Source organism: Coregonus lavaretus, assembly GCF_964263955.1.
Source record: "Coregonus lavaretus genome assembly, chromosome: 30".
NCBI lineage: Eukaryota > Metazoa > Chordata > Actinopteri > Salmoniformes > Salmonidae > Coregonus > Coregonus lavaretus.
In genome coordinates, this window is record NC_140017.1 from 19750884 (window position 1) to 19822972 (window position 72089).

Sequence of the window (72089 nt, forward strand, 5' to 3'; positions counted from 1 at the left end):
CTCCCTCGAAACTTGAGACATCTGTGGCATTGTGTTGTGTGACAAAACTGCACATTTTAAAGTGGCCTTTTATTGTCCCCAGCAGAAGGGGCACCTGTGTAATGATCATGCTGTTTAATCATCTTCTTGATATGCCACACCTGTTAGGTGGATGGTTTATCTTGGCAAAGGAGATGTAAACAGGGATGTAAATAAATTTGTGCACAACATTTGAGAGAAATAAGCTTTTTGTATGTATGTAACATTTCTGGGATCTTTTATTTCAGCTCATGAAACATGGGACCAACACTTTACAAGTTGCGTTTATATTTTTGTTCAGTATATTGAGGCATATTAAAACACTTTTTTCCCGATCACAAATATCATCCGATCTGACTATCAACTGTCAATTTACAGATACGATTACGAATACAAGTATGGCGGCACACCCCTAGTAGTATGTGCCAGGCGCACCGGTTTGTGTCAAGAACTGCAACGCTGCTGGGGTTTTCACGCTCAACAGTTTCCTGTGTATGCAGCTGCCCCCAGACTGCCAAGTAGAATAAATATCAGCATGCGCAGAGAAGCACGAGATTGAACTTCCCTGAACTTTCTAGAGTTTTCCCCCTTAGTTAACACTATCAACGTGTCCCTTGACTGTGGGAATTGCAATGCAACAACCAAAACAAATCAAATTATGCAAGACTTAGTATGCAAAACTAACTATGCAAGATATTTTGGTGTAGGCAGAACGCATAGGAGTAGGATTCTATTGCATTGACAGGCACAACTCAGCCCGTACTCTACACAGACCGGTGCGGCATAGCCAATTAGAGCTGCAGTAGGCCTATTGCAAATAGACCATTTCCATATATGGTTCAGTGCCATTCACTTTGAACTGGACTGCGTTTACAGCATGAGCGCTCGTGAGTAGATACGCTTGTTTTGAGATAAAAGCAAGAGCTGCATGTAGCCACGTGTGCACATTTGTTGATATCCTTTGCTAGTTAGTGAGTTATTAGCCCAGTTATATATCATTTGTAATCAGCAATGGGGGAGTACAAGAGCACAAAATGTGTACATTTCTTTGAAAAGTGAGTTGGTATAGAGCTTTTTTTTGTCTTAAAGGGGCAGTGTTGTATTTTGAGATCGCTTGAATAAGCCAAGTAGCCAATAGGCAGATTGTAGCAAAATGTTTCTGATTCTCTGTAAAAATGGTATGGGAATAATAAATCATTTTATTTAGTAAAGTGGTTTCTTGCATCAAACAACACAACAACATTTTCAGTCACCTCCTTGTCTGAAGGACAAGTGGATAAATAGGTTAATGTCAAGCCCCGCATGTTTTTTTCAAAACTCTCATGGAATGTAGGCCTACATTGAACACCACACATTGGCTGCTACTGTAGGCTGAATGATAGAACAGCTATTTCCATGTTAAAATGTTATGGGATGCATTTCTTTCCATTGTTTTTGATGGTAGGCCACTCTGGTAGGCCTACATTATGATCAAATAGCCACAGTAGCCTACTTGGCCACCATTAAAACTGTAACTTAAAGCGGGTACAGCCTCAGTGTTCACAGTAAATGCGCTCCGGAAGTTGCACAGAATTTTCACAACATTCAAGTTTGACCTGAAATTTGCTTAGTACCGGAAGAAGATTGAGGGAACATTGGGTGCAAGTCAATATTAGGAAGGTGTTCTTAATGTTTTGTACACTCTGTGTATAATGTATTCTACAGTGGCATTTGTATTACCGCGTGCAGAATGCAAACGGCAGTGCGCTGAAAAATGACAGCAAACTTATGGTGATTTTCACTTAAAGACATGCTCCGGAACTTTAGCAACTATTAAGTATTTTTTAAACCTCCCGCTTTGTGCTGGCGTGTCAATGTGTAGTTCATACATGCATAATATATGAACAGAATTACTGTCTTACCTCAATTAGTCAGGAAATACCTAGTTTGAAAGCGACAGTTTTTCTCGAAGCTGTGCTGCCCCATTTTCCCTACATTTTCCCCTATGTGGGCCAGCCCCCTAGCAATTCCAGTTCAACCAATGAACTTCAGACCCTCGCCATTTGAGTGCAGCTAGCAAGAGGCACGCAAGATTCACATCATGCACATACAGCATCCCTGTGGAACGCTTTCGACACCTTGTAGAGTCCATGCCCCGATGAATTGAGGCTGTTCTGAGGGCAAAAGGGGGTGGTGCAACTCAATATTAAGAAGGTGTTCCTAATATTTGGTATACTCAGTGTATACTATATATGCCATTTAGCAGACGCTTTGATCCAAAGCGACTTACAGTCATACGTGCATACATTTTACATAAGGGTGGTCCCAGGAATCGAACCCACTCTACTGGCGTTGCAAGCACCATGCTCTTAGCCTGACGATTCACATTAAATTATTCAGCTCAACAGTTTCACTTATAATTCACTGTATCACAATTCCAGTGGGTCAGAAGTTTACATACACTAAGTTAACTCTGCCTTTAAACAGCTTAGAAAATTCCAGAAGATGATGTCATGGTTTAGAAGCTTCTGATAGGCTAATTGACATAATTTGAGTCAATTGGGAGGTGTACCTGTGGATGTATTTCAAGGCCTACCTTCAAACTTAGTGCCTCTTTGCTTGACATCATGGGAAAATCAAAATAAATAAGCCAAGACCTCTGAAAAATAAATGGTAGACCTCCACAAGTCTGGTTCATCCTTGGGAGCAATTTCCAAACGCCGGAAGGTACCACGTTCATCTGTACAAACAATAGTACGCAAGTATAAACACCATGGGACCACGCAGCCGTCATACCGCTCAGGAACGAGACGCGTTCTGTCTCCTAAAGATGAACGTACTTTGGTGCGAAAAGTGCAAATCAATCCCAGAACAGCAGCGAAGGACCTTGTGAAGATGCTGGAGGAAACATATACAAAAATATCTATATCAACAGTAAAACGAGTCCTATATCGACATAACCTGAAAGGCCGCTCAGCAAGGAAGAAGCCACTGCTCCAAAACCGCCATAAAAAAGCCAGAATACGGTTTGCAACTGCACATGGGGACAAAGATCGTACTTTTTGGAGAAATGTACCTGTTTCCTCCAGCATCTTCACAAGGTCCTTTGCTGCTGTTCTGGGATTGATTTGCACTTATACTTGCGTACTATTGTTTGTACAGATGAATGTGGTACCTTTAGGCATTTGGAAATTGCTCCTAAGGATGAACCAGACTTGTGGAGGTCTTGGCTGATTTCTTTTGATTTTCTCATGATGTCAACCAAAGAGGCACTGAGTTTGAAGGTAGGCCTTGAAATACATCCACAGGTACACCTCCAATTGACTCAAATGATGTCAATTAGCCTATCAGAAGCTTCTAAAGCCATGACATCATTTTCTGGAATTTTCCAAGCTGTTTAAAGGCATAGTCAACTCAGTGTGTGTAAACTTCTGACCCACTGGAATTGTGAGACAGTGAATTATAAGTGAAATAAATCTGTAAACAATTGTTGGAAAAATTACTTGTCATGCACAAAGTAGATCTCCTAACCGACTTGCCAAAACTATAGTTTGTTAACAAGAAATTTGTGGAGTGGTTGAAAAACGAGTTTTAATGACTCCAACCTATGTGTATGTAAACTTCCGACTTCAACTGTACATTGATGCTACACACACATCACAACTGCTGCTACCAGACTCTTAGTCTCAGTTTATACATTGCCCCCCACCCCCCCCTTCCCCAATACACGTGTAAATATTGGACTATAAATTGTGCCTTCCTGTATTATACTTATGCTAAAAGATGTATTCTATTCTACTGAGCCATTTACTTTATATTCATATTCATATATTTTATTATTTCTTATTGTTGTTGCATTGTCGAGAGAAAGAACCTCAAGTAAGCATTTCGTTGGACGATGTATACCATGCGTAACCCGTACATACGACAAAAAAAACATGAAACGTTGAACTAAATTCGACACTCTCTCATTGCCCCTCATAGAAAAACTCTTCACTTGCTTAATAATTAATGATCTGCTTAACCTGGACAGATTTTGGGCAGAGTATAAACCCTCTCACTTCGCCTTTTCCTCTCTGGTTTTACCCACATGTGTTCTGGCTCTGGCCCAACCCATAGGTTTCTGGACCAATCAGACGGGGAGATGCTAACATCCGTGGGAGGGGCGTAGAGTTTGGCCGGAGCAAGGAGTCTGGGTAGCCAGGCAACCATGGTCTACCTACAAACGGCGCTATAGAGGCTCCTCCCCCTCATCTCTCAGGCCCATCTCATAATTAATCATTTTTAAATAATGCAAAATATGGTAAGATTTGCTGTCTCCCAAATAGAGCTTGAATGATAAACCGTAAATTACCGACAGCGACATTGCTTTCCTCTTATACCGAAGTGATTTGACTAATGTTCCTATAGATTGTTCTAAAACCATTATTTGGTCAAAAGTAATAGCTTATGCGTTATGTTGATTACTACTATGAAAGTATCTGCATGACCCTGTTTCGCTTTTGGCTGCTCTGTGAGCGAGCCACTCTCACTCTCCAAACAGTGCTCAGGGAGGAGGGAGAGATGCATTCTGATAAGCACAAGCTTATGACAGTTGTCTAAATGTTCAAAGCAACTACTGTTGCATGCACTAGTTAGTTACAGCGAGGAGAGTCACAGCCTGTGACTCACAACTTTCTGTGAATATATAATTTCTGTTAATATTGAGTTCATGGCACCACTTTACTAGTATGCCTAATGCTACATCTAGCAACACAATCATATTTAGAGTTAGCAATCTAGCTATGTGTTTTGAGTTCCCACTTCCTCATATAGGGCCCGATTCCGACTTAGAGAATTACACCTTTCTTAAGCACGCCTTTCCTATGCACTTCTCAGTAGTTTTTCTCACATTTATCTTAAGTCATCCCATTAAATATGGTGTACCTTTTAGTTATATATCGAGAGAGCGGGTTCAGAATATTAGGGATCAATGAAAGAAAGCCATCTAAATATATGCATATTTGTCTCTGTTTCAGCACCAATTGGTAGATTTGAAAATACTCTGATGTTGTAGATTATTTAGGGTTAGAAAAGTATTTATGAATCATAAAAAACAGGTTTGGAGAGCCTTTACGCACGAAAGAAAATGGTGGTTTGATTAATTCTGAAAATTGCCACATTCAGTTCTTTCACCCATGGTAATATTGGAAGATTAGTGTACATAGAATTATAATAGGGAGAATAGTGTACAATAGTAGGCTATACTGGGCCCGATTCCACGAGGGGGCTAAAGGGGGCTTAGCCCCCTCAGTTGAAACTTTAGCACCCTCAGTTTTAGTTTTATGTTCCTATATAAAAATAGCAAAAAAATGATTGAGTGACAGGTTGGCGCAAAAAAAGATATGTATCTCTGCTGCGCTGTGTCAGCACAATGGACAGGGTGTGCTGCGGTGTGTGTAAGGGGGCTGTGGAAAGCCACTGGGCAGTAAGGTATGACTCCTTTGGGTTTCTATAAGAAGCGGGAAAAAACACATGCGTTCATACAACACAGAAGTAAGACTCAAGATTCAGTGAACACAGCGAACGAAACAGCCAATTGGTGGAGGCCCTGTGTGCACTTGACCCAGAGAGCCATGACTCTTTAGATGTGAAAAAGGTGAAAGCACTGCTGGATCTAAGCAAAACAGATTTGGTGGAAGCTGTGTTTAGTGTCACTCGCCAGTTTTTGCAGGCTGAAATCATCCGCTGTGGCTCCAATGAGAACAAATGGACCTCTCTTGATATCCTGCAATGATTCTCTGGGCCTCTCTCCGCTATCCTGACTGTGCCTACTGCACTGAAACATGGACTGACTTTTGGGGCGTCCACAGCTACATTCAAGAACTAATTTTCCACTTTGACAAACATGTTCAGTCAGCACAGAAGAGGCATGCTACACCTGAGGAAAACTCAACTAATCCAACTGGCATTTGAGGGGGATCTTACAAGAAGATTTAGGGGAGAATGGAATAATCGATCACTCAGTCACTTCCACAGAGCATCAAAGAAGCTGCAACTCTTTTGAAAAGGTAAGATTGAAACAATCTCGCTGGTTGATTTATATCAAAATCTTGCTTTTGTGTGTAGGGCGCTATCCATGGTGCTGATAGAGTGCAGCGAGAGGTCATGCAATTGAACCTGTCACTTGTTGGTCAAAAGCAATTCAATATAATTCCAATGCAAGAACCCAAGTGACGCCCCTGGTTATAGCTACATATCGGTATGTTTCATCACAGAAATAGATAGGCTACATTCTATTATGGTTTTCTTGGTAGCCTATTGGTTTTCGGTGCTGTAAATGGAATTGTACTATTTGAAATGTGTTTATGGTAGGCTGGCATTGCTTAATTGATTATGTGGGTCGAATGTGATTCACAGAAGTGCCTTGTGCCATATCACAATCTGTTGCTGAACTCATGACTTTCCATGTTTTAATAACTAGGCTACTACTTTCAGCATTTAGTTAGCATTATTTTGGTAAGACAACTGTGTGTATGGCTGCATTCACATAGGGTGTTTGTAATAGGTGAATTGCCCTATCTATCTTGTAGCCTATATTCATTACCAAAACGGCCTAGCTGTCCTTTGTGCTGATACAGAGGCTACAGATTTCAAAAGCACTCAATGATCTCAGATTCTCTGCATTTAAACTTCATGTTTATTGTGGTATAGCATGATTATATAAGCATAATTCAACATAATTCCAATGCACGAACCCCCTAAGATTTTGCCCCCTTGCCGAATTCAACTGCCCCCTTTGTCACTTTATACTGCCGCAGGGTCTGGGCGGTGGCACTGTGTGATGACACAGCCAAGTATTGCGCCATGCGTTGGGTTCAAACGGCCATGTCTTTTTTTATATCATCAACTGTTACTAATGATCCTCAGCAACAACCACATGGCTGTGACAGCGTTTATAGAGGAAGCAAATGAAGGTAAATGAAACAATGTAATTAAATGGAATGATAATGTAGGTTATACCAACTGAAGGGAACAGTAAATTGGCAGTTGAATATGTGTTGATATTAGGCCTACTGATGGTCAATACTGATAGTGGCTAATATTTAACATGATAGAGATAGGAAACAGAGAAAGTCGGGTAGCCTATAATTAAGACATGCCTATCCCTGCAAGTTAAAAGGCTGTACAATTTAAATTCTGCACAATGGCACTGCATTTTATAAACTTTACTGTGGGAAATATGTTGATATGTTTCAGTTTGCTGCCATATAAATGGTTTCACATTTGTCTCCAGCGATTATAAGGTAAAATATATCTAAAACAAGTGTCATTTATATTTACAATTCCCTTATCCAAACGGATTACTCATTTACCTAGCTCTTATCAATAGCTCTTATCAAGTTGTAAATTACAGTGCATGGAGAATGGTATTATTTCTAACAGAAAAAAATTAAGTACTTGGAACCGCTAGGTTCGCTAGACCTTATACGCGCTTAACTCGGGGCAGAATCGGGTCCATGTTGAATAATAGTTTATAGCCTAGGCCAATATGCACAAAGATAATAATTCGGATAATTCTGGATCTTATTTTGACAGGTTGCACATCAAAATATCAATCATGCAATCCCTGGATATGTTTGATGAAATAACGGAGTTTTTGACTCATAGGCTACCATCTCAGTTGTCTTACTTGGCACTGGAAATAATGTGTTTAGAGCCCTGCCGCTAATGTAAAGAAGCTGTCAGAATTCAACGATAAATTAGCCCACATGGAAAACTAAAGGCATAGAAACTGTAAATGACTTGGTGATAGGAAATACAATTACTTCCATGACAGAATTAAAAAGCAATTTTGGACTGACCAATGTAGACCTTTTCAAATTCATGCAACTTGAAAGTTTTATATCATGACATTTCGATCTGAAATATTTTGGACATCAGAGCAATGTTGAGGGAATCCTATTTGAATCAGAAAAGGATACTCATATGATAGGTAAGAAATACAAACCCTTGCAGAGAGCCTACCCAATTGACAGTCTATTAAAAAAATATATAAACTATTGGAACCAAGACCTAAAAATAACTGATATTGGCACAAGATGGAGGGAGTGTTAGAACATAACTAATGAAATTACAGTTAATGAAAATGTACGCTTAATCCAGTATAAACTAATATATATAATTTATTATACAAGAGACAAAATTCAAACATTATACAGCACAACTGCAGAGTCATGTCTTGTGTGTAAAGCTAACAACAATCTTGTCTTAAGTATAAAACTAACAATGACTCAATAATTCATGCATAGCCGCGGGAAGGAGGGGTGCTGAGGGTCCTGCAGCACCCCCTGATAAATCCCAATTAAAGAATAATAAATGTTTTAATGTAAAATGTATAATACTTTTTTTTGTGCACCAAATTAGTGCACTAGGCCTTTTTTACTCCTGTATGAGCGGAGAAAAATACTCCTCAGCAGAGAGGGGAGCAAAATACCCCCCTAAAATATATATTTTTTTATATATACAGTACCCATCAAAAGTTTGGACACACCTACTCATTCAAGGGTTTTTCTTTATTTTTACAATTTTCTACATTGTAGAATAATAGTGAAGACATCAAAACTATGAAATAACACATATGGAATCATGTAGTAACCAAAAAAGTGTTAAACAAATCAAAATATATTTTATATTTGAGATTCTTCAAAGTAGCCACCCTTTTCCTTGATGACAGCTTTGAGCACTCTTGGCATTCACTCAACCAGCTTCATGAGGTAGTCACCTGGAATGCATTTAAATTAACAGATGTGCCTTGTTAAAAGTTAATTTGTGGAATTTATTTCCTTCTTAATGTGTTTGAGCCAATCAGTTTTGTTGTGACAAGGCAGGGGTTGTTTACAGAAGATAGCCCTATTTGGTAAAAGACCAAGTCCATATTATGACAAGAACAGCTCAAATAAGCAAAGACAAACGACAGTACATCATTACTTTAAGACATGAAAGTCAGTCAATCCGGAAAATGTCAAGAACTTTTAAAGTTTCTTCAAGTGCAGTCGCAAAAACCATCAAGCGCTATGATGAAACTGGCTCTCATGAGGACCGCCACAGGAAAGGAAGACCCAGAGTTACCTCTGCTGCAGAGGATAGGTTCATTAAGTTACCAGCCTCAGAAATCGGCAATTAACTGCACCTCAGATTGCAGCCCAAATAAATGCTTCACAGAGTTCAAGTAACAGACACATCTCTACATCAACTGTTCAGAGGAAACTGATTGAATCAGGCCTGCATGGTCGAATTGCTGCAAAGAAACCACTGCTAAAGGACACCAATAAGGAGAAGACTTGCTTGGGCCAAGAAACACAAGCAATGGACCTTAGACCGGTGGAAATCTGTCCTTTGGTCTGATGTGTCCAAATTTGAGATTTTTGGTTCCAACTGCCGTATCTTTGTGAGACGCAGAGTAGGTGAACGGGTGATCTCTGCATGTGTGGTTCCCACCGTGAAGCATGGAGGAGGAGGTATGATGGTGTGGGGGTGCTTTGCTGGTGACACTGTCTGTGATTTATTTAGAATTCAAGGCACACTTAACCAGCATGGCTACCACAGCATTCTGCAGCAATACTCCATCCCGTGGTCCTCTGTAGCTCAATTGGTAGAGCATGGCGCTTGTAACGCCAGGGTAGTGGGTTCGATCCCCGGGACCACCCATACGTAAAAATGTATGCACACATGACTGTAAGTCGCTTTGGATAAAAGCGTCTGCTAAATGGCATATTATATATATTATTATATTATCTGGTTTGCGCTTAGTGGGACTATCATTTGTTTTTCAACAGAACAATGACCCAAAACACACCTCCAGGCTGTGGAAGGGCTATTTGACCAAGAAGGAGAGTGATGGAGTGCTGCGTCAGATGACCTGGCCTCCACAATCACCTGACCTCAACCCAATTGAGATTGTTTGGGATGAGTTGGACCGCAGAGTGAAGGAAAAGCAGCCAACAAGTGCTCAGCATATGTGGGAACTCCTTTAAGTCTGTTGGAAAAGCATTCCAGGTGACTACCTCATGAAGCTGGTTGAGAGAATTCCAAGCTGTGCAAAGCTGTCATCAAGGCAAAGGGTGGCTACCTTGAATAATCTCAAATATAAGATCTATTTTTTTGGTTACTACATGATTCCATATGTGTTATTTCATAGTTTTGATGTCTTCACTATTATTCTACAATGTAGAAAATAGTAAAAATAAAGAAAAACCCTTGAATGAGTAGGTCCAAACTTTTGACTGGTACTGTGTATATATATTTTTTCTTCTGGGGGCACCCCTACTTCCCGCAGCCATGCCCCTATCAGATTCTGTCTTTGCTTTCACTTTGTCTGGCTGGGGCAAAGGGGAAAACTCTGTAGCCCTTGTCAGGCAAGGGTTAGGAAAGAGCAACATCGCTCTCATCTGGCTCTCATCAGTCTTATCGTGACTTACTTTATGACTTTGAACTGTTTGTCTCTCGTAGGGTGCCGTAGAAAAGATGTGTAAACAGAGAAGATTACAAACTGTTCCAGAGTTCCACCAGTTCAACTCTTTGGGGTCGGGGATCTCTTCTTGCTACGTTTTCTTTTGTTGATTATCCAAACATGGTTGTTGGAGGCGCATGACAGCTGACAGCCTTCTCTTGCCAGCAAAGCCTGAAATCTAGCTCAGACAGCTAAAAAGACAGACGTCAGACGTTGATTGCCTCATTCACTTGACAGGAGCTTGTCGTCTAACGTTAGCGGGTAATGTATCAGATTAGATGGCTTTTGATTGACAAAATGTCTCAAGTTTCTGTTTATTTTCATGATAGCTAGCTAGCTAGCGACACCGGAAGAGTAAAGTACACACTGCTAGCTAACTAATTGGCTTGCTTGCTATACGAGCAGAGGAGCTAGATGTTATTGCCTGATAACTCATGAGATACAGTACTTGTTTGTCGTTACAAATCTAGCTAGGTAGTTACAGTAATGGTAATGTTTGCCTTTGCCTGCCAGCCTCCTTATGCAAAATTATTGTAACGAGCTATGCTAACTAGCTAAATAGTTAACTGTAAATGAGATTCTCAACTATTGCTTCCTTGATTTTTTCCTATTTAGCTAGCTATTGATAATTAATTATTATCATTGAACCTTTGCCAGCTAGGTTGCTACTTGTGGTATGAACAGATCCTTGAAGAGATAATATCTCATCAGATGGATGTATTTTCTCGTCTTCTTGGCAGGCATGGAGGAAGCCAATCAAGATGCCTTTGACAGAGCCAGGCTGCAGGTGATCAAAGACGGCTATGAGAAGGCCTTTGAGTGCATTAACAGGGGCCTGACAGAGGATGAATCTGGCCACAAGGCCCAGGCCCTGGCCGAGTACAGACAGGGGCGCCAGCACCTCCTCAGGGCCATCAGCGTGCCCTCACAGGGGCACGAGTGTGTGGGCAGCTCCTGGGAGTCAGCCCGCCAGATGCAGCACAAGATGCAGGAGACTCTGAACAACATCACCACTCGATTGGCAGTCCTAGAGACCAGCCCAGACCCTGAGCTCCCACCCCCTCTAGATGCCTCTAATGGAGTCCCTGGAACAGCCTCTAACTCTAACCTCTACCCCAAACTGGAGAAGGAGAAACCAGAGCGGCCATCTCCACCCATGCTGCTGATGACTAACTGCCAGGCTGGAGCTGTGGGAGGCAGTGTGTCTTCCTCCCTGCCTCTTTCTCCCACTAGACAGCCTGCGGTGCCTGGCGAGCGGCCCCCAGCCTACTCCTCCCAGGCGGCTGACGGCCACCTGACTATCTCCTACGGGACAGAGTCTGGAGAGATGTCACTGGTGGGAGAGGAGTTTTACAACCACATGTCCCCCTCTCCCCCCTCTCCTCAGAGCCTGGGGGAGGATGGAGAGGAACTCTTCTTCCTGTCTCATGGGGTGCAGATATTCTTTGTCACACCTGACGGCCAGGTCAGCGCTCCCTCCTACCCAGGGTACCTGCGGATGGTCAAGTTCACCAGCCAGCAGTCAGAGAGAGTCCCCAACCGCCCCCCAGCCTTCCTGCAGGTAAGAGGGATGTGGGGGGAATGGGGTGATGAATTCTAGTCACAGTCTACTGTGTGTGTTGCCATTTACAGTGCCCTTATAATAGTGTAAACACTTATTGTATTCAGCATTTCAGTTTATGATGAAATCACAGGGTTCTTGGAATCTGTTTTCTTGACCTCTCTGTATCTGTTGTGCACTCTAACACGATTTCATCATCAATGGTTTGCTCTGCCTCTACTCATAAACTCCCTCCTGTCATACAGAGAAGGCTGTGTGTGTGTGTGTGTGTGTGTGTGTGTGTGGGGGGGGGGGGGGGGGGTTGGTGTTTAGAATAGGGTTGGGCTCGTGTGTATGTGGGATAGGCTAGCAGTAGCACTGCAGCCAGCTAATGATCTGTGTCCTGCATCATGTGATCAGTGACTGTGGCCCTAATCCCAGGCAGGAGTTCTCTATGATGTCATGGTGGGAAAACCCCAGTGGCCATCATGTCAGGTTCAGAGATCTGTGTCACAACTAGTTACAGCAGAGAGACAGACAGGGTGTTGAATCTTCCCTGTGTTTTGATGAATGTAGTAATGTAGGCCTAGTTGATACAGATTATAGACGGATGGTTTCCCTCTTTGGTTTCCTTGTTCCCGTGGTGTCATGACAAGATAACCTCTGGCTCTACGCTGCTGTCTGTCTGCTGCCTGCCACATGAACATAATATTACACCAGCACCACTAGTCTTTGAACAGAGCTGGAGATTGATAACACATAGCCCCCTCTGTTTGTCTGCAGTGAGTAGCACAGTGGACAAGGTTGTCCCCTCCTTAGTAATACTGTCCCCATGTGTGTAAACATGTACTGAGACTGGTGATAAGATAAGGAGATGGAAATAATACAACTCTTATAAATGTTTCACCAAGGCCTGTATGTAATCAACAGCTGTATGGCTATGTGGGAGTGTCAGAGATAGTAACAGCCCACTTAATGTGTTTGTCTTCACAGTGGGTTAACAGTACTGTATCATAGTGTTGGGGTCGACTCGTCATTGTGGAATTTCACAGTCGTTCCATATAAACTCCCTATACTGTCCTGTGTGATTGGCTGTACTGTTGATGTGTTCCAGGTGTGTGATGGATTATACTGTTCATGTATTCCAGGTTTGTGATTGGCTGTACCCGCTGATGGCCACTGATTCCCCCGTCCTGCTGTGTAACACAGGGGTGTTCATGTTCCCGGACATGATGGCTTCCGCCCCGGGGTCCTACGTGGGCGTTGTGCTGTCCTCTGAACTGCCTGCAGAAGACAGACAACTGTTCCAGGACCTGCTGTCCCAGATGACAGACCTTAGGGTGCAGGTGAGCTGCTGAGGGTGCGTCTCAAATGCACTACATTTGACCAGGGCCCATAGGGTGCTGCTCTCTGACTGGCCCATATGAAGGTGTCTGGTGGTCGGCTGGTTGGCCGTATGGTCCAAGGAATAGTAATATAATAATAGTAATAGAATAATTAACGTATCTCTCTGCCTGATGCGTTTTTGCAGATTTCAGGTGTACAATGCATTCGAAAAGTATTCAGACCCCTTGACTTTTTCCACATTTTGTTACATTACAGCCTTATTCTATTTTTAATTTTTTTAATTCCCTCATCAATCTACACACAAAACCCCATAATGACATAGCAAAAACAGTTTTTTTTCAATTTTATCAAAAAAAATTAAAATAATTTACTCAGTACTTTGTTGAAGCACCTTTGGCAGTGATTACAGCCTTGCGTCTTCTTGGGTATGACGCTACAAGCTTGGCACACCTGTATTTGAGGAATTTCTTCCATTCTTCTCTGCGGATCCTCTCAAGCTCTGTCAGGTTGAATGGGGAGCGTTGCTGCACTGTTATTTTCAGGTCTCTCCAGAGATGTCCGTTCGGGTTCAAGCCCGCGGTCTGGCTGGGCCACTCAAGGACATTCAGAGACTTGTCCCGAAGCCACTCCTGCGTTGTCTTGGCTGTGTGCTTAGAGTTGTTGTCCTGTTGGAAGGTGAACCTTTCCCCCAGTCTGAGGTCCTGCGCGCTCTGGAGCAGGTTTTCATCAAGGTTCTCTCTGTACTTTGCTCCGTTCATCTTTCCCTCGATCCTGACTAGTCTCCCAGTCCCTGCCGCTGAAAAACATCCCCACAGCATGATACTGCCACTACCATGCTTCACCGTAGGGATGGTGCCAGGTTTCCTCCAGACGTGACACTTGGCATTCAGGCCAACGAGTTCAATCTTGGTTTCATCAGACCAGAGAATGTATATAGACAGGTGTGTTCCTTTCCAAATCATGTCCAATCAATTGAATTTACCACAGGTGGACTCCAATCAAGTTATAGAAACATCTCAAGGATGATCAATGGAAACAGGATGCAACTGAGCTCAATTTTGAGTCTCATAGTAAAGGGTCTGAATACTTATGTAAATAAAGGCTGTAACGTAACAAAATGTGGAAAAGGTCAAGAGGTCTGAATATTTTCCGAATGCACTGTATTTGTGTCATTGAAAGATGTGTTAAAGGTACCAAAGCAATACCACACCATGACAAGTGTCCTTGTGCAGAAGGTTATGGACCCTGGATAAAAAGAATGACAGGGTTGCCTACATCCATTCTTAATCAGCAGTTCAGAAACAGTGACAGTTTGAAGTCATTTCCAAGCATTGTTCTTTGTTTTCTTATATCCCTGTCAATGATCCCAGTGGAATGTAAGGTTCAAATTAGGGATTTGGCCCAAAATGGAACCCTATTTCCTTCATAGTGTCCTACCTTTGACCAGAGCCTGGTCAAAATAGTGCACAACATATGGAATAGTGTGCCATTTGGCCTAGATTTAGTACAGTAGTAGATTACCATGAGCTATTCTGCTCTCTAGCCTCTCTGACTCCGTCTGATTGGTCCATGTTTCTGATGTTATTCCAGAACACTGAAGGCTCTACTGCACTGCTTGCTCCCTGAATACACCTAGCCTCCGCAGTTAGGGAATTTAGAACAATGGGCAAGAGCTAATGCTCTTATCTGGCTAGAACACAACACAGCCTCAGTAGTCACTACAGTAATGGAGTCAGACGGTGGTTCTGTCACCGAGAAATAGGATTCTAACTGATGGCATGTTGTTGTTGACAAACTACCTGTCACATGGACAGCTGCTTCTGGGATGGAATCCAATAAGCAAGTAGGCTTTTCATGAGCATATATGTACATTTAGGAGGTTGTGTCTTGTTGAGAATAGCAATGATGGTATTAGAACAATGCCCCTCTGTCTGTTTTCCTCAAGCAAGGGGACATCTGAAACGTGTCTGGTGACTATGTCTTTGTTTAGAGAAGAATTAATCATTGTGATCAGGATGGGGATAGAGGGAGGAGAGGGTAGCGGTAGCAGGAGGCTACTACTAGGAGGTTACTATGAGAGTTAGGGTAAGGCACTTAAGGTTACCAGGAGGTTATCAGGAGGTTACTATGAGGCAGGGACTGCTAGGCTCCAGCTAGGCTAACTAGTCCTGTAATAGTTGTAAGTTACAGAAAACAGAGAGGACCATGACAGCGAGGCATAGTTAATCAAACTTTAATGTTATTCTGCCAATGCTGTACATATGCACCAGCAGGTGTCATAAAACCACTGTTGCAAAACACCATATTAATACAAGTCCTACTGCTCCAGGCTCCAGATGAGGCAGCAGACAGCATCAACCTGAGCCAGAAGGTGTCCATCGCTCCCCCCGAGGAAGAGGAGGCCCCAGCAGCAGGAGAGGAGGAGGAGGAGGAGAAGAACCTGCCAGAGTGGAGCGAGAAGGTGGCCAGCGGCATCCTCACAGGTCAGACCCAGGGCCCTAACCCCTACAACGCTAACCCTAACCAATGGCATCCTAACCCGAGGCTGTAGGGGTTAGGGTTAAGGTTGTATGCTGTGTATCACTTACTGACATATACTGTGTTTTTTCGATCCAGGGGCATCGTGGCTGAGCTGGGGCCTGGTGAAGGGAGCTGAGTTCACTGGCATAGCCATCCACAAGGGGGCGTCCAAACTGCGGGAGCACATCACCCCCGAGGACAAGCCAGCCCATGTCAGCCCCTCTGTCTCCAAGGGATTGCATGTAGCCAAACAGGCCACCGGGGGCGCTGTCCGTGTCAGCCAGTTCCTGGGTGAGAAGCAGCTGAGTGTCTGACTCTGATTTTGTTCTGGTGTTGGAAGGAGCTGACTGTCTGATTGGTTCTGGTGTTGGAAGGAGCTGACTGTCTGATTGGTTCTGGTGTTGGAAGGAGCTGACTGCCTGATTGGTTGTGGATGGGTGCATTGTGTGTAGTGTTAGTAGTGTATGGTGGTGTGTGTGTGTTGTGTTATGACGGGGTGTGTATTGTGTTATGATCAGGTGTGTGTTGTTTGTAGTGAACGGTGTGTTGTGTTATGACGGGGTGTGGATTATGTTATGATCGGGTGTGTGTTGTGTTTGTAGTGGACGGTGTGTGTATGGTGGCAGGATGTGTGGGGAGAGAGCTGGCTCCCCATGTGAAGAAACATGGAGGCAAGTTGGTCCCGGAGTCCATGAAGAAAGACAAAGATGGACGATCCAACATCGATGGAGCCATGGTGGTGGCTGCCAGCGGAGTTCAAGGTACACATAGTCACTGTTGTGGTTGTTATAGTCACTAGGCTATTCATTGTATAGGACAAGACAGAACAACAAACGTTGGCCGTATGGTTCAAGGAATAGTAATAGAATAATAGTAATAGAATAATGAACGTATCTCTCTGCCTGATGCGTTTTTGCAGATTTCAGGTGTACAATGCATTCGGAAAGTATTCAGACCCCTTGACTTTTTCAACATTTTGTTACATTACAGCCTTATTCTAAAATTGATTCTTTTTAAAAAATTCTCATCAATTTACACACAATACCCCATAATGACAAAGCAAAAACAGGTTTTTTATCAATTTTAGCAAAAAAACACACAAAAAACGGAAGTATCACATTTACATAAATATTGAGACCATTTACTCAGTACTTTGTTGAAGCACCTTTGGCAGCGATTACAGCCTTGCGTCTTCTTGGGTATGACGCTACAAGCTTGGCACACCTGTATTTTAGGAATTTCTTCCATTCTCCTCTGCGGATCCTCTCAAGCTCTGTCAGGTTGAATGGGGAGCGTTGCTGCACAGTTATTTTCAGGTCTCTCCAGAGATGTCCGATCGGGTTCAAGCCCAGGGTCTGGCTGGGCCACTCAAGGTCATTCAGAGACTTGTCCCGAAGCCACTCCTGCGTTGTCACTGTTGTGGTTGTTATAGTCACTAGGCTAGTCATTGTATAGGACAAGACAGAACAACACAAACGTTGGCCGTGAGCAGTAGATCACCTGCTGGGTGTCAACAAACGGTGGAGATTCAACGTAGAATGTAGAATCGACAGGAAATTAATAGATAATGACTGCCGATGTTCGGTGGTCAGAGGCAATAGGACGGCCACCCACTACGCATGGCCACCATTCGTATTGGTCTGTCTTGTCCTTAAGGATGGTTCACGTGGATTATGTACCCCCTATTCTACCAAGTGTCTAGTTGTTGTTGTGGTTCCTGTGTGTTTCTACCTGAAGGCTTCGCTACCATGTGGACCGGCTTGGAAGTAGCAGCAAAGAACATCACCGTCTCTGTTGCCTCAGAAACCGTCAACACTGTCAAGCATAAGTAGGTCTTTCTCTGTACACTTCAACCAACATGTGTTGTCTGTGCTCTTCTCATTCAACATGGCTGCGTCTCAAATGGCATCCGATGAGCCTATGGGTCCTGGTCAAAGGTAGTGCACTATATAGGGAATAGGGTGCCATTTGAGACGCAGCCATGTCAAAATAAATGTTGTATTGTCACATACACCGGATAGGTGCAGTGTGTTGTTTTACAGGGTCAGCCATAGTAGTACGGCACCCCTGGAGTAAATTAGGGTTAAGTGCCTTGCTCAAGGACATGTCAACAGATTTTTCACCTTGTCGGGTATTCGAACTAGCGACCGTTCGGTTACTGGCCCAACGCTCTAACCACTAGGCTACCTGCCGAATGTGTTCTGTGCTCGGCTCATTCACCATGTGTGAATGGCAGTACTACTTGCTTGTCTGTTTACATTTGCTCCTGTCCACCTAGCTCTGATGTGTATGTCTGTTCTTTTGCTTTCTAGACCAGGTTTTGCTAAACCAGATTTTTGCAGTGTATCTTGCAAACACTCACTTGTGTTTTATAAGCAAAAACAAGCAAGCACTTACTGTACATTTCCCTCTTCCACTTATTTTTCAGATTTAGGGGTCTACAAAACATCTTAGACCCTCCTAATGACAAGAAGACATGTATTTTCTCTTAAAGCCAGACTTTAATGAACCCTCCTTTATAATAATGAGCAGCATGGCCAAGGCTTAGCCTCTGTTTCTGGGTGGTCTGAATGTAAAGCTGCTGGATTCACCTCTACTCTCTAACATGAGCTACTCTTCTATCCTACTCGGCTATACACCCGTAATTCAACATGTAGCTTACACTGATTTCTCTGGTTTCTAACTAACCAACTCTTTTTCCTGACTTCATTGAAAATAATATAACTATTCCTAATACATAATCATAGTATGAATTGATGCACTTATTGAATTGATGTGTATTATATGTAGAAATAAGTGCAATCACCAGCCCCACAATATAATTTAGTTGTATATTTACAGATTACTGAATAGTCAGATAACAACAGAATTCTGTTGAATTCATGCTCTGCATGGGTGGTGGCTTTAATCCTAGTTGCATGTTGTTGCTGTCCTTGCTGTTCCCTATTATTGCCCTCCATCCTCCTGCCCCCAACCCTCCACCTCCCAGCCCTCCCCCTCTCACCAGTTGGTTGTGTGTGATTGATTATAAGGTATGGGGCGGCAGCCGGCCAGGCCACAGACCATGCTGTGAACTCCGCCATTAACATGGGCGTCACCGCCTTCAACATTGACAACCTGGGCATCAAAGCTGCGGTGAAGAAGACTGGCAAACAGACGGCCGTGGCCATCCTGGATGACTACCAGCTACAGGACCCTAACACTAACCAGAAACAAGTGGAGAAACGGGACAAATAGGCCCCATCCAGGAACAAGTTTTACGTCCCAAATGGCAGCCTATACCCTAAATAGTCACTACTTTTGACCAGAGAAAGATATAGAGAATAGGGTGCGATTTGGGACACAGTCAACCCCTAGCCCCATGACACTTGCCCTAACCTCTACCCACAGAGCACTGGTGTAGAAATGAGAGGACTGGATAGGTGTGAGGCAAAACTTCTACCTGCCAAGTCTGTCATAGGGAAAGGCTGAGGTACTACCATATTGATTAAACATATCCTATTCTTTCAGATCTACCCAAGTGCCTAGAGGGTAAAGGCTAGGACTGTATCCCAAATGGCACCCTATTCCCGATATAGTGCACTACAAAGGGAATGGGGTGCCATTTGGGGCACACCCATGTCCTCCTCTCTCTCCTTTAGAGCCTTAATTAACACACAATTTGTATTCTTCTATAAAGAAATCTATCTATATGTGAATTATTTATTTACAATACATATTTTATATTTGCATACTAGTTGACTAATAGCCTATAGATATGTTACTAGGTTTTGAAACTGTTAAGCGCACTAATCTTCATAATGAACGGTATAATGACATTATAATAATGTGATAAATATAATAATAACTAAGATGGACATTGTATGTAGGTAGGCTGATGTACAATTGCTAAATTATTTGTGTGAAATGTTGGTGAGAAGAAGACGCTGGAATTTAATAAGTCAGGTATGCGATACAAATATAAACTGAAAACAGGATTATTAAAAAAAAAATCAGATGGAACAGTTGTCTGTTTCAAGACTACTGCTGATGACCTATTGTAGTGATACTGTAGTAAGAGTAGTAGTATTACTGTAGTAGTATTACTGCAGTAGTACTGTAGTAACACTGTCCACAGTTCAGTCAATCTGGAGGTAAAGGTGTATCTGAGGCGAGGTTGCACAATTCCGGTAACTGTCCCAAAATCCCCAGGTTTTCCAGAAATTCTGGTTGGAGGAATCTGGATTTTCTGCTTATTCCCGCCTAGTCACTTCCCCCATCCATAACCCGAGGCCAGCATTCGTTCTGTGTTTCAAGATTAATTTCCTCCTGATTCCTGGAATCTTCCAAAAGGAATTTCTGGAAAACCTGGGAATTTTGCAAAAGTTACAGGAAATGTGCAACCCTTATCTGAAAGTCAAGGTGTATAGGGGGGAAGAAACCCATCAGCATGATAACTATGTGCTATAAGAATACATGTTTGGGTTCATTTAATCAATTAAATAATGTTCATGTGTGAAACAAGACAAAAACCAAGCATGCACAGGAATAAATGTAGTTTGTATAGCTGTTGAGGGTACTGCATAAGATTGAACAAGGGTCTCTACTGCCTTGCAAAAGTATTCATCCCCCTTGGCGTTTTTCCTATTTTTCCAACCTGTAATTTAAATGGATTTTTATTTGGGTTTCATGTAATGGACATACACAAAATAGTCCAAATTGGGAAGTGGAATGAAAAAAATAACTTGTTTCAAACAATTCTAAAAAATAAATAACTGAAAAGTGGTGCGTGCATATGTATTCACCCCCTTAATAAGATCTGGTGCAACCAATTACCATAATTAGTTAAATAAAGTCCACCTGTGTGCAATCTAAGCGTTACATGATCTGTCACATGATCTCAGTATATATACACCTGTTCTGAAAGGCCCCAGAGTCTGCAACACCACTAAGCAAGGGGCACCATCAAGCAAGCGGCACCATGAAGACCAAGGAGCTCTCCAAACAGGTCAGGGACAAAGTTGTGGAGAAGTACAGATAAGGGTTGGGTTATAAAAAAATATCCGAAACTTTGAACAGCCCACGGAGCACAATTAAATCCATTATTTAAAAAATTGAAAGAATATGGCACCACAACAAACCTGCCAAGAGAGGGCCGCCCACCAAAACTCACGGATCAGGCAAGGAGGGCATTAATCAGAGAGGCAACAAAGACACCAAAGATAACCCTGAAGGAGCTGCAAAGCTCCACAGCGGAGATTGGAGTATCTGTCCATAGGACCACTTTAAGCCGTACACTACACAGAGCTGGGCTTTACGGAAGAGTGGCTAGAAAAAGCCATTGTTTAAAGAAAAAAATAAGCAAACACGTTTGGTGTTCGCCAAAAGGCATGTGGGAGACTCCCCAAAGATGGAAGAAGGTACTCTGGTCAGATGAGACTAAAATTGATATTTTTGGCCATCAAGGAAAACGCTATGTCTGGCGCGAACCCAACACCTCTCATCACCCCGAGAACACCATCCCCGCAGTGAAGCATGGTGGTGGCAGCATCATGCTGTGGGGATGTTTTTCCATCGGCAGGGACTGGGAAACTGGTCAGAATTGAAGGAATGATGAATGGCACTAAATACAGGGAAATTCTTGAGGGAAACCTGTTTCAGTCTTCCAGAGATTTGAGACTGGGACGGCGGTTCACCTTCCAGCAGTACAATGACCATAGGCATACTGCTAAAGCAACACTCGAGTGGTTTAAGGGGAAACATTTAAATGTCTTGGAATGGCCTAGTCAAAGCCCAGACCTCAATCCAATTGAGAATCTGTGGTATGACTTAAAGATTGCTGTACACCAGCGGAACCCATCCATCTTGAAGGAGCTGGAGCAGTTTTGCCTTGAAGAATGGGGGGGGGGGATAGTTATGCACGCTCAAGTTCTGTTTTTTTGTCGTCTTATTTCTTGTTTGTTTCACACAAAAAAATATTTTGCATCTTGAAAGTGGTGGGCATGTTGTGTAAATCAAATGATACAAACCCCCCAAAAATCAATTTTTAATTCCAGGTTGTAAGGCAACAAAATAGGAAATATGCCAAGGGGGGTGAATACTTTCGCAAGCCACTGTATACTCTTGTCATATGACTTCTTTGTAATGCAGAGGAAAGAATCAATCCAAGCATAGAAGCAGAGGAGTTTTGAACTGGTTTAAGAATGTCCATGGTTTGCTTAGTATGCCTTAACTAGTTACTACTAATCTTAAATCTGTATGCTACTGTAACCATAGGCCAATACATCCACCTTACAGATAGCAAGCCCACACAACTGTATCGTCCTGTGGTCCAGTTCATTATCTTTGAGAAGCTATATCCTCTCATTTCATCTTGGTATCTCATTGTACTTTTTAAAGCTCTGATATTAATTTTCTATGAAAGGACAAACTTTTTTTTATTTCATGTGATGTAAAGAAAATTATATTCAAACAATGTCCTTAACATTTGGACAATTGTTTTTTTTTCTTCTCTTGTTTTTAACAATGACATCTGGAACAAATGATGATGGCAGAATTAGACATAAATACATCAACTGTTTCAGCACAATTTGTAAGTATGTGGAAGGTTTGAGTGTGTGTTTAAGATCAGTGTCTCTGTACATGTTATGTTCTCAACATACTGTATTTAACTTGTAATGCTGTCTACCATTCATAATTTACCTTGGGCTGATGTTGATGTTTATTCAATATGAATTGTCTTCAGTAATATTTCCCCTTCAGGGTTAAGTGAAGGCAGACTGTCTTTCTGTGTGAACTTGAAATATCATGCAGGCATTGAATACACATCAGCATTCTCACAAAGTGGTTGTGATTTTCCGAATAATGGCTCTGTGCTTCTGTGGCCCTATGTGAACAAATGGTCTGATGATAAACCAAATATCCGATATGTAATTAAAATGCTATTGAATAATGAGTTGTATATCATTGGTTTGAGCATAGACTCGACATACAGTCGTGGTCAAAAGTTTTGAGAATGACACAAATATAAATTTTCACATAGTCTGCTGCCTCAGTTTTTATGATGGCAATTTGCATATACTCCAGAATGTTATGAAGAGTGACCAGATGAATTGCAATTCATTGCAAAGTCCCTCTTTGCCATGAAAATGAACTTAATCCCCAAAAAACATTTCCACTGCATTTCAGCCCTGCCACAAAAGGACCAGCTGACATCATGTCAGTGATTCTCTCGTTAACACAGGTGAGAGTGTTGACAAGGACAAGGCTGGAGATCACTCTGTCATGCTGATTGAGTTAGAATAACAGACTGGAAGCTTTAAAAGGAGGGTGGTGCTTGAAATCATTGTTGTTCCTCTGTTAACCATGGTTACCTGCAAGGAAACACGTGCCGTCATCATTGTGTTGCACAAAAAGGGCTTCACAGGCAAGGATATTGCTGCTAGTAAGATTGCACCTAAATCAACCATTTATCGGATCATCAAGAACTTCAAGGAGAGAGGTTCAATTGTTGTGAAGAAGACTTCAGGGCGCCCAAGAAAGTCCAGCAAGCGCCAGGACCGTCTGCTAAAGTTGATTCAGCTGTTGGATCGGGGCACCACCAGTGCAGAGCTTGCTCAGGAATGGCAGCAGGCAGGTGTGAGTGCATCTGCACGCACAGTGAGGCGAAGACTTTTGGAGGATGGCCTGGTGTCAAGAAGGGCAGCGAGGAAGCCACTTCTCTCCAGAAAAAACATCAGGGACAGACTGATATTCTGCAAAAGGTACAGGGATTGGACTGCTGAGGACTGGGGTAAAGTCATTTTCTCTGATGAATCCCCTTTCCGATTGTTTGGGGCATCCGGAAAAAAGCTTGTCTGGAGAAGACAAGGTGAGCGCTACCATCAGTCCTGTGTCATGCCAACAGTAAAGCATCCTGAGACCATTCATGTGTGGGGTTGCTTCTCAGCCTAGGGAGTGGGCTCACTCACAATTTTGCCTAAGAACACAGCCATGAATAAAGAATGGTACCAACACATCGTCCGAGAGCAACTTCTCCCAACCATCCAAGAACAGTTTGGTGACGAACAATGCCTTTTCCAGCATAATGGAGCACCTTGCCATAAGGCAAAAGTGATAACTAAGTGGCTCGAGGAACAAAACATCGACATTTTGCGTCCATGGCCAGGAAACTCCCCAGACCTTAATCCCATTGAGAACTTGTGGTCAATCCTCAAGAGGTGGGTGGACAAACAAAAACCCACAAATTCTGACAAACTCCAAGCATTGATTATGCAAGAATGGGCTGCCATCAGTCAGGATGTGGCCCAGAAGTTAATTGACAGCATGCCAGGGCGGATTGCAGAGGTCTTGAAAAAGAAGGGTCAACACTGCAAATACTGACTCTTTGCATAAACTTAATGTAATTGTCAATAAAAGCCTTTGACACTTATGGAATGCTTGTAATTATACTTCAGTATACCATAGTAACATCTGACAAAAATATCTAAAAACACTGAAGCAGCAAACTTTGTGAAGACCAATACTTGTGTCATTCTCAAAACTTTTGACCACGACTGTAGTCTCTGTAACAATCCACTCCTACTCCGTGTCATGTGACAAATGACACGGAGTACAAGGAGTGGCATGTAATAGCTGAACAGACTGGCAACCAGGCCAGACTCGACAGTCCCATTAGATGAAATATAGGCCAAAGATATTTGGTTTAGTGCAATACGTCATATTCTGAAATTATGTTAATCAGAAATACGTTTTTAATAAGCCCATCTTTAGTCAAGTAGGACCTACAAGCTTTCTATAACATTTTGTCTGTTTGCGCCCCTAATGGCGTTAGCGGAACATCGTCTCCCTTAGGCGTTCACTATTCAATTAGTCGTTATTGATTAGGTCGAGGCCGCGTGCAATGCATTTGTGTTTAACAATCGTAAAGGAGCATTTTCACGCAGACACCACTCAAAATTACCTGGCAATCAAATCAAGTTAGTGAAATAGGATCATTTTTAAGTGTTATCCAAGTGATTTATCCTGAATGCAAAGGAGCTCATTCACATTCAAATTAGTTGAATCATATTCAATCGAAATAAGTTTTATTTGAATTGTTTATGCATAATGGGTGTTGATTGGGCTACTATTATTATTAGGATGTATTACTCCTCAATCACATAATGTCATATCACTGTATTATAATTTTTTGAAGTTTAAGACCTACCACTATATTATGTTAATGATTGACATTTGAGTTGCGTGTTTTTGTCAATTTGTGATCAAGACAGAGATGGCTAGCTACAGTGAGTTGGAGCGCTGAAAGCCACCCTGTATCTTCTGATGTGTTCTTGATAAAGAGCAGAGCGAATTAACTTCTGCTCAAAATTAAATTATAGGCTACACATGTCACACACCACCGGTCCATCACTTATCACTGAGAAGGTTGAGAGGGTCCATAGATGCTGTAATCTCATATTTGAGCTTCTCACCGAACCAAACAAGTCAGAATTCATTTTTCAAATGAGACAGTTTGATATTTTTATATTTTTTTTTTCACAGAATTTAAAGGCCCAGTGCAGTCAAAAACGTGATTTTTCTTTGTTTTATATATACTGAACAAAAATATAAATGCAACATGTGAAGTGTTGGTCCCATGTTTCATGAGCTGAAATAACAGATCCCAGCATTTTTCTATACACACAAAAAGCTTATTTCTCTCAAATTCTGTACATTCATTTGTTTACATCCCCTTTAGTGAACATTTCAATTTTGCCAAGATAATCCATCCACCTAACAGGTGTGGCATATCAAGAAACTGGGGATAATAAAAGACCACTCGAAAATGTGCAGTTTTGTCACACCACACAATGCCACAGATGTCTCAAGGTTTGATGGAGCGTGCAATTGGCATGCTGACTGCAGGAACGTCCACCAGAGCTGTTGCTAGAAAATTTAATGTTAATTTATCTACCATAAACCGCCTCCAACATCGTTTTAGAGAATTTAGCAGTAAGTCCAACATGACCACATGTAACCAAGCCAGCCCAGGACCTCCACCTGGACAGCTGATGAAACTGAGGAGTATTTCTGTCTGTAATAAAGCCCTTTCTGATTGGCTGGGCCTGGCTCCCCAGTGGGTGGGCCTATGCCCTCCCAGGCCCACCCATGGCTGCTCTCCTGTCAAGTCATGGGAAAACCAATAAATTAGGGCCTGATTAATTTATTTAAATTGACTGATTTCCTTATGTAACATTACTCTTCTTGCGTTGTGTACAATCAATCATCAACACGAACTCCATCTTGTAACACCAGTCATGGAGCTTTATTCTGATAGGAACAGCACAAAATTGCACGTCATGCAATGCATGGCTCACCATCCAACTCTGCACTCACGCACTGTACAAAATATACAAACGCCCCACCAGACATAGTAAGTTGCTAGCTAGTATTAGCTGGAATTCTCTACAACAAATATTCACCAAAAAACACTGCATCTTATGTGTGATGTTCAAATAACATTTACAAACAAATTGATATAAATTATACATTTACATCATCACTTGGGAGTATAAAAATCACTTTTGACGTACAGTGCTTTGCAAGCAACAACTTACCGCTGGTTTGGTGCTTCTTCACTGGGACGATTCTAACTGAAACATCCTCCCTCGTAAGCAAGCTACGCCAACCAGCCAATAAGATGCCATGTTGAGTAGGTGAAGGCAAGACAAAACCAAAAACCCATTGGCTTAACAATAAAGTGGCAAGGGGAATCACCAATATAACCCTGTTACACTCCCCCCTACTGAATTCCACTTGCAAAGAAAAATAATAAAAATACAAAACGGCACTGTGCAAACATACCAGGTACAGAAACACTCAACATATATACAGAATAATTCAGAGATAATTTTCTTTTTTATATATATATTTTTATACTACCTAATATAGAAAACTAAAAGGTAAAGCTGTGTATAGAGGATGCAGACCCTGCTTTAAAACAGTCACTAAATATTCCAGTCATTAGACTATTCTCCTTGAGAATTAGAGTGAAAAGCGGTTGATCAATCCCCTTAGCCCTCATAGGTAAACATGCCTGTTACATGTTAAGTACACTCAGTGACTTTAAAACATCCAAGTAATAAAATAAACAACCATAAGAGACTTTATCATATTCGTCACATTACCATCCTGCAACCTCTAATCATGGTCACAATGATGTAAAAACAAAACAAATAAAAGATGTCAATACCATTCACATACTAACCTTCAAGAGCTAACTTTCTGCTGATTCATAATCTCAATCAGTCTAGACACTGGTTTAAATATTCTTCCTGCCCTTGACCTAATACGACCCCGAGTACCTTCAACTGCATAAGGGGTAACAGTGTTGTGTACTGTTGCAATAGTGGGTCTGTCAACACAGTCAGTGCATAACTGATCAGGTAAGGAATGGTCCGAGTTTGGTAGGTCAGTACGGATATCGTAAGCAGACTGGTCAATTATCTCACTCACTACACTGTTACGGTCTCGGTCAGATTCTTGAAGACTCTCTGATGGAGGCAGACCTTCCAGCTGCAGTATATCTTCCACAGAATCCAAAGGTGGAATATCCTGAGCTTACAAGGATCATACATCACCCTCCAGGCTTGTGTCACCTATTCCTTCGGAAGGAAACTCTGACACCCACACTCTTGTTCTGTACTCAGCATCATCATCCACTGCAGTGTCCATGGCAGCTGAGACTACAAAGCTGTCATTCATGTCCTCAGACTCTGTTAATCCAGACATGTCTGTTCCCTCATCAACGGCAGCATGGGGAAGAGGAAGAAAGTTGACTGGCATTATCAGGTTGCGATGTACCGTCTTCTCCTGTCCAGTGGAGCTGTTCTGAATCTTAAAAGTGTGACTGTCAGCATTCAATCCAGTGACAAGGTAGACAGTATCCTCCCAACGGTCAGCGAGCTTCCGCTTTCCTCGCTCCCCCTTGTTAGCCAGCAACACTCGATCCCCAATCTCCACTGGTGCTCCTCTGACTCTTCTGTCATAAAGGTCAGCGTGCCTCTTCAACTGCTTCGCGGCAGATGCCTGTGCTGTATTCATGGCTTCTTTCAGATCTCTCCTCAAAGACTGAACGAATTGATCAAAGTCGACAACTTCTGGGTTCTCTATGACAGAGCCAAAGACTATGTCAACAGGCAGTCTTGGCGTCCTCCCAAACATTAGCAGGAAAGGGGCAAAGCCTGTGGTCTCGTGGATGGTTCAATTGTACGCAAACGTGAGGGACTTCAGCGCCTGAGGCCATCTGTGCTTTGCTCTTGTCGGCAGGGCCCGGATCATGTTTCCCAACGTCCTATTCATCCTTTCACAGGACCCGTTCCCCATCGGATGGTATGGCGTGGTGTGGGACTTCTGAACACCTGCAACACTCAACAGTTCGGCTATTAAAGCGCTCTCAAAGTTGGCTCCCTGGTCTGAGTGTATACGGCGAGGCATCCCGTAGACACAGAAATAGTTGTTCCACAACTGATGAGCTACTGACTTAGCAGACTGGTTCGAGCACAAGAAGGCATGAGCCAATTTGGTAAAGTGGTCAGTAACATTCATGTCTTGATAAAGCACCAGATGGGGGGTCAACAGTAGCCTGACAGTTAATGACTACCTCGTTGGAGTCAGAGGCTTTGTCAAAGGGGTGGCTGGACCAGCGAAACACATCTTGCACTCTGTCTGTGCGCACAGCGTTAGCTTCAGCTAGTAAGGTCTCGTACGGGACCCTTGTCAGGCGATGGAGTGCACTGGGTCGTACGAAGGGCTCTCTGCTCAAAGCATCTGCAACAACTTTTATTTTTCCAGGGATGTACTTGATGTCAAACTCGTACGGTGCCAGCTTGGAATGTATATCAAGGGATTATTATCCGTCCATACCGTGAACTGCTGTCCCCGTAGCCAGTGGTGGAACTTGTCACAGATAGCCCATTTCATGGCAAAGAACTCGAGCCGGTGCGCAGGATACCTCGACTGCACATAACTGAGGGACTTGCTCGCGAAGGCTATAGGTCTCGCTGTAGCTCCCTGTTCCTGCACCTGGGACAGCACAGCATCTAAGCCGTTGCTGGACGCATCCACCGAGAGTAGAAAGGGTTTGTCGAAGTTGGGGTGGGCCAACAAAACCTGGTCCATTAAGGCTTGCTTTAGCTGGAATAAGGCCTGTCTGCATTCTGTTGTCCAGTCGGCAGCCGTCAACTTCCTGACAAGTGAGCGTCGCTTCTTTTTCCAGCGTGGAGCCTTGTGTCCAGTAGTCAATCCAAAGAGAGGCTTTGCGATAGTCAAGCAACCTTCAATGAATTGTTGATAATACACCACCATCCCAAGGAATGACCTCAATTTCTTCTGAGATGGAATGTCAGTGCCATCTTCCATCAGATCAGCTTCTGTTACTCCTGTAATGGCCCTCACCTTTTCAGGGTCTGTAGCTACACCATCCACACTAATGATATGCCCCAGAAACTTCACAGACCTCTGCAGAAAGTTACACTTTTTAGGCGCCAACTTCAGGTTGTGAGCCTTGAGACGCTCAAAAACCATTTACAGGCGCTGTATAGCCAGATCTTCAGTGGGTGCATAGACCAAGACATCGTCAAGGTAACACAGCAGGCTAAGAAAGTTCTGATCCCCAAAGATGTTTAGCATAATCCTCATTAAGGTTGCAGGACTATTACATAATCCCTGTGGCATACGATTGTATTCGTACAATCCAAATGGCGACGTAAAAGCTGTGAATCTCCGGTCATCCTCATGCACTTCCACATTGTAGTAGACAGAGGTAAGGTCCATTGTTGAGAAAAAGGCATTTCCACCTAAAGCAGCCAGCGCATCAGCCTGGTGAGGGAGCGGGTGTGTGTCCTTGATGGTGCGAGCATTGAGCAAACGAAAATCAGTACAGAGTCTCAGGTCTCCAGATTTCTTCCATACAAGGACAAGTGGAGAGGCGAACTCACTACTAGACTTCCTTATGATTTCACAATCTTCCATCTCATTCAATGCTTGCTTGAGCTTCTCATAATGATTTGGTGAAAGGCGTCGGTAGGGCATCCGAAAGGGTTTCTCATCACTCAGTTGAATGCGGTGAAGAGATCCAGAAGCGTTTCCACAATCCAACTTGTGCCTGGAGAAGATGGACTGGTACTCAGCTATGAGCTGGATGAGTTTCTTCTTACCAGCAGGAGACACTTGACAGGAGTCGACATCAATATCAGTCAAACCTAAGTCACGTAAGACCTCAGGACTGCTTGAACTGTCAGGTCCGTCAGTATCGTGAAGTTGGCTGGAACCGTCATCAGTCAGTGTCAAGTCATCTTGGCAGTCAGTGAGTATATCAGCCGTTCTCTGCACTTGCTGCTGAAAAGCTGCTGATGAATCATCATTCACAAACGAACAGTCAAAGTCCTCTAGAGCCATGCAAGGAAAGACATCGGCTAGAGTGGCGTTTCGTCTTAATGTCACTGTCTTCTGAGAAGGGTTTATCACTCTAACAGGGAGCCACCCATCCCCCCGCAATAGAGCTACTGTCCTCCCTACCAGGATTGACCTTGGTGTTGACCTTGAACTGCTGGGCTCAATGAGAACAGCACTGCCCGCTGATAGATTCTGAGTGTTTCGTAGTCTGCCCCAGACTAAGTGCTCCTGCATAGGCTCTAGAGTCACAGCCCCTTTTAGTCTCACAGTTCCAACTTTGTCAGGTACTTCACTGTCTCTCCATCTCTCCACATTAGCCATCATGTTGATTAGCTTGCTCTTCTCACCCCCATCACACACAGGAGTATAAACCCTCTTCCAGAGATCTCCATTAGTCTTCAGGTGGCGAATTAAGTGCTTTAGGAGATTGCTGCCCAAGATGAGGTCATCACTCTGGCCTTCAACCACCAGTGTAGGCACAGCAACTCTACAGCCGTACACCTCCATCTCCAGCTCACATTCTCCCGAAGGCCTCGTCTTCAACCCACCACAACCAACCAAGACTACCTCTGTAGGACTCAATGATGGACTTTCCAACACTCCTGCATGCAACAGTTCAGTTAAGACCCTAGAGCTCAATGTACAAGCCATGGACCCACTGTCAAGCATAGCTCTCACTTCTACTTCTCCTCCTATTAACACCTTGGCATAGAATAAATCATCATATGGGGAAAGTCTCTGTGTGTTCTGCGTTATGATACTCTTCTCAGTCTCCATTTCGTCACAAACACTTTTATATACAGACTCCAAATCAACAGCTCTCACTGATGGGGACTCTACAAAAGGCCCAACACTCTCCCCTTCTACATGCAGGCCTACTAGTTTCCCGGGAGCTGAGCAGTGATTACTGTAGGGACTCCACCAGCTGTGCTCAGAGCTGCGGCCTTGGGGCACTGAGAGCGTGCGTGGCCAGCTACATGACAAAGAAAGCAGAGGTGATTGGCCCTGCAGTGAAAGTAAGTATCATGTCCAGCATCCCAGCACACGTTACATGGCCCATTAGACTTCAATTTGCTCCTATTCTCTTTTTGGAACTTACGGTCAGACTTGTTGTGGCCTCTGCTCCAGTACACGCTCCAGCATTGCAAGGATACGTTCCATCGGCTCAGCTGAGCCCTGAATAGTCTGGGCTGGAGAAGGCAACGCATTAGGTACTTCCATGTGGGGCCTCACAGCAGGCATGGTGATTGGCATGACAGCATCAACTTCCTGCTTCATTGTTGCGATGGCTGGGGTCACCTTGGATAAGTGAGAGTACCTCTGCTCCCTCCTGTATTCATCCAACCTCTCATGAACATCTGCAGCGGTCCACTGCTGTAATGGTTTGCACTTAAAGATAAGCGACAGTTCGGCGTTAGGGCAATGTCTGATGAACATGACTGTGAGCTCACGAGATGGGTCTTCAACACTTTTTTTCTGTCTCTTTAGACAATCTTCAGCAACCTCCATAGCCCTGTTCAGTCTGAGCCAATAGTCGAATGGTTGTTCATCAGTCAGAGGTAATGTGGCATAAAAGTCAGCGAGGGGCATGCTTGAAAAAGCAGTGTCACTAAAATGTTGTTTCAGTATGTCAAAGGTGGGACTCAGGCCTTTGGATAAATCAACGGAGGGATTGCTGCGTATGCCCACTTTAACAACATCACGGGCCCTTCCCATAAGCCTACCCATAACCTCATCTGCTTGGTCCATCACAGATACGCCCCTCTTATGCATGTAAACCATGACCATATCCTCCCACTCATGCACTGTGCACTTTTCAGAGCCATCCCCCTAAAGCACACCGGTTCCCTGATATCAGACTTCAATTCCAGGTTCAGGCCTGACACATCCATACCCCTAGAGCTGCATGCATTTCCCATAACATTGTCACCAACATGTCCAACAATTGCCTTTGACTCCAAACAGGAGGTAATGTTCTCCCCAATGGAATGACCAATCTGCTGTACTATGTCTGCTATGAAATCCATGGAGACCTCCCCACTACCTGCATTTGGCAAAACTCTTTCATACACATTTTTGGGCATTTCCATGGGTAAACTATCATCAAAACTCCCAAAACCCTCCAGTTTAGGCAGAGGTGTAGAAGCAACTGGAATTTTGGCTGAACCCCTACCAACACATGGTGACAGATTAAATGTCAGGAAACCCCTACCTCTCCCAACACCTTCCATCTTAACAATTGGAAATCAACACACTAATAAAAATGTAAGCGCCCTCTTGTGGCGAAATGCGATATTGCCATAAACTGCACCAACAACGTCTTATCTGATTCTTCAACGGCAACCACGGCGAAGTTCTGAGATGGAAATCCAGCGAAGGGTGATCTGATCCAGAAGAACGGTCACGGCACCACTGTAACAGTACTCTTCTTGCATTGTGTACAATCAATCACCAACACGAACTCCATCTTGTAACACCAGTCATGGAACTTTATTCTGATAGGAACAGCACAAAATTGCATGTCATTCAATGCACGCCTCACCATCCAACTCTGCACTCACGCACGCTGGTTTGGTGCTTGTTCACTGGGCCATGTAGTTACCAAAATAATACAATTACAATATAATATCTTTAACAATGTACCTGATAGGAACAGCACAAAATTGCACGTCATGCAATGCACGGCTCACCATCCAACTCTGCACTCACGCACTGTACAAAATATACAAACCCCCCACCAGACACAGTAAGTTGCTAGCTAGTATTAGCTGGAATTCTCTACAACAAATATTCACCAAAAAACACTGCATCTTATGTGTGATGTTCGAATAACATCATTTACATCATCACTTGGGAGTATAAAAATCACTTTTGACTTACAGTGCTTTGCAACCAACAACTTAACGCTGGTTTGGTGCTTCTTCACTGGGACGATTCTAACTGAAACATCCTCCGTCGTAAGCAAGCTACGCCAACCAGCCAATAAGATGCCATGTTGAGTAGGTGAAGGCAAGACAAAACCAAAAACCCATTGGCTTAACAATAAAGTGGCAAGGGGAATCACCAATATAACACTGTTACACTTATATTAATTGTAACTCAGTAAAATCGTTGAAATTGTTGCATGTTGCGTTTATATTTTTGTTCAGTATATATTTCCACAGGGTTGGAATAATAATGTGAAATTTAGAACATTATTATGATAATGCCCTTTTAGTGTAAAAGCTGTTTGAAAAGACCGCGTGAAATTTCAGCCTGTTTTGGTGGGATGGAATTTTGGCCTGCCTGCCAGGCGTCCTTTTTATCCACACCAAACTTGGCGCAAAACTACGCCCACGAGTAACCTACGTACCCCGCCATCACAGAAAGGAAGAGGAAGAGAGGCCCAACTCGGCGGAAAATCTGTCTCACTCCAGCCGGTGGCATTTTTTCGTTGTTTCGCCCACCAAGCAAGGAATTTTAGTATGGAGGTCAATGAAAGAGTGTCGAATTTGGTCAACACAAACATTTATGGCTTATTTGCTACATGAGGTTTATTTGATCTAATAGAAGTTTCGTAATGCTTAAAGTTGTTACGAGTGTACTGATATAAGTAGGATACGTGACATCTGTTGATAAAACAAGTTTACTGGAGAACTGAGACCAAATAGAGACTTTGGACAGGGTGGATATGGTATAATAAAGGCAGTTTATTCAGAGGTAAAGATATCTGGAATCGCGTGCACGGACCCGTTCGTCAATCTCGTAGGGAGATATCTGAGAGAGCCCCGAAACATTGTGTGCAGACATTTTATACAGTAAATGATGTAGGTTGAATCTAGTAGTTCTGATCTTCTGATTGGTCCTGATGAGTTGGGCGAGGACCCCTCCACTGTTGCATTGGCTCTGAGTCGGGTTCTCTGTCTTCAAATGTTCAGCCTAAGAGAAGGGGATTTTTGTGTGTGTGTGTGTGTGTATGTGTCCTCAGAGCAAGAACTCGTGAGTTGGAAGAACTGAGAGACCTATGGCGTGGGTGTTGTCCTTAGCCACCTGCTGACAAGGCTGACAAGATAGGACTCTTTTGTCCATTGTATTGAATACAAAGGCCCAACACAAAATGGGTCATGCACAAGATTTTAGTCAGACCAAGCTATAACATTATATATTTACTACGACACATCCCGGCAACTTTGAGAAAAAAACACTTTATATCAGAGTTGTCATATTCATGGCATGATGCTAGTAGCATAGCATCTCTCTCCATTGAATACAGGCGGTAGATGTCAACAACCCTTATCAAGTATTCAAAAAAGGATTACAATAATGAGATGTATCCACCAATCCAAAGAAAGGATAGGAGGGAGCTGGACAGCCTCCCGTGCCACTTTGTGGACAACGACTCCCATTGTTAGGGCGGAGAGACATGTAACTTGTCAGTATATCCATCATCTTTGGACATCACCATGTCTTGAGACATCTTAAGACATGTCTTGAGACATCTTAAGAAATATAAATTAAGATGTCTTGAGACGTCTCGAGACATGTCTTAAGATGTCTTAGAAAATGAAGACTTATTTAAGACAGTCTATAGACACCTCTTTGAAATACAATGAGACATCAGTCTTAGAACATCTTGAGACATTTTATAATTTATTGTTGTTTTCATATTTTATAAGTTGTTAATCCTTAAGAGTCTATTGACGCACCCGTCAAAATCTCCATCAGAATCTGTCAGTTTAAGCTAAATATATCATATTTGCATGGGCTGCGTCTCAATTCACCACATTCCTTTATGTCGGCCTTCCGCATCTGCAGTGAAAGTTGGCCGAGCTACAGCAATGTTTGTCAGACCATGAGACATCCCAAAAATTGGTCTTCTCACGAAAACGTCTGTAGCATCCGAACCTTTTGGCCTACAAACGGTTTGGCCTATGACCACTCTATGGAAAGATGAGACTCTTACGAGCATGATGGTTTTCTCTGTTTTGCTCTACAACCCTCACAAGTGTCATGGGACTCGTCTGAAGGTAACCCATACAAATGAATGGAAGTATGGAGGGAGTTTTGCGGCAACAAAAATAAAGGGTTAAATATGTGTCGAGAAAAAAACTTAAATATTTCCTGAGCTTTCTTATATCTCCTAGATCTAGGACAGACACTTCAAAACCTTATTCCTCCTGAGTTAGATAACATTACAGCTCTCTGTCTCCCTACACCACTACCCCCTGAGTTAGACAACATTACAGCTCTCTGTCTCCCTACACCACTACCCCCTGAGTTAGATATTACAGCTCTCTGTCTCCCTACACCACTACCCCCTGAGTTAGACATTACAGCTCTCTGTCTCCCTACACCACTACCCCCTGAGTTAGACATTACAGCTCTCTGTCTCCCTACACCACTACCCCCTGAGTTAGACATTACAGCTCTCTGTTTCCTTACACCACTACCCCCTGAGTTAGACAACATTACAGCTCTCTGTCTCCCTACACCACTACCCCCTGAATTAGACAACATTACAGCTCTCTGTCTCCTTACACCACTACCCCCTGAGTTAGACATTACAGCTCTCTGTCTCCCTACACCACTACCCCCTGAGTTAGACATTACATATATCTGTCACCCTACACCACTACCCCCTGAGTTAGACAACATTACAGCTCTCTATCTCCCTACACCACTACCCTCTGAGTTAGACAACATTACAGCTCTCTGTCTCCCTACACCACTACCCCCTGAGTTAGACATTACAGCTCTCTGTCTCCCTACACCACTACCCCCTGAGTTAGACAACATTACAGCTCTCTGTCTCCCTACACCACTACCCTCTGAGTTAGACAACATTACAGCTCTCTGTCTCCCTACACCACTACCCCCTGAGTTAGACAACATTACAGCTCTCTGTGTCCCTACACAACTACCCCCTGAGTTAGACAACATTACAGCTCTCTGTCTCCCTAAACCAGTCCTGAGTTAGGCAACCATCAGGTCACCACTGTATTTTCCACCTGTCTGCCCAATCATCAATAATTGTACTGAACATACCCTGAGGGTGTTTTTAATGATCTGACAATCAGCTCTGTTAATTATCTTTCTCTCGCTCTCGCTCTCTCTCTCTCTCTCTCTCTCTCTCTCTCTCTCTCTCTCTCTCTCTCTCTCTCTCTCTCTCTCTCTCTCTCTCTCTGTATCTCTCTCTCTCTCTCTGTATCTCTCTCTCTCTGTATCTCTCTCTCTCTGTATCTCTCTCTCTCCCTCTCTTTATCATTATTATGTTGTTACAGACAGGTTTGTGTTTGGTTGTCCTGTGTTTGTGCATGCAGTATAGTACACTACTGCAGACACTGCTAGACATCCTCCTCAGCACCAGCATACAGATGCCCATGCTGTCTCATGTATGCTTACCAAATGGCACCATATTCTCTAGTGCACTACTTTTGTCCAGACCCTTATGCCCTGGTCAAAAGTAGTGCACTATATAGGGAATAGGCTGCCATTACATTTGGGACATACCTCTGGAATACTCCACTGATTATGGGTGGAGGGGGTCTTTAACTCTAACCTACCCTGCATTGTCTAGAGAAAAGGGCTTGTGTCACATAAACCTGTATCTATCTATCTGCGTTATGAACAACAATGTTGCTGAAAAGCCTCGTGTCTGTCAGTGCAGTTAGTGCACTGAGGGACTAGTAGAGTAATGACCGCCTGCACCACGCCACTTGTTTCAGCGCATCTAGATGGGAGGAGAGAAGATGAGAGAGGAGGGCGCGTGTTAGCGAGGTGAGATGCTTGGTGCTTCCCTAGGAAGGCCTGCATGTCAATGAGGGACGGCCATCTGGAAATCACTGCTAAAGAGACAGAAAGCAGCTGCAGCTCGTGCAGCTCACACTTGCTCAATCACTGGGCAACAAAGGGACCGATGCTTTTTCTACCGCTCGGGCGATTATACTACACATATCAGCACTGACATAGTCTATTGGAGAGCTGATATATGCAATTGCTAAAATTTGACGCGGTTGACTGCATCAGACTTTAATTAAAGGTAAGTAGTTTTTTGCCCAAAACATATTTTAAGATGCCATAATGTGTTGTTCCGTGTCATTTAACAATAGCTTGGGTTATGTTGTCAGAAATTAATATGATGAAAACAAACGTCACATTGCCAATTGGGTGGTGGACGAAACTAGAGAGCATGACATGCGTGAGCGTGCTATAGCCTACAATCAGATTTTTATGTCCCTCAGAAAGAGCTCATTTTCAGTATGTGACAAACTGCCCACAAACATGTTAATTCTATCTGGCTAGCCAGCGGCGCTGTCCCTTCAGCACCGGGGAGTTCATTCTGACTACTGCCACCGCTATAGGCTACCTGTCAGACTAGCTAGCTGCTAGCAGAACCGCACCTGCATCACTGTCCATTCAGCACCACTGAAATGTCGGCCGCGGCCTCAGAGTTCATGCAGAAATCCAATTGATTCTACTCTCTCCAGTAGGCATATATGACATTCAACTAAAACTAAAGGATGACTTGTTTATTCTGCAAAGGAAAATATGCTTGAGGTTTAAATGTTCTCGTCCATAATGTTCCCCTCCCCGATTTGGCTCTTTCTGTGTAACATCACTACAGTCATGGAGCTGGAGCACTTTGACGAGCGGGAGAAAGCCCAGAGAAACACCCGCAGAGGCTCCAGGAACAACGGGCTGCCGAGCCCCACGCACAGTGCCCACTGTAGTCTGTACAGGACCCGAACACTGCAGTCCCTGGCCTCGGAGAAGAAGGCCAAGAAGGTCCGCTTTTATCGCAACGGAGACCGCTACTTCAAAGGGATTGTCTACGCTATTTCCCAGGACAGGTTCCGGTCTATAGAAGCCCTGTTGGCCGATCTGACCCGCTCCCTGTCAGATAATGTGAACCTTCCCCAGGGGGTCCGGACCATCTACTCTATCGATGGGACCAAGAGAATATCCGGCATGGAGCAGCTGGAGGAAGGTAAGCCAAACCTTAACCCTACCCTAAGGGTTGGGATGAGACAGTATTGAGCAGCTAACCCTAAGGGATGGGATGGGACAGTATTGAGCAGCTAACCCTAAGGGATGGGACAGTAGAAGTCTGAGAACAAAATAAGTTGTGAATTTGTCTAGGTTTCCCACTGTACAATGAGTGACCTGCTCCAGTAGGCCTATATAGTAGGCCGATAGGCTAGTATATTTCCAGTAGGTCTGTAAAATCTATAATCTAAATCTCATAGCTGTGTCATTCTGTAGTGCATGCAGTGAGGTCAGTCCATGGTTGCTGTGACCATGTAGGCCTATCTCTGTGTGTTGCCTACCTGCAGGAGAGAGCTATGTGTGTGGCTCCATAGAGCCATACAAGAAGCTGGACTACACTAAGAATGTCAACCCCAACTGGTCAGTTGGAGTGAAGACAGCTGCGGCTGCCTCTGCGCGTGGCCCCCCCTCCCTGGGCAGTGCCAAGGCTGGGGCCCCGGACACCAGGGAGAGTAAGGACTTCATCCGGCCCAAACTGGTCACCATCGTCCGGAGCGGGGTGAAGCCTCGTAAGGCCGTCCGCATCCTCCTCAACAAGAAGACGGCCCACTCCTTCGTACAGGTCCTCTCTGACATCACAGACGCCATCAAGCTGGACTCTGGGGTCGTCAAGAGACTGTACACCTTGGACGGGAAACTGGTAGGTTATGAAATATGGTTATATTAGTGAAGTTACTGCCTGGTTCTCAGGCTTAGCTTTCCCCACAGACTCAGAGGGATGGGCTATGAGGCAATTAGCAGAGTTAGAAGTAGGTTTCTGGGACTCAGTCTGCTGTGTTTGACATCCTTTATTAACCCAGTCAGTAGGCGTTTCAGGAGCACAGTTTCACTGAGACATTTTCACACATTGACCAATGGATGATTTTTAAATCTTTTTGAAGTATAGCCTTTATGACCAGATGACTATATGGTATAAATCCCGTGAACACAGACCTTTAACACACAGAGTCCTGAACACAGGATTACTAGAGAGAGTAAATAGGAGAAGTGAATAAGAAAGAGGCAAGTAGAGTTGGGAAACATGTTGTGTAGTTGTGATATGCCTATTAATAGTCAGTCTCTCCTCTTTTATAGTGGTTCTATCAATGAAACTCCAATGTAGTTTTCCTTTTTTCTCTCCTGGATGGTTTCTATGGTGATCTGGTTGCCTGGGCTGGTTGCTAAGGAACAGCCTCTGCGGCAGAGTGGTGCAGTGGGAATGTTGTATGTGTGGCTCAGTGTTGCAGAACAGTGTGTATGTCAGTGCTATTGAGGAAGGCTAGAGAATGGTGCAGGTACTCGTATGGCCCAGACATGACCGGGAGATAGTAGCTGTATATTCTATCATCAATATCATGCAGATGAAATGCATTCAGTGATCCATCTGTAATGTCTGCGGTTCATCCTGTTCATCCTGTTCAGTTTAACTTCACTGTCTCATTAAATAATTATGGTAGAATTAGAAAGTATTGACAAGAGTTTTCCAGTCACGCACTTCCAGGTCAATATCATTGTTTCTCCAGTTGATGGTTTATGAGGCCAATATGCTCTCTGTGCTGCTAAGTGAGACTGATAGATTTCAGGGTTGGGCTATAGAGTACAGTTCTATGCAGTGGGTATCAGGGTTGGGCTATAGAGTACAGTTCTATACAGTGGGTATCAGGGTTGGGCTACTATGCTGTACAGTGCTTGGCAACTCTATCTGACTGATGTTTCACTGTTAGGCGTGTGCGTGTGTGCCTGTTGACCATGACTGGGCCTCTCATTGGTGATTGTGCAATCAATCCACACACACACACACAGACATATACACACACACGCGTGTGCGCGCGCCTCACAGCTGTGGTAGAGATGTCACAGCTGCCTGAGGCTTGTTGCCTGTTGATGTTTGGCTTCAGCACCTCTCGTCCCCTAATATGGATCGACAGATCAGATGATGCTGTTGTGTTGTTACTGTTATAACTGTGTTATTGCTGTCTTATTACTGTGCTATTACTGCACAGTAAAGCAACTCCTTTTAATGGGAAAGGGACTCTGCTATTGTACAGACAGTGCCAGACTAGGACCGTGATTCAATCCGATCGCGCCTGTCGACAATGTGTCATTTAAAGGCCATTTCTAATTGAGCCGACGTCTACAGCGTTTACTACGGATGCAATATCTGCAAATGTGGTGACATTGCCTTTAAAAACCTAATTGTTGACAGCGTTATACAGATTGAATCCCGGCCTAGCGCTAATATGTTTTCTCAACATCAGCTGTGAAGTTGACCTGTTGACGTGATCTGTCTGGGGTGAAAATACAAGAACTTACAGCTGAGAATACTGAACTAATGTGAGTACTTTAAGCTGAGTGGTGAATTGAGCTTTGCTTCATGTAGTGTAGGGTTGCTAAGTAGCTGACTCCACAGTAACTGTGTGTTAGGGAACTGCTACAGCACAGTAATGGAGCTGCATACAGTTGTGCTGACTTGCAGCTCGGAAGCCAGTCATAATTCATCTCCTCCACTGCAGCTGCAGCTTGTGTCCCAAATGACACCCTATTCCCTATATAGTGCACTACTTTTGGGATGCAGTATAGTAATATAGCCGCCTGCTGGAACTCTGCTTAGCTCTTCATAAACACCCAGTGAGATTTACACACTGGTTATTGGCTCATTTCAGACATCCAGACGCATAGAAGTATTATTACTTAATCTGTTTGATTAGTGTTACTGCAGAGTTACAGTACGTTAACATTCTGTGACTGATTGCAATCATATTCAACCTGATGTATTCAATATGACTACTTGTACCTGTTATTGATATGAATACATTCCCCCTCCCCTACACACCTCTGAGAATGGACATTCCCTCTTGACATACTGTAGCAGTCTGTCTAATGTCTCTCAATAATGAATGAACAGATCTAAGACAGATAATAGCCTGGCTCTGAAACAGCCTGCCAATAGCCTTTCTTTGAAACATTCTGTTTAAAAAATTTAGCAGACACTCTTAATTAGGGTTAAGTGCCTTGCTTAAGGGCACATCAACAGACTTTTCATCTAGTCGGCTCCGGGATTCGAACCAGAGACCTTTCGTTTACTGGCCCAACACTCTTAACCGCTAGGCTACATGCTGCCCTACAGCCTATCAGTAGCTTGGTTTTGGAACAGCCTGTCAGTAGCTTGACTCTGAAAAAGTCTGTCTCTGAAACAGCCTGTCTCTTAGTGGGAGGCATTTAATTCCAGTGGGAATGTTGTAGGTGTGAGTCAGTATTTTTCTAGTACATGCATTAGGACTGCATGCTTTACTTTAGGCCTATATGAGTGTCTGGGGGAGGGAGGGAGGAGAAGGCGGGGCGGGGGAGAGGAGGTGGGGGTCAGGGAGAGGGGAGGAGGGATATGGGGGAGGGGTGAGGAGGTGGGAGAAGTGGGAAGGGGGGTGAGAGGAGAGGAGAGGCGGGGAGGTTGAGGGCGGGGATGGGGGGGGGGGGGTATTTTTGGTATTCTTTTGTATTTTATTAGGATCCCCATTAGCTGTTACGAAAGCAGCAGCTACTCTTCCTGGGTTCCACACAAAACATGAAATAATACAGAACATTAATAGACAAGAACAGCTAAAGGACAGAACTACATCTATTTTAAAAAAGGAACACGTAGCCTACATATTAATACATACACATAAACTATCTAGGTCAAATAGGGGAGAGGTGTTGTGCCGTGAGGTGTTGCTTTATCTGTTTTTTTAAACCAGGTTTGATGTTCATTTGAGCAATATGAGATGGAATGGAGTTCCATGCAATATATAATAATGTACGCTTTCTTTAATTTGTTCTGGATTTGGGGACTGTGAAAAGACCACTGATGGCATGTCTGGTGGGGTAAGTGTGTGTGTCAGAGCTGTGCGTAAGTTGATTATGCAAACATTTTGGAATTTTCAACACATTGTTTCTTATAAAAATAAGAAGTGATCAGTCAGTCTCTCCTCAACTCTTAGATGTAGAGGTTAACCCAGGCCCTGTAGCCCCCAGTATCACTCCTACCCCCCAGGCGCTATCATTTGTTGACTTCTGTAACTGTAAAAGCCTTGGTTTCTTGCATATTAACGTCAGAAGTCTCCTCCCCAAGTTTGAGTTATTCACTGCGTTAGCACACTCTGCCAACCCTGATGTTCTTGCAGTGTCTGAATCTTGGCTTAGGAAGGCCACCAAAAATTCAGAAATGTCCATTCCGAACTACAACATTTTCCGTCTAGATAGAACTGCCAAAGGGGGCGGAGTTGCAATCTACTGTAGAGATAGCCTGCAGAGCTCTATCATACTATCCAGGTCTGTGCCCAAACAGTTTGAGCTTCTACTTCTAAAAATCCAGCTTTCCAGAAATAAGTCTCTCACTGTTGCCGCTTGCTACAGACCCCCCTCAGCCCCCAGTTGTGCCCTGGACACCATATGTGAATTGCTTGCCCCCCATCTATCCTCAGAGTTCGTACTGCTTGGTGACCTAAACTGGGATATGCTTAACACCCCGGCCGTCCTACAATCTAAACTAGATGCCCTCAATCTCATACAAATTATCAAGGAACCTACCAGGTACAACCCTAAATCCGTAAACATGGGCACCCTCATAGATATCATCCTGACTAATTTACCCTCTAAATACACCTCCGCTGTCTTCAACCAGGATCTCAGCAATCACTGCCTCATTGCCTGCGTCCGTAATGGGTCCGCGGCCCAACGTCCACCCCTCATCACTGAAAAACGCTCCCTAAAACATTTCAGTGAGCAGGCCTTTCTAATTGACCTGGCCCGGGTATCCTGAATGGATATTGACCTCATTCCGTCAGTAGAAGATGCCTGGATGTTCTTCAAAAGTGCTTTCCACTCCATCTTAAATAAGCATTCAAAAAATTCAGAACTAAAAACAGATATAGCCCCTGGTTCACCCCAGACTTGACTGCCCTTGACCAGCACAAAAACATCCTGTGGCGTACTGCATTAGCATCGAACAGACCCCACGATATGCAACTTTTCAGGGAAGTCAGGAACCAATATACACAATCAGTTAGGAAAGCAAAGGCTAGCTTTTTCAAACAGAAATTTGCATCCTGTAGCACTAAGTCCAAAAAGTGTTGGGACACTGTAAAGTGGTGGGACACTGTACAGTGGTCCTCTGTAGCTCAGCTGGTAGAGCACGGCGCTTGTAACGCCAAGGTAGTGGGTTCGATCCCCGGGACCACCCATACACAAAAATGTATGCACGCATGACTGTAAGTCGCTTTGGATAAAAGCGTCTGCTAAATGGCATATTATTTATTATTATTTATTTATAAAGTCCATGGAGAATAAGAGCACCTCCTCCCTGCTACCCACTGCACTGAGGCTAGGAAACACTGTCACCACCGATAAATCTACGATAATCGAGAATTGCAATAAGCATTTTGCTACGGCTGGCCATGCTTTCCACCTGGCTACCCCTACCCCGGCCACCAGCTCTGCACCCTCCGCTGCAACCTGCCCATGCAGGTGGGAGTGGGGTAAGGGGGGGCAGAAGGATTACTTGATCCTGTCCCAGTTATTCCTTAAAGAGGTGGGGTTTCAAGTGTCTCCGGAAGGTGGTGAGTGACTCTGCTGTCCTGGCGTCGTGAGGGAGCTTGTTCCACCAGTACTGGGCAGCCGTCTTCATCGACCTGGCCAAGGCTTTCGACTCTGTCAATCACCGCATTCTTATTGGCAGACTAAATAGCCTTGGTTTCGCAAATGACAATTCTCGGGCCGACTCTATTCTCTGTGTATATCAATGATGTCGCTCTTGCTGCTGGTGACTCTCAGATCCACCTCTATGCAGACAACACCATGTTGTATACATCTGGCCCTTCATTGGACACTGTGTTAACAAACCTCCAAACGAGCTTCAATGCCATACAACACTCCTTCCGTGGCCTACAACTGCTCTTAAACTCTAGTAAAACTAAATGCATGCTCTTCAATCGAACGCTGCTTGCACCCACCCGCCCGACTAGAATCACTACTCTCGACGGGTCTGACTTAGAATATGTGGACAACTACAAATACCTAGGTGTCTGGTTAGACCGTAAACTCTCCTTCCAGACTCATATTAAGTATCTCCAATCCAAAGTTAAATCTAGAATCGGCTTCCTATTTCGCAACAAAGCCTCCTTCACTCATGCTGTCAAACATGCCCTCGTAAAACTGACTATCCTACCGATCCTTGACTTCGGCAATGTCATTTACAAAATAGCTTCCAACCCTCTACTCAGCAAATTGGATGTAGTCTATCACAGTGCCATCCGTTTTTACATGGGTATTTTTTTGTCACCAAAGCCCCATATACCACCCACCATTGTGACCTGTACGCTCTCGTTGGCTGGCCCTCACTACATATTCGTCGCCAAACCCACTGGCTCCAGGTAATCTATAAATCACTTCTAGGCAAATCCCCGCCTTATCTTAGATCATTGGTCACCATAGCAACACCCACCCGTAGTATGCGTTCCAGCAGGTATATCTCACTGGTCATCCCCAAAGCCAACACCTCCTTTGGCCGCCATTCCTTACAGTTCTCTGCTGCAAATGACTGGAACGAACTGCAAAAATCTCTGAAGCTGGAGACACTTATCTCCCTCACTAACTTTAAGCATCAGTTGTCAGAGCAGCTTACCGATCACTGCACCTGTACACAGCCCATCTGTAATTAGCCCACCCAACTACCTCATCCCCATATTGTTATTTACATTGTTATTTATTTTGCTCATTTGCACCCCAGTATCTCTATTTGCACATCATCTTCTGCACATCTATCTGTCACGCCCTGGCTCTGGGACTCTGTTATGTTGAGCCAGGGTGTGTAGTTTCTATGTATTTGTGTTCTAGGTTCTTTATCTAGCTCATGTGTTTCTGTGTTGGCCGGGGTGGTTCTCAATCAGAGGCAACGAGTGTCAGCTGTTGCTTGTTGTCTCTGATTGGGTACCATACTTAGGCAGCCTGTTTTGCCACAGTGTTTGTGGGATCTTGTTCCGTGTTGGTTTTGTGTTGTAAACCAAGGACTTCACGTATCGTTTTGTTGTTTTGTTCGTGTGGGTGAATATAAATAAAAGTATGTTCGCATATCACGCTGCGCCTTGGTCCACTTCCTCCAACGATCGTGACAGAATATCCCACCAATACTGGACCAAGCAGCGTGTCCAGGAGTACACGCCGGAGGTAACTTTAACGGATGTCCACCTCGACTGGGTCAAGCAGCGTGAGGAGGAGATGGACTTAGGAGCAGAGGATGGAGAGTCTGGCGAGAGCCATGGAGGCCATAGCCACGGGGGAGAGACAAGCCCAATAAATTTTTAGGGGGGGGCTCACACCGTGGACGACGGGGCTGCTGGAGGCAGATAAGGGGCGAGTTAGTGGACGAGGAGAGAAGGCCACCGGGTTACGGGAGCCATTGGCGAGTAGAGGGAAGGAAAATGTAGAGGCACGGCGAGAGGTACTGAGGTGTGTTGCCAGTCCGGTCCGGCCCGTTCCTGATCCCCGGGTAAGGCCAGTGGTGTGTGTTCCCAGTGCGGTCCGGCCTGTTCCTGTCCCTCGCACCAAGCCTGTGATGCGCGTCGCCAGCCCGGTCCGGCCTGTTCCTGCTCCCCGCACCAAGCCAATGGTGCGCGTCGCCAGCCCAGCCCGGCCCGGCCTGTTCCTGCTCCCCGCACCAAGCCTATGGTGTGCGTCGCCAGCCCGGTCCGGCCCGTTCCTGCTCCCCGCATCAAGCCAGGGGTGCGCGTCGCCGGCCCGGCCTGTTCCTGCTCCCCGCACCAAGCCAATGGTGCGCGTCGCCAGCCCGGCCCGGCCTGTTCCTGCTCCCCGCACCAAGCCAATGGTGCGCGTCGCCAGCCCGGCCCGGCCTGTTCCTGCTCCCCGGTACCGGTCAGCTGCTCCACATCGGAGCCTAAGCAATCCGCTCCACCGATGTCCAGTCCAGCTCCAGCCAGCGGGGCCAGACCGGACCAGGGGCGCTACGGGGGGATTGTTGGAAGGTGGTGGTCAAGCCCGGAGCCGGAACCGCCTCCGAGGAGGAATGCCCACCCGGCCCTCCCCTGTTCGGTTTTTATTTGGCGCGGTCGCAGTCCGCGCCTTTGGGGGGGGGGTAATGTCACGCCCTGGCTCTGGGACTCTGTTATGTTGAGCCAGGGTGTGTAGTTTCTATGTATTTGTGTTCTAGGTTCTTTATCTAGCTCATGTGTTTCTGTGTTGGCCGGGGTGGTTCTCAATCAGAGGCAACGAGTGTCAGCTGTTGCTTGTTGTCTCTGATTGGGAACCATACTTAGGCAGCCTGTTTTGCCACAGTGTTTGTGGGATCTTGTTCCGTGTTGGTTTTGTGTTGTAAACCAAGGACTTCACGTATCGTTTTGTTCGTGTGGGTGAATATAAATAAAAGTGTGTTCGCATATCACGCTGCGCCTTGGTCCACTGTGTTTGACGATCGTGACACTATCACTCCAGTGTTAATACTAAATTGTAATTATTTTGCACTATGGCCTATTTATTGCCTTACCTCCATAACTTACTACATTTGCACAAACTGTATATAGATTTTCTATTGTGTTATTGACTGTACGTTTTATTTTTGTTTATTCCATATGTAACTCTGTGTTGTTTTTGTTTTTATTGCACTGCTTTGCTTTATCTTGGCCATGTCGCGGTTGTAAATGAGAACCTGTTCTCAACTGGCTTACCTGGTTAACTAAAGGTGAAATTAAAAAATAAAAAATACAAATTAGCCAAGAGAGACGGGCATGCATAGTATTTATATTAGCCCTCTGATTACAATGAAGAGCAAGACATGCCGCTCTGTTCTGGGCCAGCTGCAGCTTAACTAGGTCTTTCCTTGCAGCACTCGACCACACAACTGGATAATAATCAAGATAATACAAAACTAGAGCCTGCAGGACTTGCTTTTTGGAGTGTGGTGTCAAAAAAGCAGAGCATCTCTTTATTATGGACAGACCTCTTCCCATCTTTACAACAATTTAATCTAAATGTTTTGACCATGACAGTTTACAATCTTAGTTAACACCAAGTAATTTAGTCTCCTCAACTTGTTCAACAGCCACACCATTCATTACCAGATTCAGCTGAGGTCTAGAACTTAGGGAATGATTTGTACCAAATACAATGCCCTTAGTTTTAGAGATGTTCAGGACCAGTTTATTACTGGCCACCCATTCCAAAACAGACTGCAACTCTTTGTTAAGAGTTTCAGTGACTTCATTAGCTGTGGTTGCTGATGCATATATGGTTAAATCATCAGCATACATGGACAAACATGCTTTGTTTAATGCCAGTGGCAGGTCATTGGTAAAAATAGAAAAGAGTAAAGGGCCTAGACAGCTGCCCTGCAGTACACCACACTTGACATGTTTGACGTTAGAGAAGCTTCCATTAAAGAAAACCCTCTGAGTTCTATTAGATAGATAGCTCTGAATCCACGATATGGCAGAGGTTGAAAAGCCATAACACATACGTTTTCTCAACAACAGGTTATAGTCAATAATGTCAAAGGCTGCACTGAAATCTAACAGTACAGCTGCCACAGTCATTTGTGTCAGTGCAGTACATGTTGAGTGCCCTTCCCTATAAGCATGCTGAAAGTCTGTTTTTAATTTGTTTACAGAGAAATAGCATTGTATTTGGTCAAACACAATTTTTTCCAATAGTTTGCTAAGAGCTGGCAGCAAGCGGATAGGTCTGCTGTTAGAACCAGTAAAGACCGCTTTACCACTCTTGGGTAGAGGAATGACTTTGGCTTCCCTCCAGGCCTGAGGACAAAGACTTTCCTCTAGGCTCAGATTAAAGATATGACAGATAGGAGTGGCTATAGAGTCAGCTACCATCCTCAGTAGCTTTCCAGTTGTCAATGCCAGGAGGTTTGTCATTTTTTTTATACCTGAGTATGATGGCTCACTGTTCATTGTTGGCATTTCCTGCCTAAGTCTGTCCACTTTGCCAATGAGGTCATCATTAAAATAATTGGCAACATCAAATGCTTTTGTGATGAATAAGCCATCTGATTAGATAAAAAATGGGGTTGAATTGGTCTTTCTGTCCATAATTTCATTTAAAGTACTCCAAAGTGTTTTTCCATCATTCTTTATATAATTGATCTTGGCTTCATAATACAGTTTCTTCTTCTTTTTGTTGAGTTTAGTCACATAATTTCTCAATTTGCAGTAAGTCAGCTAGTCAGATGTGCAGCCAGACTTATCAGCCACTCCTTTTGTCCCATCTCTTTCAACCATACAGTTTTTCAATTCCTCCTCAGTCTATGGAGCCTTAACAGTTCTAACAGTCAGGGGGCAGGGCGAGCAGAGGGAGTGGAGGGATACGGGGGAGGGGTTGAGGAGGTGGGAGAAGCAGGGAGGGGGGAGAGAGTAGGGGGAGGGATACAGGGAAGGGGGAGAAGAGAGGATGGGGAGGGATGCAGGGAGGGGGGAGAGAGGAGGGGAAGGGATACAGGGAAGGGGGAGAGGAGGGGGATACAGGAAAGGGGGAAGAGAGGAGTGGGAGGCATACGGGGAGGGGAGGGATACAGTTCAGAGAGAGATAGACCCAGTCTGTTAGCCTCTGTATCAGGCCTGTTTGTGCTATCATTCCAATCCTTGCCACTCCTTGTCATAGGCCAAACACCATCAGAAGTGTGGCATATGACAAGGAGTGGCAATGATTGGAATGATAGCACAAACAGGCTGGTACCCAGGCTACCTGTCTGTGTCATATCAAGAATGAATAAGTAATGTGAAGATTAGATGTTTGTGGTATCCTTGTTCCAGTTGACTGACAGTGTCTATCTGTCTGTGTGTTCCAGGTGACATGCCTTCAGGACTTCTTTGGTGACGATGACATCTTTATGGCCTGTGGTCCAGAGAAGTTTCGCTACCAAGATGACTTCCTCTTAGATGAGAGTGGTGAGATAGTTATAATAACAGTACCATAACATTTAAATTAGAATGTCACGGGAGTAATTAGTGTGTGTGTGTGTGTGGGTACTGTAGGTATGTGTGTGTGTGTAGTATCTGACGGTGTGTCCTCTCCCTCCAGAGTGTAGGGTGGTGAAGTCGACGTCATATGGTCGGATCTCCTCTCTGCAGGGACGCTACTCACCCAGAGGAGGAGGCTCACGCCGAAGCTCAGGCTCAGGTATGGCCCTGTGAGTGTGTGTGTGTGTTTTTGTGCATGCGTGCATGCGTGCATAAGTCATCTGCAGAATCAACATCTGTACTTTTTCAGCAATGTGTGTTTGCCCTTCTTATCAGCAACCAACTGAATGAGCAGTGTCTTTCTCTAACCTTCTAACCTCTTGTGTCTGTACTGTAGCCAATGGGACGGCAGGCAGTCAGCTGTCGACTCCTCACTCAGGGAAGTCCCCCAGCCCTTCTCCTACCAGTCCTGCCAGCCTCCGACGACGCAGGGTAGGACCACACAATGCTTTACTAATATAATCACAACGCATTATTAACATAGGCCTAGATTCAATCAGATCAAGCGGTAACCGGTGATAGCCGGCACCCACATAGCTAATGTTTTGGCGGTATCGGCGGTGTAACTGCGTTGGAGCTGTCAAATCGGTGAGCAGCTGCTCAGTTGTCACAAAGCCACACCCGTCCCACTCCCGTTAGAAGTTCAGAAGGAGAAAGTGTAGGCTATAGCCTACAGAAATAATGACGCTGAAATTGAAAATCATTAAAGAAAATAACGAGGATTTCTATCAGCCTAATCGAGGTGTAGATTACATCTCACATTCCAGTGTTTGAACTTGTAAACAAGGCTGCATGGGATTTCTCCTAATGCGACTCCTGCAGCCAATGGCAATGTCCACTTTAGGTATAATTCCAGGAGCCGCTTGTGGATTTGACAGCTCTAACGCGTTTCCACCTCCGACACCGCCAACACAACCGCTATGCGGATGTCGGCTAAAACGGATCTGATTGAACAGAGCCCATAGTATCCAATAGATGGTCTATAGATAGTCCCCTATATATAGTCCCCTATAGAGAGTCACCTATAGATAGTCCCCTATATATAATCCCCATAGATAGTCCCCTGTAGATGGTCCCCTATAGATAGTACCCCACATATAGTCCCCTATATATAGTCCCCCATTGATAGTCCCATATTGATAGTCCCCTATAGATAGTCAATAGTCGCCCAAACTGTCAACATCCATGTGTTCAAAAAGCATTTATGATCCCTCCCTCCCTCAGGGGTCCCAACACAGTGGCTCGTCCCTTTCTCTAGCCTCCACCAAGGTGTGTAGCTCCATGGATGAGGGAGACGGAGCAGGTAGTGAAGGTAGGAGAGAGGACATACTGTATACATGTTTCAGGGCAGCTTTTCCTTGAGCATCCTCTAGAAGGCATTAGCTGAGTCCCAAATTGCACCCTATTCCCTTTATAGTGCACTGCTTTTGACCAGTGCAGAAAAAAGTCAGTAAACAAAGTAAGTAAAAGTTGTGCACTGTATAGGGGATAGGGTGTCTATGGGACAGTGACTTAGGCCTAGATTCAATACGTAATGCAGATGATCAGCACTATAGCACGACTGACATTTAAAGGCAATGTTCCCACGTTCACGGAGTCTGTATTTATGGTAAGCGCTGCATTTGTCGGCTCAATTGGAAATTACTCTATAGTGCTGATCTTCTGCAATACAGATTGAATCCAGCCCTTATTAGTCTGGGGCCTGTGGAGTGGATAGTGCAGTAGCAGACATGATCGAACTCTCCCGTTTGCCTGGTTTGATAGCGGAGCTGAACCTGCTGAGTGATGAATGTCCCTCCGTCCCTCCTTCCATCGCTGAGAGGTACAAGGTGGGGAGGACTTTAGGTGATGGCACCTTTGCTGTGGTCAGAGAGTGTGTGGAGAGATGTACCGGCAGAGAATACGCCCTGAAGATCATCAACAAAGGCAAATGTAGGGGAAAGGTGAGAACTACTCCTGTATCGGCCCAGTTATACCAAAAACTACAAAGTAGTAAGTATCTTTGAAACACGTCACATTCGCTAATAGCCTAACAAGCAGGATGTCAAAGCTAGCTAGTGAGACCCTACCTCTTCCGATTGGTTATCGAGGGGTCGCATCACTTTCAATTTGCATAAACATGGGACTTGCTCAGCTCATAGTAGCTGACCGTTAAGTCGCTGAATGTTTCCTCGTGTCTCCTCCCCCAATTGAAAATGACTGCATGGTCTCCAGTAGTTTGATAGTAGTAGTATTATTATATTATTATTAACTGTACTACAGTACTATTAAGCTGAACTACTATTAACATCTGTAACCTGACCGTTCCCAGGAACACATGATCCAGAATGAGGTGTCCATCCTCCGTCGTGTCAAACACCCCAACATCGTCCTGCTGATCGAGGAAATGGACACCTACAGCGAGCTCTACCTGGTCATGGAGCTTGTCAAGGTGAGTTGACAGGACAGTTAGAAGAACAGTCGATTTTAGGGACAGGTTTAGAGAGGGATACAGAGAGCAAAGAGCACAGACAGTCGGCTGAGTGGTCCGGATCTTAGACCAGACTCCGGCAAGCTGGTCAAGATGAGCTGTACCTGGTCAGATGTTTCATAGATTACACCCTGTTATGGATAGAGTCATGCAGGTCAGTACTGTTCATTACAACTCTGCGTGTTGTGAGGTGTAATGTGTGTATCGGTCCACAGGGGGGTGACCTGTTTGATGCCATCACCTCCTCTAATAAATACACAGAGAGAGATGCTAGTGGGATGCTTTATAACCTGGCCAGTGCCATCAAGTACCTGCACAGCCTCAACATCGTACACAGAGACATCAAACCTGAGAACCTGCTGGTGAGTGTGTGTGTACATTATGTTTTTGTGTGTTTGTTTATTTATGTATATATATAGCCGGGATTCAATGCAAGGTGTGTTATAGTGCGGCACACCATACAATGCACCTTTTAAATGCCTGATGTTCAGGGAGATCGCATTCATGGTAAACGCTGCACATGTCGACTCAACCATAAATTACCATTAAAAGTCTGTAACGCGCCCTCCATTAAATCCCAGCCTATGCTTCACTGTGTCCCAGGTGTATGAGCATCAGGATGGTAGTAAGTCTCTGAAGTTGGGAGACTTTGGCTTGGCTAGCCTGGTGGATGGACTCCTCTACCTGGTCTGTGGCACCCCCACCTATGTAGCACCTGAGATCATCGCTGAGACAGGGTACGTCTATGTGTGACAGGTGTGTGTTGTCCTCTGACAGGTGTGTGTATTGTCCTCTGACAGGTGTGTGTGTTGTCCCCTGACAGGTACGGGCTGAAGGTTGATATCTGGGCAGCTGGAGTGATCACATACATCCTGCTGTGTGGCTTTCCTCCCTTCAATGGGTCTGTGCTTCTCTATGATACCTAGATAGACAATACCATTATAACCCTTCAGTGGGTCTGTGCTTCTCTATGATACCTAGATAGACAATACCATTATAACCATTCAGTGGGTCTGTGCTTCTCTATGATACCTAGATAGACAATACCATAATAACCCTTCAGTGGGTCAGTAAAAAAATCTAATAAATACAAATAAAATAAAACATGAAAATGGCGCCGACAGACATGGCAGCTCTGCTTCTAGCTCCTAAGCAACTTTGCAGTATTTTGTTTTTTTGTGTGTTATTTCTTACATTATTAGCCCAGGAAATTTTTTGGGTTATTACATACAGCCGGAAATAACTTTTGGATATCAGAGCGGCAGTAACTCACCAGCATTACGACCGGTAATACGACTTTCCCGAATTGGATCCTTTGTTCATACACCCCAGGGCAATTTAACTGATTCCAGAGGCTGGTCCAAAACACCGCCGGTGGAGAAGAGTTGTTCGGAGTGGACTTCTAGTCTGACTCAGGAGGCGCGCACACCATCCACCACTTCCGAGTATATTACTCGCTAATGTTCAGTCTCTGGATAATAAAGTAGATGAGCTCAGGGCGAGAATTTCCTTCCAGAGAGACATCAGGGATTGTAACATACTCTGTTTCACGGAAACATGGCTCTCTCGGGATATACTGTCTTTGTCCATACAGCCAGCTGGGTTCTCAGTATATCGCGCAGACAGAAATAAAATACTCTCCGGGAAGAAGAAAGGCAGGGGGTGTTTGTTTCATGATTAACCACTCATGGTGTAATTGTAATAACATACAGGAACTCAAGTCCTTCTGTTCACCCGACCTAGAATACCTCACAATCAAATGCCGACCGTATTACCTCCCAAGAGAATTCTCTTTGGTTATAGTCACAGCCGTGTATATTCTCCCTCAAGCCGATACCACGACGACCCTCAAAGAACTTCACTGGACTTTATGCAAACTGGAAACCACATATCCTGAGGCCGCATTTATTGTAGCTGGGGATTTTAACAAAGCAAATTTGAGGAAAACGCTACTGAAGTTCTATCAACACATTGACTGTAGTATTCGCGGTGCTAAAAACACTCGACCACTGCTACTCCAACTTCTGGGATGACTACAAGGCCCTCCCCTGCCCTCCCTTTAGCAAATCTGATCACAAATCCATTTTGCTCCTCCCTTCCTATAGGCAGAAACTCAAACAGGAAGTACCCATGCTAAGGACTATTTAACGCTGGTCTGACCAATCGGAATCCACGCTTCAAGATTGTTTTGATCACGCGGACTTGGATATGTTCCGGGTAGCCTACGAGAATAACATAGACGAATACGGTGACTGAGTTTATTAGGAAGTGTATAGGAGATGTTGTACCCACTGTGACTATTAAAACCTGCCCTAACCAGAAACCTTGGATAGATGGCAGCATTCGCGCAAAACTAAAAGCGCCAACCACCGCATTTAACCATGGCAAGGTGACTGGGAATATGGCTGAATACAAACAGTGTAGTTATTCCCTCCGTAAGGCAATCAAACAGGCAAAACATCAGTATAGAGACAAAGTGGAGTTGCAATTCAACGGCTCAGACACGAGACGTATGTGGCAGCGTCTACAGACAATCACGGATTACAAAGGGAAAACCAGCTACGTCTCTCCTTCTCCACGGCCGACATGAGTGAGACATTTAAGCGTGTTAACCCTCGCAAGGCTGCCGGCCCAGACGGCATCCCTAGCCGCGTCCTCAGAGCATGCGCAGACCAGCTGTCTGAAGTGTTTACGGACATATTCAATCTCTCCCTATCCCAGTCTGCCTTCCCCACTTGCTTCAAGATGTCCACCATTGTTCCTGTACCCAAGAAAGCAAAGGTAACTGAACTAAATGACTATCGTCCTGTAGCACTCACTTCTGTCATCATGAAGTACTTTGAGAGGCTAGTTAAGGATAGTATCACCGCTACCTGACACCCTAGACCCACTTCAATTTGCTTACCGCCCCAATAGATCCACAGATGATGAAATCGCCATCGCACTCCACACTGCCCTATCCCATCTGGACAAGAGGATTACCTTTGTAAGAATGCTGTTCATTGACTATAGCTCAGCATTCAACACCATAGTACCCGCCAAGCTCATCATTAAGCTCGGAACCCTGGGTGTGAACCCAGCCCTGTGCAACTGGGTCCTGGACTTCCTGATGGGCTCAGCCCCCTCCTGTACTCCCTGTTCACCCATGACTGCGTGGCCACGCACGCCTCCAATTCAATCATCAAGTTTGCAGACAACACAACAGTAGTAGGCCTGATTACCAACAATGACGAGACAGCCTACAGAGAGGAGGTGAAGGCCCTGGGAGTGTGGTGCCAGGAAAATAACCTCTTCCTCAATGTCTGCAAAACAAAGGAGCTGATCGTGAACTTCAGGAAACACGGGAGGGAGCACGCCTCTATCCACATTGACGGGACCGCTGTGGAGCAGGTGGAAAGCTTCAAGTTCCTTGGCGTACACATCACTGACGATCTGAAATGGTCCACCCACACAGACAATGTGTGGAAGAAGGCGCAGCAGCGCCTCTTCAACCTCAGGAGGCTGAAGAAATTTGGTTTGGCACATAAAACCCTCACAAACTTTTATAGATGCACAATTGAGAGTATCCTGTCAGGCTGTATAACCGCCTGGTACGGCAAATGCACCGCTCGCAACCGCAGGGCTCTCCAGAGGGTGGTGTGGTCTGCCCAACGCATCACCGGGGGCAAACTACCTGCCCTCCAGGACACCTACAGCACCCTATGTCACAAGAAGGCCAACAAGATATCAAGGACAACAACCACCCGAGCCACTGCCTGTTCAAGCCGCTATCATCCAGAAGGCGAGATCAGTACAGGTGCATCAAATCTGGGACAGAGAGACTGAAAAACAGCTTCTATCTCAAGGCCATCAGACTGTTAAATAGCCATCACTAGGCGGCTTCCACCTGGTTACGTAACACCTTAGAGGCTGCTGCCCTATATACATAGACTTGAAATCACTGGCCACTTTAATAATGGAACATTAGTCACTCTAATAATGTTTACATATTTTTGCTTTACTCATCTCATATGTATATACTGTATTGTATTCTACTGTATTTTAGTCTATGCCACTCTGACATTGCTCATCCTAATATTTCTAATATTTCTATATTCCTTCATTCTATTATTTTACTTTTAGGTTGTGTGTATTGTGTGTATTGTTGTGAATTGTTAGATATACTGCATTGTTGGAGCTAGAAACACAAGCATTTCGCTACACCCACAATAACATCTGCTTAACATATGTATGTGACAAATAAAATTTGATTTTATTTTATTTATGTCTGATTCGTCATAGGCCGGGATTCAATCCCAGGCACGCTCTAGCTCAGCACACTAGACAACCGACAATACGTTGTTTAAAGGCATTTTCCCAGACGTTTGCAGAGATCGCATTCATAGTAAAAGCTTCTCATGTCAGCTGAAGCATAAATTACCTTTAAATGTCAGCTTTAGTGTGCTGGGCATAGTATTTCAGTATACCCAGATAGAACATAACATCGTAATGCTGATGATGAAAATGACATGAGACTTGCTGTCATGTGTTTGTCCAGGAGCAGTGAGGACCAGGAGATTCTTTTGGACCAGATTCTAACAGGACAACTAGACTTCCCTTCACCGTCCTGGGACAACGTGTCTGTCACTGCTAAGGTTGGTCTATGGTTCTATCCCTGCACTTAGTGACAAATGTTTGTAAAAAATATATATATAATATATATATGTTGATTGATTTCTTGTAGGAGCTGATCACTGGGATGCTGCAGGTGAAGGTGGAACAGAGATACAAAGCGCTGCAGGTTCTGGATCACCCCTGGGTCAATGTGAGTACCTAAAACATACTACATAGAACATACATATGGTAGGTCTACTGTGTGTGTGTGTGTGTGTGAGTGTGTGTGTGTGTGTTTGTGTGTGTGTGTATGTGTTCCTTGACCAGCTCTATCAGAGGTTCTGTCTGTGTTCCAGGATGATGGGCGATTAGTGAACGACCAGCAGCTGTCTGTGGCTGGGAAGATTAGGAAACACTTCAACACTGGTCCTAAAGCCTGCAGCACCACCGCCGGAGTGTCTGTTATCACAGTAGGGACACACACACACACACCACCACACCACACACCACACTGTTATTATCACAGTAAGGATCCCTCTTAGTCATTCTTACTCAAGGCTGTGTAGGTGTTTAGAACTGTTCAGAATGTGTACAGCCCAAAACATTAGGTTCTTCACATGTAACCCTGACATCTAATGCATGTCCTCTTCTCCCTCTTCTCTCTCTCTCTGCCTCTCTCCCCCCATCACTCTGCCTCTCTCTCTCTTTGTCCTCTTTCTCTGTCCTCTCTCTCCCCCCCTCTCTGCCTCTCTCTCTCTCCCCCCTTCTCTCTCCCCTCTCCCTCTCTCCTCTCTCCCTCTCAGACCACCCCTCTTGATAAGGAGCGGCAGGATTTCAGACTAAGACACCAGCAGGATGTGAGGTTGAAGCCCCGCCCCCGCCCCCAACCAACTGGCTTCCCCACCAGCGCCAGCCAAAGCTCCACCCACAGCTCCAACAACCCTGCCCCCTCTCCCACTGACTTCACCTCAGAGTCAGAAGATTACTCCCCCAGCCCCTCCCCCACCTCTCCTAGCTCCGCTGACACCGTCCGCTCCCCCACCTCCCCCTTCTAGACTTCTAGACCCCAAAGGAAGAGAAAGGGGAGAGGAGGTTGGAGAGAGAAAGAGGAAGGACAGGGGGCACGTATCCCTGTACTAACACTAACCCATGTCCCTGTATTCACGATGACAGTCTGTCAAGATGCCTGCCAATTACTTAAACATTTATTTGTCATTCCGGGCTACAGTGTCAGTTAACACTAAGATACACTGGGGTCAGAGCCATACATAGAGATCAGTTAGGGTGGGGTTAGTGTTAAAGGTTAGAGGTTAGGGTCAAGGTTAAAGGTGTATTCTGGATGGGTTCTGCTCTGGCCCTGAGCGGTTACTAAGGCAGAGAATCTGTATCTGCTTATCTTTTTAAGACACCACACAGACATACAGTAGTTAAGCCTTATTTCAGCAAACACTGAATACTGGTCCACTGAGGTCCCCTGGTGTTGGGAGATCAGTACTGCAGGCCAACCAACCTGCTAACAGGACAGCTGAAACTGCAACACAACAGCTATGTAAACCTACAAATCAAAATCTTCCATTTAACTTGACGGTACCTCATACGCCCTGAATAGGGCATCTTACGTATTTATGTGATTAAACATACATTTTGAAAATAATAATGATAATAATAATGACTTTGGGTCCTTGAAAACCGCTATATAAATGAAATACCATGTATTATTATTCATTTTGAAAATGTATGCATCAAGTCAGTTATCTATTTCAGTGAAGTTATATTGTATCCAATTCATTCCAACTTGTACAGTTAATTCTGTAGAAAAACACTTCCAAGTGAAAAGATGTAATCTCAGATTCAGAACATTCAATTAGACGCCTGTAACGTGAAGCTATAATGTATGTATGTTTAGAAGGACATGTGGCTACGGTCATGTCCAGTCCAATCTTAATTATCGAACTAGTTAGTGTTAAGCTATTCTCCAGTTCTTGGTGCTGCTGTAGCTATAATATACTACACACTTTACAGACGGCCAGAGAGGGGAGCTAGAAGCTATCCAGGCATTCTGCTATACCATATGGAGTGGTTGATTGATTGTCTTTTTGTCCGTGACTGTTATGCCAGTGTGCCAGTTCATGTAAAGTCCTCATTTAATGGACTATGAAAAGGGTTGTGTATTGGGTAGAGTATTAACGGTCATTTTACATTTACATTTACATTTTAGTCATTTAGCAGACGCTCTTATCCAGAGCGACTTACAGTTAGTCAGTGCATACATTTTTCTTTTCATGGCTTTTTATTATTGTACAAAATTGCCCTTGTTTCAGTTAATATGTTAATATGTTGATCGTGAAAGAATGACCTATTTAAAGTACGATTATTGGCCTGAGCACAATGGTTCAAGTGCAATTAGGTTCTGGATCTCTTACCAACATTAGACAGCGCATATACTTTTTCAAGCGATTGTTAACTATAAACAATCCATACATTGTGAATGTATGTCAGAACAGAGGTGTCATGGCGGCTGCTTTCAGTGCCGCCTGAGTTTTTAGCTTGCAAGGGGTTGGAACCGGTTCAGGGAACAGAACCGAAAACCGGAAAATAATGCATGTCATAACAAGATGCCAAGCGCTTCAAGGCAAGCCTCCTCCTCCACCCTCTCGCAAAATTTTAGTCGCATCTCACGCCCTACAATTGTCTGTCCAATGCATGTAAACAACTATAGCTTGCCCGCTCCATAGCAAGCTGCTATATATGCACTGATTGGTAAAGTAATTTAATGTCGAGTTAAATGTAAAAAAATATAAGAAAAAGAAAGAAAAAAGATTTCAGAGGTTTAAAAAGGAACAGAAACGAACGATATAAGCTGCTACTATTTTGGGTGTTCGAACCGGTTCAGAACTTTATTTTGCTGGTCAGAACTTTATGTTGCTGGTCAGAACAATGGAACTGAACGAAAAAAAAGAATGGTTCTGTTTAGAACAAAACGATTGGAAAATAATGTTGGTTCCAACCCCTGCTGTAAGCACAGTGGGTTGGCAGGTCTAAAGAGAGAGAGAAGCACATTGAGTTTGCAGGTCTAGAGCGAGAGAGAGAAGCACAGTAAGTTGGCAGGTCTAGAGAGCGAGAGAAGAACAGTAAGTTGGCAAGTCTAGAGAGAGAGCGAGAAGCACAGTAAGTTGGCAGGTCTAGAGAGAGAGAGAGAGAGAAGCACAGTAAGTTGGCAGGTCTAGAGAGAGAGAGAAGCACAGTAAGTTGGCAGGTCTAGAGAGAGAGGCACAGTGAGTTGGCAGGTCTAGAGAGAGAGGCACAGTGAGTTGGCAGTTCTAGAGAGAGAGGCACAGTGAGTTGGCAGGTTTAGAGAGAGAGGCACAGTGAGTTGGCAGGTCTAGAGAGAGAGGCACAGTGAGTTGGCAGGTCTAGAGAGAGATGTACAGTAAGTTGGCAGGTCTAGAGAGAGAGGCACGGTGAGTTGGCAGGTTTAGAGAGAGAGGTACAGTAAGTTGGCAGGTCTAGAGAGAGAGGCACAGTGTGTTGGCAGTTCTAGAGAGAGAGGCACAGTGTGTTGGCAGTTCTAGAGAGAGAGGCACAGTGTGTTGGCAGTTCTAGAGAGAGAGGCACAGTGTGTTGGCAGTTCTAGAGAGAGAGGCACAGTGTGTTGGCAGTTCTAGAGAGAGAGGCACAGTGTGTTGGCAGTTCTAGAGAGAGAGGCACAGTGTGTTGGCAGTTCTAGAGAGAGAGGCACAGTGAGTTGGCAGTTCTAGAGAGAGAGGCACAGTGTGTTGGCAGGTCTAGAGAGAGAGGCACAGTGTGTTGGCAGGTCTAGAGAGAGAGGCACAGTGTGTTGGCAGGTCTAGAGAGAGAGGCACAGTGTGTTGGCAGGTCTAGAGAGAGAGGCACAGTGTGTTGGCAGGTCTAGAGAGAGAGGCACAGTGAGTTGGCAGGTCTAGAGAGAGAGGCACAGTGAGTTGGCAGGTCTAGAGAGAGAGGCACAGTGTGTTGGCAGGTCTAGAGAGAGAGGCACAGTGTGTTGGCAGGTCTAGAGAGAGAGGCACAGTGAGTTGGCAGGTCTAGAGAGAGAGGCACAGTGTGTTGGCAGGTCTAGAGAGAGAGGCACAGTGTGTTGGCAGGTCTAGAGAGAGAGGCACAGTGTGTTGGCAGGTCTAGAGAGAGATGCACAGTGAGTTGGCAGGTCTAGAGGGAGAAGCAAAAAGCACAAGAGAAGCATGAGATGACTGCTGTGTGGAACACTTTTTTCTCCTCTAGTACACCAGGTTTTAATGATAGAAACAGAGGAAATATATCTATCTGCTGAATGTAATTGTCCAAATTTCTGTTGTGAGAGAAAGAAAAAGTACAGATTGAAAGTATGTTGCTGTGCAAAAATGTATTGATACCCAATGGATATGGAAGATTCAGTGACTACATGTGAAGCCAATTTGATTGGGATTCATCACCAGTAGCACATTTTTATTTCCTGATGATGGTAGTAAATGGTCATTGTTCCTGTATAGCAACCCTTTAACAGTGGTCATCAGCAAGCCACACCTGTGAATAAACCACTTCCTCAATCTGAGAGCCTGGTCATTGTGCTGTGTCCTTCCAGTGGGAGTACAGTAGGACAATCTGGGATTTACAAACAGCAACCACAGTAGCAGCAATAACAACATCCAGCCAGTAGATGGCAGTATAAGATAATCTGTACCAGATCCAGAAGATAGTAACACAACACACAAACACAATATACATTTCAGCATGTTGAGTTTCAACTATTGAGATACCTTTTAAGTTTATGCGGTTATAGTCAATTTTTTTGTTGTTGAAAATACGAGTAACATACATATACATATTCTATATGCCAGACTATTAGAAAAACATACTACTAGTTATGTTGAAACTCCTATAAAAAATGGAAAATTCAGTCGCATAAGCGCTTGCTTTATTTTTTAAAATTATAAATACAACAAAAAGGAAAACAATTTTATATATTGGCATAAGTTAATGTAAAACAGCTCCAAACAAACAAGGTAAATGCCTCAGAAATTGCAACATACGCAAAAAACAACAGGTAAATACAAATAACTTATAAAATCATATGATATACTTATATCAACAAAATATATTACATACAAATCAACAAAATATTTTACACAAAATCAAAATGCTTTTTTTAAAGCAGTAAGAAACATTGATCAAAAAACAAAATAAAACTGCAGTGCTAATTTCAACACAAATAAAATGCATTTATTTAGCAAAATCCTCCTTACACAAATATTTATGTCAAATATTCAAAAGAAACCCAGTATGTCAAATTCATATTGATGGTTATTATGAACCAAACCAGTAAGATAGATGTTCTATCCTACAGCCACTGTAGCTCTCTGCATGCAGAGCCCCTGGTTCAGCTAGGCTGCTGTCTGTACCATTACAATGCAAACCCAAACTCTTTGCATATTGTGATTTCTTTTTTTCCTTTTCATCTTACTGTTAACACACACATGTGGCATATTTTACATTGTTGCAATAAAACAAAGTTATAATATTTTCTGTTTATTCAAAATAGTTAAGAATAATTTTTGGATGACTATAGCCTGTTCTTGGTTAGGTTAGCTACATGCCCCAACCTCTCATTTAGCCTGGGTACCAGTCTGTTTGTGCTAACATTCCACTCCTTTCCACTACTTGCCATGCCAAACATCATGTCATGTTTGGCATATGACACAGAGTACAATGAGTGGAATGTTAGCACAAAGGTCTGGATTGCAGGCTTTAACAAACTCATGATATTGCTAGTTATTATCCAGTGTTTCTACAACTGACGTCTTGCACTACCTTCCTTATCAATCCATTATCTGGAAATACAAACAATGACGACTAAAGAATTCAGTACTAAACCTGACTAGCCTGTGGTAGTAATTTTAAAAGTATATAAAAGTAATTTTAAATCCTTGCCTTTGTTGAAATATAAATAAAATAGTTACCGAACAAGAAATGGAATGGAAATCATTACAAGGACTGTTATTTCCTGTTGATAATGTGAAACGTGATTAAGAAACAAATTACAATTACAATGGACACATTTCACACGGTAAGTAGAGTTCTGAAATTGCCCTTACAGACATCTAAACACATTATCAAATTAACATAGAACAATTTGTCATTTTTGACACGTACATCGATAGACTACTGTTTGCCATGATGGGAGACCAACTATCAGATATTATTACTAACCAACTAACCCTGCATCCCAAATGGCACACTAATCCCTTTATAGTGCACTCCTTTTGACCAGAGCCCTATGGATCCTGATCAAATGTTGTGCACTATAAAGGGAATAGGATACCATTTGGGACGCATACTAAGATATGATGTGAGAGAGTCATGTCACGGTTTGGAACATAGAATTATGGTTCAACTGTCAAAATGGAGACTAAATGGAGATGTCTTGTTCTTTTCAAATATTTTCTGGAAATAAACTCTTTGCATCATCCTTATATACAAGTGTAGTCCCGTGTAGCTCAGTTGGTAGAGCATGGCGCTTGCAACGCCAGGGTTGTGGGTTCGATTCCCACGGGGGCCAGTATGAGAAAAAAATTAAAATAATGTATGCACTCACTAACTGTAAGTCGCTCTGGATAAGAGCGCCTGCTAAATGACTAAAATGTAAAATGTAATATAACAGTTTAAACTTTTTTCCTAGAAAAGTGTCCCAAGTTTGATATGTATTTGACATACAAATGTTGTATAAATGTAATTAACTGTAGGTTTGTCTTTTTAACAGTTTTTAACAGTTTTAAATATGACTAGTTGAATAAAATCGTACATTCTATATTTTATTTATCATTGTTAAAAGAAACTGTCACTGTAGCACTATAACTGACCTCTTCTTCTAAACTCATCAGTTGAAGTGTTTTTTCTCCAGGTCTTATAACCTATATTTTAACCTGTCTGTCTCTAGGTCTTATGATATACAGTGGGGTCTGAAATTATTGACACCCATGATAAAGATTAGCAATAATTACTGTATAAAATAAATAATTCAAATTCTGAGCTATATTGTATGATAAAAAAATCTATATTATTTTATACTAATACAATTGCTCAGAGAAAGGGATTTTGTTTAACAAGTCATATATTTTTTTATTCTAAGAAATGTAGGGGTAGGGTTGCAAAGGGAGGGTATTCATGGAAACTTTTGGAAGTTTACCAATAAACTACCAGAATTTTGGTATCTTTTAAGGATTTTATGTAATCTATCACAATAAATTTAGTGGCCCTTTTGGCACTTCAGTTTAGCACAGAAGGTCAAAGATCATACCCCCAAGACATGCTTACCTCCCCTGTTATTGGTAATGGTGAGAGGTTAGCATGTCTTGGGGGTATGATCTTTGACCCTCTGTAACTTTCCCAGTCATCATTATTCAGGATTCATTCAGGATTATCTGTAATCGTGGTAGCATCCACATTAATGTAGAAGTGTTTAGAAACATATTATATTCTTATTTACAATACAAGTTACTCCAAAATGACAGAATACACTGTTTACCATTATTTTCTATTGGGCACAAAATAATCTGAAACACAACCAAAATGAACTGCAAATGCATCCAACAAGTTTGATGTAGTCATTGCGTGCTAGGAATATGGCACCAAACACTACACTTTTGACTACTTTATCTAGAAGAATCTTTCCCGATGTCAATAATTTTGACCCATACCTTTGTGAGATAAAAAAAAAAAAACTTGTTAACCAAATCTCTTTCTCTAAGCAATTGTATTAGTATAAAATAATATATCTTTCAAATTTTTGGTGCATATAATTTAGCTCAGTATTTGAGTTATTTATTTTATACAGTCATTATTGTTAATCTTCATCAAGGATGTCAATCATTTTGGACCCCACTGTATTACTACACTGTATTCCTAACCTGGTTAACAGCTTATGGTTAGATAGTTAACCTGTATGGTTAGTTAACATTAGTTAACTCTTATACCGGTAGTTAGTTAACCCTAGTTAACTTGTATAGGTAGTTAACAGCAGTTAACCTGTATAGTTGATTAACAGTAGTGTCCAGGTGTCCTCCAAACCAGCAGCCTTGTCGTACTGCCTCTCTGTAACCCTCAGTATCTGTTCTGGTGTTCGTAGTGCCACCGGTTGAAGTCAATGTTGAACGCCACAATGCTACCGGATGCCATGCCAGTGATGAGAGTCCTGGGGGGGGGGGGGGGGGGGGTCGCACACACACACAATACAGTATTTACATCAACACAATGTACCTCTATATGACCCAGTAATAATTACATGAACTTATTGTAATTTCTTAGTTATTTCCCAAACATGAATCTACTTTAATAACATCAACACAATAGGTGTGTGTGTTTGTCTGTGTGTGTGTGTGTGAGTGAGTGTGTGTGTGTGTGTGTGGTGTGTTTGTCTGTGTATGTATGTGTGTGTGAGTGAGTGTGTGTGTTTGTGTATGTATGTATGTGTGTGTGAGGAAAGTGACGCTTGTGTATTGCTCCAAGGCAAGTGCTTTCAGAACCTTTCACTGCAATTTCGTTGTCTCTATGGCAACTGGTTCTATTTAAAGAAAAGAAAGCTCACTGAACTGCGAACGTTCCGTTTCCCCAAATGTACCCTGACAAGCATGAAACACAAAGGCCCTTTCAGTGTTCTACAGCCTACATACCGCTCTACAACCACAACCACACACACACACACAAGCCATTGATCCTGTATTAGAGGCAACCTGACTAGGAAGACTAACAGGACTAACCTCTGGTCGTGAGAGAGGTCCATGGCGCGGACACCAGCATCACAGCCTGGGTAGATGTAGAGCTGTTTGAAGTCACAGACCTGCCACACCTCCACCACCCCGTTGTCTCCTCCCGTCACCAGGTTCTGTCCATCACTACTCAGCATAATGGCCTAGGGAGCACATCATAATAATTATATAATAATACAAAATAAAAAGAATAATCATAACATCTACCTCAAATCACAGCCTAGGCCCTATGTAGTACACTACTTTAGACATTTAGACCCTAGGCCCTATGTAGTGTACTAGGTTTGAATATTGCTGTCCATCAATGACTCCCAAACAAATTGACTGAGCTTGAGCAATAAAAAACATTATACAGTACAAGTCAAAAGTTTGGACACACCTACTCATTCAAGGGTTTTGGGTGAACGGATGATCTCCACATGTGTAGTTCCCACCGTGACGCATAGAGGAGGAGGTGTGATGGTGTGGGGGTGCTTTGCTGGTGACACTGTCTGTGATTTATTTAGAATTGAAGTCACACTTAACCAGCATGGCTACCACAGCATTCTGCAGCAATACGCCATCCCATCTGGTTTGCGCTTAGTGGGACTATCATTTGTTTTTCAACAGGACAATGACCCAACACACCTCCACGCTGTGTAAGGGCTATTTGAAAAAGGAGAGTGATGGAGTGCTGCATCAGATGACCTGGCCTCCACAATCATCCGACCTCAACCCAATTTAGATGGTTTGGGATGAGTTGGACCGCAGAGTGAAGGAAAAGCAGCCAACAAGTGCTCAGCATATGTGGGAACTCCTTCAAGACTGTTGGAAAAGCATTCCAGGTGAAGCTGGTTGAGAGAATGCCAAGAGTGTGCAAAGCTGTCATCAAGGCAAAGGGTGGCTACTTTGAAGAATCAAAAATATATTTTGATTTGTTTAACACTTTTTTGGTTACTACATGATTCCATATGTGTTATTTCATAGTTTTGATGTCTTCACTATTATTCTACAATGCAGAAAATAGTAAAAAATTAAGAAAAACCCTTGAATGAGTAGGTGTGTCCAAACTTTTGACTGGTACTGTATATTATTATTAATTTGGAGAATGTTCTATAATTCTCTTTCACTTTGAAATTGTGGAGTAGGTTCTGTAGATCGGTAGAACCCCAACTCCCCCCCCCAAATTGAATCCCTTTTTTAAATTGAATTTTAAGACAGTAAAATGTGAAGACTGTGCAAGGCATGTGTTGACTTTCACTAGGCACATACTGTGTCTGTGGGCTTACCCGTGTTGAGTCATTGACCTCCATCTGAGCCAGTAATTTTCCGTTGATGCTGAAGTTACAGAAGCGTCCTCTCTCGTAGCAGATGATACAGTGGCCCTCGCTAGACACAGATATGAGGCGGGGACACAGGCAGTTATCTGGGCCTTCCAGGGCCCGCAGCAGATCCCCTGTTATAGTGTGGACCAGACACGGACCCTCTGGAGGGAGAGCAAGATAGAGTTACACACTAACACGCACGGACGCATGGTTGCATGCACACACACTATTTTAAGAATGTTACTCAACATTCCACTCCTAACTAAGATATGTCAATTATGTACTGTGGCATGTGACATTCCAGTCCTATCAGCCAACTCACATACCATAACCATTACCATCACCTTACCAGAACCATGTACCATAACTAATAGCTATGACTATATCCATTCTGATCCTAGCTGAAAAGAGAGAGAGTCTGTTCTCAGAGCCAGCTGATGATGACAGAAATGCCCAGGATGCTGATTTACCAGCTCTGATTCACATCTTTGACAGCTCTGTTTGCTGTCTGTCCATTGCTTTGTGTATAGTTATGTTATTTAAATACTGTGACTTCGAATTTATAGTACTTATTTTCTATAGTGCCTTGGGTGCGAGAAAAGCACTTTATAAACAAGATGAATTATTATTATTAGATGAAGGAGATTTAACTTTAGTACAGTACACTACTTTGGACCAGAGTCCTTGGACCCTGGTCAAAATAAGTGCACTACACAGGAAATAGAGGACTCAGGCTGTCTTTGCTGACCTTTGGCTCCACTGATGACCAGTCCCAGCTCGGCACACACAGAGACACACACCACCTCATGGTCATGGCCGGTCAGCACAGCTCGCGGTGCCGGGTAGTCACCTGGAACACAACACAACAGTTGGGTTTTATTAATAACAACATACAATGGCTTGGGATTGTTGCAACAGAGTGCACTTAACTGGAGGATGCACTTATCAGGAGCAACTGAAAATAATTTAATGAACTAAGAACTGACTGAGCTAAGAGCACTTATCGGGACTCATATGTGTTGTTATGTTGATAAATAACGGACCACAGTCATGGTGAGAGTGACACCCACCCAGCTGCTGCCAGCGAGGCCCTGGTTAATTGTCATTTAAATGTTGTGACGACAGATCACCCCCTTCCCCAACCACCCTCCCCTCACACTGTCCCATGATTGATGACAGCTGGGGGAGAGGTTAATGAGGGGAGGTCCTGGACACCTGGAGTCTCTCCCCTTCTCATCCCTCTCTCCTCTCCTCTCCTCTATTCCCTTTCACCCCTCTCTCCTCTCACCCCCACTTTCCTCTCCTCTCCTCCCTCTCTCTCTCCTCTCATCCCTCTTTCCTCTCCTCTCCTCCCCTCTCCTCCTTTTCACCCCTCTCTCTTCTCCAGTCCCTTAGAGAGTAGGACCAGAGCAGACCTGGCAGTCCCAGGACAGCGGTGAGGTGGCTGATGGGACATGTGTCAAAGAAGGCCTCCAGAGAGACCACAGACTCATCCAGCTCACCTGCCCTATAAAAGATTCAATCAGCCCCCCCCAACCCCTAGGGACACCTCAGCCAGACAACACAACCACCCCACCCCTACCTCCCCACACTGCCTCACATTTCAGTGGTATGGGCCGAGTTGGGCCTGAGAGGCAGAGGGTATTGAGCTGAAAGTAATTTGAATGATTAGGGGCCTCATTTAAATGCGTACATTTCTCCATAAATTCTGGCATATGTGGAGATTCTAGGATTTGCGTGAGCAACTAATTATTGGGATTGATCAAACTGTCATATGCAAAATATATGAATTTTTTTCATTGATAAATCAGAGCCATACTATATTTGTGAGCTCTCGAATGTGCGTTACAACCTTACCTGGTAAACGTCCTCCATTCACCTTTTTTGGTAATAAAAACGCCCTCATTTGCTGTATGATTTGGAGATGTTGGAACTGGGTCATGACTCATAACAGTTTCTAAAAGAAAGTGCAATGGCAAATATGATCACATTTATGTAGAGGTGTGGGCAGAATGTTTTAATCTTTTCAGTTACTTTTTTTTACCAAAAATGCATCCCGCCTATAGCGACTGCCAAACACTGGCAGCACATTCTACGTTTGATTTATTCAAACAATATAAAAGTAAATGCTGGAGCACACTTCTATGAAAAAAAAGATATATGTTTGTTTATCTCCTGCCTTGGTATAGGCTCTGGATTTAAATAGACTATGATGTCACGCTCCTATCGCACAGCAATACTGTAGCCTACCCATACTGTCAAATTTAAATAGGCTACCAGTCTATTTACTTTGGAGCATGTTTGGCTATTAAATGAGCAATGGATAAATGGTAGCCTAATATTTGTTGTGTAGCGTGAATAAACCAGTCATGTCAGAAATGGAGATACATGTCCTGTAATATGATTATTACAGTGCATACGGAAAGTATTCAGACCCCTTGACTTTTTCCACATTTTGTTACGTTACAGCCTTATTCTAAAATTGATTAAATTGCTATTTCCCCCTCATCAATCTAAACACAATACCCCATAATGACAAAGCAAAAACAGGTTTTTAGAATTTTATTTGAAAATTTATAAAATATGTATTACATTTACATAAGTATTCAGACCCTTTACTCAGTACTTTGTTGAAGCACCATTGGCAGCGATTACAGCCTAGAGTCTTCTTGGGTATGACACTACACACTTGGCACACCTGTATTTGGGGAGTTTCTCCCATTCTTCTCTGCAGATCCTCTCAATCGCTGTCAGGTTGGATAGGGAGCGTCGCTGCACAGCTATATTCAGGTCTCTCCAGAGATGTTTGATTGGGTTCAAGTCCGGGCTTTGGCTGGGCCACTCAAGGACATTCAGAGACTTGTCCCGAAGCCACTCCTGCATTGTCTTGGCTGTGTGCTTAGGGTCGTTGTCCTGTTGGAAGGTGCACCTTCGCCCCAGTCTGAGATCCTGAGCGCTCGGGAGCAGGTTTTCATCAAGGATTTCTCTGTGCTTTGCTCCGTTCATCTTTCCCTCGATCCTGACTAGTCTCCCAGTCCCTGCTGCTGAAAAACATCCCCACAGCATGATGCTGCCACCACCATGCTTCACCTTAGGGATGGTGCCAGGTTTCTTCCAGATGTGACGCTTGGCATTCAGGCCAGAGAATCTTGTCTCTCATGGTCTGAGAGTCTTTAGGTGCCTTTTGGCAAACTCCAAGCGGGCTGTCATGTGCCTTTTACTGAGGAGTGGCTTCCGTCTGGCCACTCTACCATAAAGGCCTGATCGGTGGAGTGCTGCAGAGATGGTTGTCATTCTCGAAGGTTCTCCCATCTCCACTGAGGAACTCTGGAGCTCTGTCAGAGTGACCATCGGGTTCTTGGTAACCTCTCTGACCAAGGCCCTTCTCCCCTGATTTCTCAGTTTGGCAGTCAGCTCTAGGAAGAGTCTTGGTGGTTCCAAACTTCTTCCATTTAAGAATGATGGATGCCACTGTTCTTGGGGACCTTCAACGCTGCAGACATTTTTTGGTACCCTACCCCAGATCTGTGCCTCAACACAATCCTGTCTCGGAGCTCTACGGACAATTCCTTCAACCTCATGGCTTGGTTTTTGCTCTGACATGTACTGTCTACTGTGGGACCTTATATAGACAGGTGTGTGCCTTTCCAAATCATGTCCAATCAATTTACTTTACCACAGGTGGACTCCAATCAAGTTGTAGAAACATCTCAAGGATGATCAATGGAAACAGGATGCACCTAAGCTCAATTTCGAGTCTCATAACAAAGGGTCTGAATACTTAAGTAAATAAGGTATTATTATTTTTTTTAAATACATTTGCTAAAAATTCTACAAACCTGTTTTCACTTAGTCATTGTGGGGTATTGTATGTAGATTGATGATTATTTCTATTTATTTAATCAATTTTAGAATAAGGCTTTAACGTAACAAAATGTAGAAAAAGTCAAGGGGTCTGAATACTTTCCGAATGCACTGTATGATAAAAGTAAAATAAACACATTAGTCTACATGCTGCTATGCGATCTCCTTACCAATGGTAAATGCATTTGTTTTATAATCAGGCCTTTGTTTCAATGTTTTTATTAGCCTACCATTATTATAATTCCTGTTCATCAAACACCTCAATTTTCCTCAAAATAACAATATTTGCTTGCAATACAGTTGATCAACCACTATATGTTATGTATATTCATGGTCTGAGATTTGCGTGGATACGCAAACTTTCCCGTCAAGTTCAAAATTGATAAAAACCAACCTTCACAGGAAAACTGGTGCACGCAAGGTTTAGAGTATTTTCTGTGTGCACGCACTTTTGATAAATGAGGCCCCAGGTGTTTAGGACAGACTCAGGCTGATGTAGTTGCAACACTGGAGGGCACTGTTCTCTCCCTGCTGCGGGTTACATCATCTTCAAATTTGTCAAATATAATACTCTCCTAACTATTAATTTCTACAGCCACTAGAGTGCTGTGCACTGAAGTCTGGCAAACAGTATTATCTTTAATCTTAAAATTGTATCATAACTGATAATGATTAACTGCTTTATAAATAATACAACTAAATAGATAATATATCTACTGAAGACTACTATGTGTTTCATCTATAGTGATGAACAGCTTAAAGGAAAACTCCACCTAAAAACTATATTTTGGTATTTGTTTCATTAGTCCATTGTTGACATAGTTCCAAAATGTTTTGCTTGTCAGCAATCAAGTTTTCAAGATATGTAACTTTCAAAATACAGAAATCAAATAAAATGTTATTTGTCACATGCGCCGAATACAACAAGTGTAGACCTTACCGTGAAATGCTTACTTACAAGCCCTTTACCAACAATGCAGTTCAAGAAAGAGTTAAGAAAATATTTACTAAATATCATCCCCATATGATGCGTTTTGCATCATATGATGCTGCGTTTTGCATCATATGATGATTTATGTATTTTGAAAGTTACATGTCTTGAAAACTTGATTGCTGACAAGCAAAACTTTTTGGGACTATGTCAACAATGGACTAATGAAACAAATACAAAAATATAGTTTTTTGGTGTAATTTTCCTTCACTGAGAAAACTGATATCAAACAACCTGGTTTGATTGATATGGAATGTGAATAGTTGAAGTTCTCTCCATAGAAGTAACCTTCCTTTGCTAGGGAAGGTGCACAGTACAGAAAGCGGTGTATGTGTGTTCTCCTGCAGTACAGTGCCGTGACCCCCTCTACTAATTGGAACAAACCAAGCTGAAATTCTTAATTAGCTTCAGTGAAGATAGTGAGAAAGCCTCAACCACAGCCCCATGTGACACCAGTTCATGCACAGTACACACAAACACAGTATACTTACGAACACGCACTTGCACTTACACACACACATTCTCACTGTTATTATGTCCAGTCATACAAATGGTGAAGTGGGTGTTTTGAACACAGATAATCAGTGAGTATGATGAACTAAGTGAGAAGAGCAGCAGAAATCAAATCACACTGAATAGCAAGACATCTGGAGTATTTTACTGGAAAGCAACACACACACATATAGGTGCATATACAGTAGATGCTCCTCCCTGTCAGGGCCAGCGTTATGGGCGGGGCCTAGGGGCCCTGGCCCGC

General features: G+C 43.7%; 3 protein-coding genes across 5 annotated transcripts in view; 2 read left to right on the forward strand and 1 right to left on the reverse strand.

Moving 5' to 3' along the window:
* Positions 1-6868: 6868 nt before the first annotated feature.
* Positions 6869-20660, forward strand: LOC311106282 (spartin-like). Of its 2 annotated transcripts, none has more exons than XM_084148568.1 (9): positions 6869-6953; positions 10489-10750; positions 11230-12050; positions 13178-13375; positions 15706-15859; positions 15993-16187; positions 16499-16657; positions 17634-17724; positions 18325-20660. In XM_084148568.1, the coding sequence occupies exons 3-9, from the start codon at positions 11232-11234 to the stop codon at positions 18386-18388; spliced, it is 1680 nt and encodes a 559-aa protein (XP_084004694.1). In that variant the 5' UTR covers positions 6869-6953; positions 10489-10750; positions 11230-11231; the 3' UTR covers positions 18389-20660. The 2 variants fall into 2 exon arrangements, with proteins under 2 accessions (XP_084004694.1, XP_084004693.1); XM_084148567.1 differs by having other exon boundaries at positions 6870-6953; positions 18929-20660.
* A 17256-nt stretch (positions 20661-37916) lies between these two features.
* On the forward strand, positions 37917-57448 carry LOC311106004 (serine/threonine-protein kinase DCLK1-like; the record flags this gene model as incomplete). 2 transcript variants are annotated; one of them, XM_084148262.1, is made up of 15 exons in its annotated part: positions 37917-38277; positions 38624-38976; positions 49159-49258; positions 49392-49490; positions 49626-49762; positions 50555-50642; positions 51095-51273; positions 51642-51761; positions 52016-52162; positions 52404-52537; positions 52624-52701; positions 56338-56434; positions 56524-56604; positions 56750-56863; positions 57197-57448. In XM_084148262.1, the coding sequence occupies 15 exons, from the start codon at positions 37917-37919 to the stop codon at positions 57446-57448; spliced, it is 2340 nt and encodes a 779-aa protein (XP_084004388.1). The 2 variants fall into 2 exon arrangements, with proteins under 2 accessions (XP_084004388.1, XP_084004389.1); XM_084148263.1 differs by having other exon boundaries at positions 49668-49762.
* A 7060-nt stretch (positions 57449-64508) lies between these two features.
* LOC311106151 (neurobeachin-like) overlaps positions 64509-72089 on the reverse strand; it is a gene marked incomplete at both ends in the record, with an annotated part of 290049 nt that continues 282468 nt past the window's right edge. Inside the window, 4 exons of the mRNA XM_084148480.1 lie at positions 64509-64599; positions 65165-65316; positions 66442-66638; positions 67226-67327. Coding sequence (XP_084004606.1) covers positions 64509-64599; positions 65165-65316; positions 66442-66638; positions 67226-67327 — 542 coding nt within the window. The remainder of the gene's footprint in view (positions 64600-65164; positions 65317-66441; positions 66639-67225; positions 67328-72089) is intronic.

Coding starts and splice junctions, on each gene's coding strand:
- LOC311106282 (XM_084148567.1), top strand. CDS start 11,232: ATGGAGGAAGCCAATCAAGATGCCTTTGACAGAGCCAGGCTGCAGGTG. Junction 13,376..15,705: donor TGACAGACCTTAGGGTGCAG/GTGAGCTGCTGA, acceptor CTACTGCTCCAG/GCTCCAGATGAGGCAGCAGA. Junction 16,658..17,633: donor GGCTGCCAGCGGAGTTCAAG/GTACACATAGTC, acceptor TTCTACCTGAAG/GCTTCGCTACCATGTGGACC.